At 42.7% G+C, this 72,089-nt stretch overlaps 1 protein-coding gene and 1 long non-coding RNA gene across 3 annotated transcripts; one reads left to right on the top strand and one right to left on the bottom strand.

Annotated features, from left to right (window-relative positions):
* Positions 1-32,121: 32,121 nt before the first annotated feature.
* SLC35F2 (solute carrier family 35 member F2) lies at positions 32,122-53,929 on the bottom strand. 2 transcript variants are annotated; one of them, XM_023920147.2, is made up of 8 exons: positions 53,606-53,929; positions 46,860-47,035; positions 46,215-46,342; positions 41,092-41,251; positions 39,333-39,489; positions 38,490-38,542; positions 37,725-37,879; positions 32,122-33,487 (listed from the first exon to the last, which is right to left on the bottom strand). In XM_023920147.2, exons 1-8 carry the CDS (start codon positions 53,716-53,718, stop codon positions 33,269-33,271), a joined length of 1,161 nt encoding a protein of 386 aa, XP_023775915.1. In that variant the 5' UTR covers positions 53,719-53,929; the 3' UTR covers positions 32,122-33,268. The 2 variants fall into 2 exon arrangements, with proteins under 2 accessions (XP_023775915.1, XP_086738072.1); XM_086881946.1 differs by lacking the exon at positions 53,606-53,929 and adding an exon at positions 52,978-53,139.
* Positions 45,423-51,566, top strand: LOC147654250 (uncharacterized). The gene is made up of 3 exons (XR_015284784.1): positions 45,423-45,514; positions 45,709-47,183; positions 49,280-51,566. It is a non-coding gene; the product is annotated as an uncharacterized LOC147654250 (long non-coding RNA).
* Positions 53,930-72,089: the final 18,160 nt, after the last annotated feature.

The raw sequence follows: 72,089 nt of genomic DNA, 5'->3' as shown, positions 1-72,089 counted from the left end.
GCACTCACTATCAGTTAGATACTGGATTTTACAGTAGTCTGAGTTTCTGGATGCTGTAGACAAGAACCCTCAGACAGTGCCTGGAAGAGGGGAAAGCCAACAGGCCTGGAAGACCTAATGCTTCTGCAAGACATAGATGTCCTCTATGAATATAAATACATGTATAAATATAACTACATATATGTATATGTATGTATACGTGTATATATATATATATACACATGTATACATATATACATATACATTTACATATATATATATATATATATGTAAATAAATACATATCTACAAATATAAATGCATGTGATGAATGAATAAACTGCCACTAGGACCTAAAATACCTCTTCTGGCCCACCACTACCTCAAATACCCTTTGCAGAGATGTTGACACTAACATTTCAATATTATCCATTGAGACAAGTCCAAAGCCAGTATTATTTATCAAGAAAAGCTCATGAAGGATCTCATCCTTCTCTTACTGAATTCCAGAGGAATCTTGCTATGGGTTTTAGCAGGGGCTGAGCTGAACCCAAAGCACTGGGTTGCATTGCTTTGTGTTCATTAGGAAAAACAGAGCTAATAAGGGCTGGATTGACTTGGTGTGGGGGAAGGCAGGAGCAGATCCTTCCTCAGCATGGATTCACCCTTTGTTTTTGAGGTGTTTATACACCACCAAAGAGAGTCAAGGGGTCTCTAATGACTTTCTAATCACAGCAGTCATTGACCCTGTGTGAGTGGGACGAAGCTTGTGCAGACCAGAGTTTTGTAACAACTAATGAAAATAAAGTGTTATTCTTTCTCAGAGCAATGTACTTTTACGGAATAAATGAGAAGTAAAACATGCCTGCTCTCAACAACTCAGTAACCTCTTCCCTCTCCAGGACTCAGAATTACTCCAGACTGTGAAATGTACCTGAAAAAACTTTTGAGACTCAGAATTTAATCCAGAAAAAAAGTTTCAACAGCCAAAGTAGTGGAACATTACAAAACAGCACCTTCAGCCTGGGTCCCGCCAGTGCTTTTTCTTTCCTCTTACTTAGTCAAAATCCACATCTGTTATAATTAGTCATTTGGAGATTGCTCTCCTGGTCTGTTTTTCTGGGCATACAATTCTGGGTCTTGGAAAGACAAGTGTTAAGAGTGAACAATAACTTTTCACAGGACTACTGATGAGTAATGTATTCGGAGCAAAGTCCTTTAACACTAGATAGCTGCATCACTAAGGCTAAGCTTCCTCTGTTGTTTGTGATAAATGTTCTTTGCCCTCTTCTTGTCTTAATAATCACAGTTTGTGCATCACTGATGAATAGTTAAATCCACTTTCTGTTTTCTACAAAATCAATTCACACATCTCTGCATGAGCAGATGGAGGCTTCATTACCTGAGGGTGTACAACTGCAGAGAGAAGCAAGTGAGCAGCACACAGACACCCACGCTTAGGCCCACAGACTTAAGTGTTAAGTGGCTAAGGGGCAAAAAGGAGATTCACTCCCTGCTCAGCAATCATATCTTTCCTTTCCTTCCTCTATTAATAAATTATCTTTCATTGCCTGCCCTGGAATATGAAACTGCTTGTTTTGCTCTCTCAGGGCTTGATTGGGCAGCAGCTAATATCAAACCTGTGCACTACCAAAGCAGCTGTCAGCATGGCTCTCTTTGGATCAGGTCATGGACATAATGCTGACCTGACAGTGTTCTCTCAGTGTTTATGGTAGCTGGAACAGGGAGCACCCCACCCTCCCTTCACCCTTGACTGTGCTCCTCAGTGTTACCCATTTTGCACAGTGCAAGCACTTCATAGGTGGTTACAAGATGCTCTGCTTGAAAGTGCTGTGTTGAAAACATTGGCTTAGTGCACCTCTGGCATCTGCCCCTCTGAAGTATCCTCCAGTTCTTCTTTATTAGAAGACATGTTATCTGCCGTCTTCTGGACCTTTCTGCATCACAGAAGACACTTTCCAGGTAGGTGGTCTGGCTAAGCTGTGGACAAGAATGAATTCCCACCCATTGCAGAACGCAATCCAGCATGTCCTCTGGTGCCCAAGAAGGCCGATGGCATCCTGGCCTGGATCAGCAGTGGTGTGGCCAGAAGGAGCAGGGCAGTGACCGTCCCCCTGGACTCGGCACTGCTGAGGCCACACCTCAAATGCTGTGCTCAGTTCTGGGCCCCTCAGTGCAAGAAAGACATTGAGGGGCTGGAGCGTGTCCAGAGAAGGGCAGCGGAGCTGGGGAAGGCTCTGGGGCACAAGTGCTGTGAGGAGCAGCTGAGGGAGCTGGGGGTGTTCAGCCTGGAGAAAAGGAGCCTCAGGGGGGACCTCATCACTCTCTGGAACTGCCTGAAAGGAGGGTGCAGACAGGTGGGGGTCAGCCTCATCTCCCAGGAAACAAGTGACAGGGACACAAAAAAATGGCCTCAGGTTGCACTGGGGAGGTTTGTATTTTATTAGGAAAATCTTCTTCACTGAAAGGTATACCAAACATTTGAATGGGCTGCCTAGGAAAGTGGTGCAATTGTTATCCCTGGAGGTGTTTGAAAAAGTGTAGATACGTCACTAGGGGTTGGAGTAACATGGTTAATGGTGAACACAGCAGTGCTGGGTTAACAGTTGGACTCAATGACCTTACAGGTCTTTTCCAACCTAAATGATTCTATGATTGTAACTTTTCCCTGCAAGAAAGGGTCAGGAGTACAAGTCAGTGCACTCTTTGCCTTGATTTGATAATATTAACAAGATCAGTACTTTGCCCATAGGACCTAAGCAACCATCTGACACCTAATAGACTGCTCAGGCTGGATGACATGACACTGACCTGTGTCAACCCTGGATAATGGAAGTATCTCTTAATCCAGCAAGAACAGCCAGAGAACCACACTCTGATTCTCTGCAGAGCTCCTGTGGGGCTTGTTATGCTTTTGGAGAGAAGCAGCAATCTGTGCCAGGTCAGACAAGAAACTTGTTATTCCAGGAAACATTAGAGGGATGTTTCTTTATTAGCTTGAGCTAAAGTTCAGTTTTTCCACCCCAACGCACTGATAAGGGTTGAAGTTGTTGATGATTACCTGGGCAACAAGGGCGCGAGAACCTTGCTAGACTGTGTTGTTTTCTATGTGCAATCCTCCTCGTAAAAAGAAGTTATGTGCCAAATATTTTCTGAGGTTTGCCAGCACGTGGCTTGGGTATGACCAGCTTGGGAGAATGGAAGGTGCTGGGGAAATGTTGGCCAAGGAGTAATGGAGGAGTGTGTGTGGTATCCAAGGGGGGCAGGATGCACGGGATACCCTGAGCCAAGGAGCCTGCTGACTTCCCACCCCCAGAGGCATGACTGCGTGCCTTTGCCTGCTTACTGCCCCACAAGCCATTTGACTTGGAAGAAAAAGAGGGTCTTGCCCTGTGAGCACTCTCAAGAAATACAGTCTATTAAACCTGGTTGGAGGGAAAAGTGGCCAAGCAGAGCCCCATTCAAATACAGGGAAACTGGTGACAGACAAGTCACAGGGATTTAGAAAATGCTGTTGTGACACAGGTACTTAGACTGAGGTTGGCAGAACTCAGAGACCACACCCAGTTAGAACACGGCTGAACACAGCTGGAGACAGATGTAGAGCAGAGCTTTCTGCATCCAGCAACAAATATTTTTGAGAGTGATTGATCCCACCATCAGTTTTCACTTGGTCACCAGTGGTACCCAGAATAGGACTTTCTGTGACTAATGCCCAAGACTGGTGCCTTTGGCTTTATTGCACTAACCAGGCATAACAGAGCTGGTTTAGAAATGTCAGAGAAACACACCTTATTTTGGGCAGAAAACTGAAAATAAAAACAAGACTGTATAATTAACTGGAATTACCAACTATCCTTAAAATCCCTTCTTCAGCAGAAATTCAGATAATTGCAGATTTAAAAATGCAGTAGGCAAGAGCACAAAAAGCCCATCCCAGTTTCATTAATAAGAGGTTGCTTCTAAAATCAGGTTATTTGGGCTTCTTTCCTTCCCTCACGACAGTACTCTGTTCTTCAATCCACAATCACTCAGCTCAGACCCAGGTTATCTTAATTGTTCAAGCTATGCATTTCATAAACACCTTTGGCACTTTAGCAGGTTGATGATTGTAAAATAACCTTAATCTCATCAAGAAATATTACTGATTCCACCTACAAATCCAACCTTGGATTTGGGTTGCAATCTCATTAGTGCATGTCACTCATCACAGGAGACATCCAGGAGGTGATGAGTTTTCTGACCGACCTTCTGAGAGCACAACAGAGACAAAAATTGCAGCCATCTGTCTGCAGCATCCCCAGCACCCATCCTGAGGGACTTCATGACGTACTTGGTACCCAACGAACCCTGTCCCCAGGGAGGAGGGAAATTTGTTCTTCTGAAATCAGACCCAGTGCCCACCAGCTCTGCATGTCTGTCACATTCATTGCTCTGTGTTTTGTATACCCTTTCTGTTGTTTTTTATTCAGAAGTTTCAGATTCCCATCACAGATTATCAGGTTGCACATGACACAGCAAGTGAGGAAAAAAGCGTGTTGTATTGTTTGATCTCAGTCCCACCAGGTTTGCCATAAACCCAAAAGTATCTCCTGTGGGAGGCAAGCGCTTTTACTGAACAATGCACAGCTTGCCACACTTCACACATGGCTAGGTGCAAATCCTTGTTTACTGGGTTGCTGAAAATTTAGCTAAGCTCCGGTTTGAAAAAAAGAGAGATGTGACAGAATTTGCCTACCCATAAATTTGTCAGGACTGTGCTCCTGCTGCTCCTTGTCTTTTCAGCCAAGTGTCCAAGCACACAGGAGGAATGAAGGGTTTTGGTCCCCTCTAAAACCCCAGAGATTTGGGGGAATTGGCAATTCCCTTTGCCATACAGATGGCCTCACCTCTGTGCTTCCCACTAGGAAATGGTGCCCAAAGGTACCATTTGCCCACCCAGGACCCACAGGCTGAGCCCCACAGAGGCACCTGCCCAAGCATGGCTTCTGCAGCGTGTCACTGGGACAGTCTGGATATGATCATCCCATCCTAAGAGGGAAGAGGGCTATGGGCAGAGCAGCTGGGCCGTACTTCCCCCTCTCAGGGCAAATAGTAGTCCTGGTTTGTTTAGTAGCACAGGCAGAACTGCGCAGGACTAACACTGTGCCATGCTGACCAGCCTCAGCATAGCCTGACCTGCCCTCACTCCTGTCCCTTGCCCAGCTCTCCAAGCCTTCTCACCTGGTATACCTTGTTGGACCTTCATTTGAGTTCTTTTGGGCTGAGATTAAAAGCAAAGTGTTAAACTGATCCTGGGAGAGGAGCAGCAGTTCCGGGACTCCTGACAAAGGGGATCCATGCTATAAACACTGTCCCAAGGCAACAGCTGTCCCACTTAAAGTCCATGAAATATTTCTGAAATAGACTTCTGGAATGTGATAAGAGGTCTGATAGGATGTCACCTCCTGGAATTAATGAAGAACTAGAAGTACTGTGTGGTCACAGTCCTGCAGCAAAGAGCAGCTCTGAAGGAAAGTCACAGCACTCATTCAATCCTTGGATTTGTAGGACGTAGTCACGTAGTCAAGAGGCCCCTGGTGCCAAGGGCCACTCAGGATTAGCCATGACCACATGTGCAGCCCTGGAAGGAGGTGCCAAACCCAAGCAACTCTCGTGACTCATAAGGAAAGACACAGACTTGTCTTCTCTGGGGAATTCTTTAGGCACTTGACTGGCCCTGGCTTTTGGACATCCATGCAGGCTACAAGAACATTCCCCCCCCAAGCTGGACTGCGTTTCTATCCAGCCTCTCATGCTGATGTTTGATATCCATTTCCCAGGGGAGGAAGAGACAGGACTCGCAGCTGGGGCAGCTCAAGGTGGAGGAGGGCTCAGCTCCAGCACCCCCCAGGCTGTGCTGCTGCAGTGCAGGGAGGGCAGGCAGCAGCCCTGGGCCGAGCACAGGCAGAGAGCAGCATGGCACCCATGCTGCACCCACGCTGTGAACACAACACCCCACACAGGAGGCTGGTCAGGAACTCCAATGTCACTGCGGTGACATTGGAAGCAGCCTGCAAACGGGACCCAGGTGAACTGCCCAGGACCCATGGAGCCCATGCTATCATCTCATGGTGGTGTAAAAATCAAAGCCAAGTCAGGCAACTTCAGAAAGACAAACTAAGGGAATCTTATGGCATTTTCCTGCTTACATTCTAGGTGCACTAATCAATGCCTATCAGAGGAGGTAAATTTTTAATAGCTACCCTCCTAATTTCAGGTGTTTCTAAAGGACAGCGTGCTATACAGGTGGGAATTGCTGGTAGGAGGCACACCTCACCACAGGAATATCCTGGTTTCTGACACAGAAAGATAATGCAAGCAGAGTGGCAACCCTTAATTTCTCACCAGCCTTTCAGCCTAGCTGGCACATTATAACCTAAAACCAGCTTGGTGACAGGAAGGCAGTAAGAGGAGGCAGGTCCACGTGCTTCAATGGCTTTTATCAGACTCATGCTGCATAATTTCCTCATTCTGCATAATTCCAGCTACCAGAAAATGTAAGGAGCATTAAATTAGCTGCATTGGGGTTTGTATGCACCTTTTTCCATTTTCAGGAACATTCCCTGAAAACTTCTCATAATGACTTATTTTAACACCTTTTTTTTTTTTTTTTTTTTTTTTCCTGCTAAAAAACATTTGAGCTAAGAAAGCCTGAAGAAAATCTCTGACACTTTGAGTGAGATTTTAAAATGCCTCTTCTCCCATATTCCTCTTGGTAGGACTGGAGAGGAATTATTCACAGTTTATTTCTCACTGTCTTTCCTGAGAGAGGTTCACTGAGGTGATGAATTTACATAAATTCATCTGATCTGTAAATACTGTACTATTTCTTAGTTTTCCTATAATATGTTCCTGGACAAATGTGAAAATTTCAGTAGAGAAGCAGTTAATGTTTACAGCAAACTGTAGCTGCAGTGAGCTCAGGGAGAAACAGCACAGCTGGCAAAACAACCTCCCTCTAGGGCCAGATTTAAACCCCAGGAAATCCAAAGAGACTGTCATATTTTTAGTTCAAGCAATACTTATTCTGTCCATCTCTTGGACCTTTCACACTCTTGTGAAAATTGGATGGACCTGCAAGACAGCTACTGCAAAAAAATTGAAAATATTTTTAGGTCCACTTATTTCATTTGGACAAAAAATTATTTGAAAAAATGTTGGATGCTTCATTCAATAGACAGAAAGAGGAAAGCCTGAAAATATTACTTAAATAAAAAAAATTAAAAAATTTTTTAAAAAGGTTGGGTTTTTGGGGTTTCTTTCCATTTAAAAGCATTATTTGTTTGCTTTATAGACAGCAAGTCCTTTTCTTCCAGTTTCAAAGCTGATCACTAAAGACCAAGTTACAGTATTTTCATTTGAAAAAGGGCATACTGGAAAGGTGTTTGCTGTAAGTAGTTAATGGACAATGAAACTATTGCATTGAATCTTTTTTATTCCTGGATAAACCCAGATTTTTTTTTGCTCACCTGTCTGTATGATGAAAACTTCAGTGCACACAGACAAAGTACAACTTCAGTCCAACAAGGTAAATTTTTCTGAGATGTCCCAGCAGTCAGTGGAGAGAAAGGCCAAGCTCAGCATCTCTGGAGAGACCCTTCTATGGGATGTCAGCCAGTGCAGGTCACTGTGGACAGCGGGGTGGTACTGGGGCAGATGTCTGCCTTGGTCCCAACCACCCCTTGTGGGGAGGGTCTAACCTGCAGTCCCCCAGGAAGGGGGATGAGCCTTCCCAAGACAACCTCGTGAGATGATGCCAAGCCTTTCACAGGAGGACAAGGAAGGATCCCTGCGTGTCCAGCACTTTCAAGGAAGAGTTGAGCTGCAGTCCAGCTCTACACAGGACTAGGACAGCTTTGGTGGCATCTGCAGAGGCCAGAAAACCCAAGAAGAAATTCCTGAGACTGCTGAAAGACTTGGGCAACTTTTCCTTAATACAGCTTGAGTTCTCCAACTTTCACAGGCCACCTGCTTCAGTCTCAAGTAGACATGAATAGACAAAAAGCAGCTGTGTAGATATGCATAAGCACAAGACTTTACATTTCTTTCTACCATAGTCCAAAGAACTAGACAGGTAATTTATTTTCCTGTTCTTGGAAATGGAGAAGAACCAGAAAATATTTTCATAACTAGACACCATTCAGGATGCCAAAATAACCCTCATCTCTTATAAGGATTTTATTCCAACATGAATGTTTACTAAGAACAGAAAGAACACAGCCGTGGCACAAGATGCTCTCAGCAAGGAGGAAATGGAGTCTAGATATGAAGCCTGGAGTTCATGCAAGATTCATCACTAACCCCTTCATTGCATCTGAAATAAATTGGCTTAAAAATTTCAATCTAAACCCAGCTGGGATCAATCTCACTTGTACAAGTTATACATTTGAAAATATTTGTTTAGTTTGTATACTTTATGTGCTGTAAATATCTTCTATAACAATCTATGAAAGTTGAGGGTTTTTTTAAGTCTTTTTAAAAAATTATTTTTTCCAAAAGAAACCTACCAACCACAAATTTCCTGCTCTTGCTCTAGGTAGCAAGATTTCCCTGTTAGTACTGTGACTTTTTATGTTTGTGAATATGGGTCTTTTACCAGACCTTTGGAGCTTATCATTCCTGTGAGGACATAATCTGAAGGCCTTGGTGCTTAGGAAGAGACAAAGGACAGATTCTGATGGTTTATGGAGGGTTGAAAGCTAATCTTCATAGACACTGAATTTCAAGCAGAGTTTGCTTCAGCCATTAGTCCTTGCTGCAGCAGCATCTGAAATCTTCTTTAGAGTTCTATACATCCACAGCAGCCCTGTTCCAACACAGTCTCGATGCCTGGCAGGTTTCCTGGGACGAGCTGTGTGGTCTCCAACAACCAAGACACAATGTACAGCCAGAGCCTGCTGTTGACAATGTGGCCAAGGCAACATCATGCCACTGCTGCCATGGGTCTGGGGCTCCAAAGCTCCCCCTTCAGCTATCCCTGGAATGTGCATCCATCCCTGCCATACAGCACCTGTCAGCTCTTGATTCAAAATCTCATTAAGGACTGGCTGGGCATTATCTAATCCCAGAAGGATTGTTTCGATGAATTATTTCTACAGTGAGGATCCTGCATTATAATGCTTCAGCTAAAGTTTGGTGATCTTATTCTTCCAGGTGTGGAAATCAAGAGAACACATGGAGAAGGATACGGAGGACTAGATAACTCTTTACTGAGGGTAGTGGTTAAATAATCCACTGTCACCTTCAGCCCTTGTCTGACTACTAAGAGGCAATCTCAAAATGGACACAGCTGATGAAATCAAAGTAAGCAACAAAATCACAAAGACCTTGTGTGACCTTGTGTCCTCGGTCTGAAAAAATACCTCTACAAGTACAAACACATACAAGCAAAGTGTTTTAAGACATTTAAACAAGTGCCTTAGTTATACAGTGGAAGGAATGTGGGTGTGCAGTTCACTTTCTGGGTGCTTGCAGCCCAGCTGACACCACAAGGAGGGGACCTTGACATCAGGACCTCCTGAGAGCCACACTCCAGTTTAGAACTGAAGGGAGCGAGGACAGGGAAGGAGAAACTCACCAGTGCCACTGGCTCTTAGATCCCTACCCCTTTTATGTCTAGTGACAGAAAAAAGTGACCATATAATAAATGTACAACTCAGGGGGTGGGGGGGGTCTATTCCTCCCACCCCCAGCCTGGCTGGGTGCCGAGCTCCCTGCAGGCGAGGAGCCATGCTGCAGCATCCCAACCAATGCTTAAGTGCATGTTTAGCTGTTTGTGAGTCAGCTGCTGATTTCAGAATAGCTCTTCTTCCTCAGAGTTGAGTGCTCTTGAGGAGCTTTGCTGAATCAGGCCACAGGCAAATTGTTATGTAGGCGTATTATATTCAGATCGTGATGCCCTTAATGAAAAAATGCATCTAGTCTTGTTCCAGTCATTTGAGATTTTGCCACTGACCAATAGAGGGCCTTTCTGTAGTCCAAGAAATACAATGAAAATGCCTGTACAGCTGAAGTGTAACCAGTTTCAGCTTTTTAGAAGCTTTCCATTCCATTAGCCAGAAGCCACATGTTCAGGCAGGATGTGAAATGGCAATGACAGGTGCGTAACCCTTGCTCTGTGTGTAGCAGGGACATGCCCTGTACCATGGCCCACAGAGACAAAGGGACAGACCATGGCCCAGTGTTCCTGCAGTCTGGTCCCACATATTCAGCCAAGCCAGGCTAAGGACACTTTGTACTTCAGTTACTGTCCCCATTTTCCCCAAACCCAAGTCCCTATCATCCCATGAGCCTTCAATGCTGCCTTTTACAGCTCTGGGTGAAAAATATCCCCCATGAGCTGTACTGGGAGAAGCAAACCTGGTTTTCCCTAGGCTGAGGGAACTGACTCCAGGTCTTTCATTTCCCATGTGAATGTTGCAATCATTTCTCATTACACTGCAGGAAAGCAGCTGTCACAATAGTCACCAGTGCCACCACTGAATTTAGTGAGGACCCTGTTCCTGGAGGCATGGGGACACAGGTGCAGAGACCAATATATGGGCTCCAAGAGAACCAGGTGGCACCTCTAGAAACCTCTGAGTGAGATGTGATGCTAATACATGCTCCCTGTTCAGACCCTGCAGCCAAACATTGGAGCATGATGAGTGTGGGCAACATGCAGGAACATACTGTTGCTTGGCTTGAATCCTTTGAAGGGAAGCATTGGAGCTGGGGCGATTCAGTTCTATCTCAGTTCCTTTTCAGACCCCAATGATCATTATCACAGCTAGCCCAACAGGATTCATTTTGGGATCACTGGCCACCTTGCCACAGGTCTTCAATGTCATCCTTTGCTCAGAGTATCATCTGGTGGTGGTGGGTCAGTAAAGGAAGGTGTTGCCCTTTGGACTACTGTTTTGCCTGTTGGTACCTGCTGGAAACCTCCAGGAGGATGTCAGAAGTCAGCCAAAGTGAGGACAAAGTACTGCATAAAGACATATAGAGAAAAGGCTCCCAGGAATCCTCAACAAGCCTCAAAAGTACTGCAGCCAGGCTGGCCTTGCCAGAAGCAGGAGGGTGAATTTACTGCCAAAAAATTATGATAATGGTTTCTAACTGATTTTGATTCTATTTTGCATTTGGTTTTTTGGGGTTCTTTTAATTGCTATGATGTCTTCTTCAGTACCATGTTCTTTAACACCTCAGTTATAGAAGTTCATGTCCTTGCAAAGAGAGTATTGGTTGGGTTGTACATATCAGTACAGCGAGAGAGAGAGCAAGAGCCTGTGTGCAGAACTCTCTTTCTTATGAACTCTCAGGAGCTCGGGGATTATGAATGATCGAGACCATAGCCAGCAGTGCAAACTCTCATCTCTGTGGTATCATACAGTTAAATTATGGCTGTCAGGGACTAAGACTTTTCTGTTTGTAGTGGCAGTGCCTAATATGGTGTGAGAAATAGCCATTTGCAAGTGTGCTGCTAATGAATAAATTTAGCGGACGATTTCATTTTAGAGTTAAGTTGGTATGATTTGCCAGTCTTCCAAATACTGTCATCCATGGTTTTGAGCAGCCTGGAGGATATAATGAAAGATATATTCAGTCACATAGGCAAGACCTACCCAAGCTGTAGCTGTATCTTGTGTCAGCTAATATGTAAGCACAATTTTATTCCCACATTAAGAGCTGCAGTATAGCCAAGGGCTGCTTTTGAACTTAACAGTGATATTGTTTCTGCCCTTTGAATTAGGAGCTGAAAACCTGAAACACAAATTGCTGGGTTAGGAGGTCATTTGCCTGATGACTTTGCACCTCAGGACTCCTATTTTCAAGCTTCTAACTTCTAATATGTGCAGTATATGCACATATGATTTTCAGTTTAAGTGGAGTATTCCTGTTTGCTAATGCTAATGTTTCCTCATGCTGGAGATGCAAGGGGGACTTCAAAGACACTGTGAAAATCATTATGAATCACAAGACTTGACACATTTATACCAACTGAAAACTGAAGTTCTTAAAGATTTAACTTGGATTTTGATTCATAATGGGATCCCAAACATTTCAGAACTTTGAATCTGTTTCAACAAGGGCAAGGAATTAAATCAGTCCACTGACTCAGTTGCAGTATCAGGGAAAGGGCTCAGACCCATGTTTAAGAGATCCCTCTTTCATTTCTGGTTCAACTAAGCCTCAGTCTTTTCTGCTAAGAGCTCCCTGATCAGTCTCCAGATGTTTCCCTGCCTATCAGGCTTATCTGAAAACCTCCTTTCCATGTATTCTTCCCTCCTTATTGTCTGCAATCAAGCATGGATGTTTTTTTCACAATCAGTATGAGCTCAGTGCTCAGAAAGATGTTCTGGTCTTGGTTCCTCCACCAAGGTGGCTGTAAACAACTGCAACCCATCTGCCTTTGTAATGAAAAGGATGAAGAGGAACATGATTTGGAAAAGATGCTGTGCCTATTTACAGGGCCAGCTCGAGATATAATTAAGCAGTGCTTAACTGGATGTGAAGGAGGTCCCTGAGCTGTAATGTAATACTTGTGTGGAATAGAGTAGAAACAAATTTGTAATGCCAAACCCAAAGACTGGATAAAATATGGAATAAAATTGAGCAGATGAAAATGGGTGAACACAAAGAAAATGCAGGATTAAAATCTACACTGGATTTTCTACCCACATTTTACAGCAAACCTTCTTTTTAGCTTACAAATTAACTCCCTCTATGTCTAAATGTTTCCATCCCAGAAAGAAGGAGAGGCAAGAACACAGACAAGGGAGAACATTTGACAAGTTTGAACTATTTTTTAATCTCATTAACTATTTAGCTTTACCTCAGGATGTGTAAATAAAAAACATCCCTCAACTTTACTGCTGTCTTGTATCTGCCAGATCTTCCGGGATCTCATGAGACCTCCCCAGCCAGGGAGAAGTCTCCAACTACTGATAGCATATGGAGCAAAACCACATTTGGGGATGAACCAAAAGTACAGGTATTTGGAGGCCAAATGAACCCACAGAATCACAGAATATTCTAAGCAGGAAGGGACCCAGAAGGGCCACCAAGTCCAGCTCTGAAGTGAATGGCCCGAAGGGGGATTGGCACTGGTGCATAACAATGTAACCAACCCCATCCGTTTTATCTTGCTGATTCAACATACTGCAAATTTCTGACCTCATATTGATTTCTGATTTTAGTGGAGATGGTGTTTATAAGAACCAATTGTAACTTGACCTACTTATGCTTTCCAGGTCTAAAAATAGCATGTTTGGGCTGCTGCTGCCTGCCAGGACTGGCAGCTGGGTCTCAGACCACTATCAAACATACTTGAAAGGGTGTTTTCCACTTAAGGAGATCGACAAGATGCCTTTTGCCTTTTTTGGGTTTCACTTATTGATGGGGGAAAAATACTAATTTCGAAGTATTTGTGACCTAAAATCAGTCTTGCAAGAAGTTGGCTTCCCTGTCCCTGCAGCAGCACTTGGCAGCGCTCAGCCCACCTTCTCATGGTGCTCAGGACTCCGCTGTCCCTGGTTCACTGCAGGCTGCACCAGTCCCTAATTTTACACCTGTCTTTCCATTTTCCTATTCTGTGTTTTCCACTTAATTTTAACTTCTTTTTTTTTTTTTTCTCCAAGATCAAACACACTCGTGGGTTTCTGGTGACAGCCAAATATCTTTGATTTTTTTTCTCCTTTTATTTCTAATTTTATTTCTTTCCTACTTGTAGGATTGTGGAGCACCCTTTAGGGTAAGAGCTGTCAGATTTCTCTCTCTGAGAAACACCTGTGTTTTACAAAAATGAAACTGAAAAATAATTAATTACAAGTATTAGAAGTGGTGGGGAAGGCAGACAGGGTGTGGAATAAGGCTTCAATTTTTATTCTAAAGAAAGCAAAGGAGGAACCTCCACTCCCTCTCCACTGAAGGCTGGTGAAGTCTATGCAAATCCCTGGGTGCATTTCCCAGGGAGTGTGAGGGAGGCCAAAAAGCAGCAGCAGACATGTCCCTGGCTCTGTGCCGTGGCTGTAGCACCCAGGCCATGGGGCTGGCCGGACTCTGGCAGAGTTGCCCAGCTCCAGTGTGCCCTCCCCAGGGTACCGTAGAGCCCATGGGCACCTCGACTCTTCCTGCACCCACAGGGCCAGCTCTGCACGGGGAGCTGAGCAGGAATGGCAGCAGCCAGGGCTGCTGGAGACTAATCCCAGGGCAAACTTATCCCTGTGGCTCACAAGGCACAGACAGCCCGTGGGGGAGTGCAAAGCTGCAGCGCTGGAGGCAGGGCCGCCAGCCCTGGCAGGGCCAGGCCGGGCAGGGGGGCTGCAGCCATGAGCAGGCAGCAGCTCCCCCAGGGGAACAGCATCACACCCAGTGCCAGAGCCACTGCCGGGGCACACCTTCGGTGCTTTCTGGGGTGCTGAGTGCTAATCACACTGCACATTCCTCCCCACTGAGGGCAGCTGACAGGTCTTGGGGACAAAGTATGTGCTGCAGTGCCGCAGCTGGAGACACAAATGGTTCCTTGCCCAGGGAGCACTGGGGAGTAGCGCAAGGGAAATCGTAGGGGAGGCCTCATGGGGATCTTTGATGCATGAGCACCCACGCTCCCAGCCTGAGAAAGATGCCTTGTGGTGCTTTAGACCAGAGCTCAGAGACCCCAGGGCCCAGGTGAGTGGTGAGGGCCAAGCTGAGTGAAGGGAAAGATGGCTGGCATGCCCTGGGCAGATAGATCTGTGTGGGAGAGAAGAGCTATCCTCCCTGCACCGCCTGGGCAGACCCTCTTCCCCTGCTGTCCTGTGTCAGCGCTCCCTCTGTCCCCAGATACAGCATCACCACTTCCCACAAGTTTGCCTGTGAGATATTAATTTCTCTAGCAGAGACATTCTCTGGGGTGAGCCTGGACCCCAGATAATTGAATCTTGTTTTGATGACTCCTGGGCAGCTTTCCACCATGGATCATGGCCATGAGGCATCTTCTCCCCTGCAGTCCCTGAGAGGCACACCAAGACCTTTCCTTTCTGGCCACCCAAACCACTACTCTACCATCAGTGTAAATTTAACCATTTACACTAAGTACTTAACAGAAGGTTAGAGTCAGCTTCTCAGTTCCCCAAACCTTCAGAGACTGAGGGTAGGATTTATTTGACTCCATTCACAGACCTCCTGAAGGCAAGAGCTGGAAGATGGATCTCCACCACATTTTTTTCCCCCTTGCTTTGGCTGCTGTTTGTGGAGACTATGGCTGGCCAAGGACATGCTGTGGTAGGGCAAGGCCAAAAACTGATCCTGACTGAGATGTCAAAACTTAGAAGATTTAAGACCTATGCGCTCTCAACCTTTGAGACAATGGCAAGAAAGACAGACTATTTAAAATATGAAGGGCTTCTCAGTGGAATATGTTTATTAATGTGATGCTTAGTTGCATTAAAATCAGTGTTATTTATTAATACTTGTCATTCATAATGGACATGTTTTGTAGAAACATGTTTTAATCCATCTTTCTTTGTCACCTGATTGCTGTTACTAACTGCCACAGCTTTTTGATTTGCTGCTTTAGAATATCATAGATCACTTGAATCACACGCCTGTCATCTTTCCAACTGAGCACTGTAGATTTTATGAACAGGAATACCCTTATCTCCTCGGAAATTACATTTAGATAAGTTCAAATTTTTAATTACTACCTCTAATTTATAATCTATTATCCATTTGGTAAATAAAAGCACTCGACAACACCTAAAAAGTAATTTCAGTAAGTGTCCTCCCAATGACACTATTACCATCACACTTTATTACAGTGGTGGTGTTTCAAGATCAGACCCCACCCAGGATGCACCAAGCAGTTAAATAACAACAATATCCCCGTCTTAAAGAACTTATGTCTATACTCAACAGTATAAAAAGAGATAGTCAAACATTGAGGCTTTCTTTGCATTTACTGCAAATAAATGCATGAGGAAGAACAAGTTATCTAAAAATGTTACTGGAGGAAAAATCTTTTCTAGTGACACAATCAAATATAATGTGCTTAATTCAAATAACCCAGCAGAGAAAACTTCAGCACTCAAATACCTGCAACATTGTGTGACTCATTTGCTGTGTACTGGTGATAACACTCTCCATGCTGGTTTTGTTCAGCTTCATTTATCCAGTCCTCATCTTCAGGACAGCCAGGAGGTAGCACCAGAGCAATCACCACCCTGCTGCTGTGATGCACAAGGAAACCAGGGCTGTGGACTCCAGCTTGGTCTGAATTGGCTGGGTAGTTGCTTCTTTTGATCCAAGGAATTGAACAACATTGCGAAGTGTTTCTACTAGGAAGAAAGGCTAAGAGGTTATTTTCCAAGTACATAAAGCACTTTTTTCCCCCAGGTATACAGTAAGAGACCACCAGGAGCATACATTGTCTCTGGCCTTGACTCCTTTCACTCAAGGTGTCATGCTTTGTTCCTTTTTCTCTTGTAGTTTCACAGAAAGCACTTCTCTGGTTGCCTACAGAGCTGAACCTTGATGGTTTCCCTCTTTCTCTCACAGATATGCAGCAGCTCCCACACCTTTCCTTCTTACTGAGGTTTTTCAATCAGAAAACATTAGGAAACAACCTGGGTCCAGGGTCCAAATTCATCACTTTGTCATACAATAATAGAATGGTTTGGATTGTATGGGACCTTTAAAGATCTAGTCCAGCCCCTGACCCTGGGCAGGGACATCTTTCACTGGATCAGGTTGCTCAAAGCCTAGTCCAATGTGACTTTGAATCCTCCCTATAATGGAGCGTCCATAACTTCTCTCAGGAAGTGCTTCCAGTGTCTCACCATCCTCATCACTTTGCACACATGCAATAGTTTTCCACTATGTCTAACCAAGGGGGCATTCATTCTTCCCTTGCTCCCCAAAATGAAGGCAGCTGCCATGTCCAGAAGCTTCTTCATGCTGATACAACCACTCAGCCCCAGCACATTAAGGATTTGTTCATTCTGCTTCTGCTTTATGGTGTTTTGGATGCATGAAGTCAAAGCACACAGAACAAACATAGGCAAGCACACAGAAGTGCAAACATCCAATCCTTGAGTAAAGCATCAGCCTCTCAGAGCAGGGACCAAAATAAATTTAAGCATTAACTTTACTACTTCTGCCACATCCGTTTTGACCTGGCTGGAAGCTACTTCGGCTCCAGAATGAAACAGATCCAGGTCAGAGTGAGGGTGTGGATAATGTGAATATTATTATTTTGATAGGCACCTCATAGCATGGTAACCAGATAATTATCTCACAGGCTGCATACCCCCTGTGTCCCCTATACAGTGACAAACTGAGCTAGAAAACATCTTTGATAGGAAGGAGATCTGCACTGAGATCTGAATCTAAGCTACCAACTTGCGCTTTGCTTTGAGCTTCCGACTTCAAAAAGGCAGATGAAGCCTTTAAAATGAAAATCCTTGCCCTGTTTTTTCTTTTTTTTTTTTTAAGTTAACAAGTAACACAGATCTCAGTGAATGAAAATAACATTGGAAATTAAGAAAACGCTTCAGAGAACTACATTATGCCAATTGTTTCAAAGGAAAAGCATGCTTGCTTTCTTGGACCCCATTTTGCCTGCTCTACAGCCTTGTTTTTAACCAGACTAATTGCTCCTGTTTCTGAAGTACCTTCTGCACACTTTCTGCAGAAAATACATGGATGCATGCAATTGTCAATGTCGATTAAAACTCATTTACAGCCTCAAAATCTGCACCGTTGTGCAACTGCTCAGCTGAGCCACAGACCCACAGCCCCCCCTCTGCCAGAGCTTGATGATATTGAGAGTGGCAACAGCTTCTTGCAGGAGTGCTGAAGTTGTGCTAATGCTCTTCCCTGGTTTTAATTTAACCAGGCTCTCTCTCACAGCAAGATGACAAATAAGAGCCCCAGGAATTGAGGAGATGTGCATAGACATCTAGAGAGTTCATAGTAGTGGTGCTGGTCTAAAATCTTGTCTCTTAGGTGATAAGGGCCTCTGGAGCAAATTTCCACATGCCAAAGGATTGCCATGCATGTGCACGAGGTGCACAGTGAACAGAAGGACAGCTGACCTTACTCTTACTTGTCCACATGGGAAAGGTGATTTTTATTTAGGAATACACTGATGACTGAGTGCTGTTCTGGGGCAGCTTATTTGCCTAGGACAGTGATGGGCAATCTGCCACAGGAGACAAAAGTGTCAAAGAGCTCTCATGCTCCACCTAAAGGAAAGACATCTATAGCATCCCCATTCTCCATATGGGATTTTCATATGAGAAACAAAAGCCTGCTCAAGAAACTTGCATCTCACTGTGCTTCAGTATGATACTTTAGTGACCTCTTATGCACTAGTAATTTCAATGGTACACATTTCTTGTAGAATGAAAATGAGATACCTGCAAAATAGCAAATGATTGTGCTTCCATCTGTCTACTTTCTTGAGCTGAATAAATGTGAGAAACTTCCCATTTCCTCACTACACAATAGACATGTTGCTAGAAGAGCTGGATCTTGATTTGAAATATGAATGTAACTTTCAGATCAAGTCCAGGTATCTGCTCTTGCAAGATTTTCCTTGGAGAAGGGATCCAAGCCAGTTAAATCAATGTACAACTGGATGTGGAGCTTGACTTTCTTTTTCCTCTTGCTCTTGTTTCAGAACACCAAAGCTTAAAGGTGTGCCATTACTGTGAATTCTTGCACAAATAGGGAAGACTCAGGTGCCTGAGCATTGTCACCACCATGATTACTTTGTGAAGAGCCTGTGGAAATTTTAAGTGTAGAAAGAGAGTTGGGTTACTACGGCCATGTTCAAATATTTAAGTATCATGAGCCATATTCCCCCACGTCTAAACATTATTTTCTTTAAATAGAAAAGGTGTTCTCTGGACTTAGGCCCTTATTATTCCTTTGGATCACATTTTCTGTGCAACCACAAGGGCAAGAAATTTACTTTTTATAAAAGGCAAGACCCTCATCTCAGATCTTCAGAACCCACAGGTCTAAAAGCTCCCAAGGTGAATAAAAGCATCACAGACATAGTGCTAAATAAACCTGTCTCCAAATGCTGCTTTGTTTTCAAAGCGCACAACTTGGTACCTGGACTTCTTCTCTTTTCTTCAGCACTTTTTTGTTTCACATACAGAGGGGGAAACAGTGTTTTAGAGGGTAGCATGATAACACTCATGCAAGTAGGTCCAGAGTCTCTTTTTTCCTCTTTGAAATGACTTAGATTATGAGGTATTTTCAAGTTTAAAAACTGCCAGGGAAGGAAATTTCTTCAGAAGTGTCCTTTGAGTCAGAGATAAAAGTGATGCCCAGCAGGTATAGGCTAGCAGTAGTCAAAGGAAAGATGAACTCCCAGCAGAAGCCATGAAATTCACTCCCTCTAGTTCTGTTACTGTATAAGACTACATCATTCTTTATTTCTAACCTTTCCCTATCCACTGGCTGTACCAAAAAATGTGAAAAAAAATCTGCCTGTGAATCTGCGTTCTTAACCCAATTATCCTACTGTTTATGCTGTTTTCCCTGAGGACAGGACTCAGACTACCAGCCACTTCATGCAGTGACCCAAACTCCATCAAGGGGTGACACATCTGGACGCCTCTGCAGAAGGTGGAGCACACCCCAGGACTGTGGGAGCAGGCACCAGCTTGGACCTCAGGAAGGCAATATTCAACTTCCATGTTTAGCAATGATCTTTTGATGCATCAGTGAGCATTTAACATTTTCTGCCTTGGTAAATCTGAGGGTTTGTGAAAGTTCATTGATAGTCTCTGGAATGATACATTTGGATGCAACTCTATGAATGCAGGAAGCGTCAAATGTTTTGCAAAGGGGAAAAATTTACCTGAAAAGGCAGGTTAAGAGCATTCAGACATAAGAGGAAAGATACTGGTGGTGAGAGGAGTGCTTCTGAGAAGCCTGCTTTTATCTCCTGCAAATCTGTTTTATCATTTCAGCCCATATTCCTCATTTGCCCTCACCTCATACTTAATTTAAACCTGAGAGCCAAGCCAAGAAACACAAGCTCTGTGTCCATGACTCTCTCATGCCATCTCCAGCTTCCCCGAGAAGGCCAAATATGCAGCGGAGAGTGACACAGAGACACCTGTTCTGGCAGAGCAAATTAAAGTGTTGGATTCATTGGTACTACAACATAAAATCAATGTTGCACATTAAAGGGTTCTTTAATGGACATCAGGGAGAAAATTACATTATTGTCTGGCTAGATAAATTGTCTTTTAGATAATAATATTTAGATATTAGTATTTCTAATCAATTTCTAACTCTGAGCCCTTTAAGACTGTTGAGGAACAAACCCCTCATAAGCTGTTACTAACCCCAGAAACATTTACAAAGAGGGCTGCTATAATACCTGGAAAACTTGAGTTTGGAAGATCAAATGACTATTCACAGCCAATTACCAGAGCTGTGACAGACTGAATCTCCTGGCTTGGCTCCTGGGGTCAGTTATCAGTACAGCTGCTCAGACCATGGCAGTTTCATTGTGTTATTTGAGAACTTGTAATAAAATACCTTATTTCCATGCTTTCTAAGTAACCTGCACTCCGTGCACCCCCTCTATGACAGTATTGCAGGCAGAAACCAAATAAGCCTGTGCTGACTCCTGCCTACCCAAACAGCAACCACAACCTCTGCATGTAAAATGCCTTAAATACGCTTCTTCCAAGTTAACTAAATGTTGCTGATGTTCTCTGATAAATAAAAGCCCTATAAACTGTTCCCAGTGGTACAGTAGTGAGGAGAGAGAAGTGTATCTGAAAGCAACTCCTTTACACTGAAGTTTTATATGAAGAATATGCTGAAGCTTCATCATAAATAATTAAATACCTTTCTAAACTATTAATGCAGCTTGTTGATGGCTTCTGTTTTGCTTATGGCGTTTCAAAGGTGTTGACTGTAGGCAAGTATAGACCTTCATCTGAAAAAAAGCTTTGAAAATATTATAACACCCTTACAGCTGAAAGTATTTCTCCAGATAGGGACTTAAAACTGAAGTGTGCTGTCTGCAAGGCAGCACTCCTAAGAAGGAAGATCTAAAGACCACAACAGAGCTCAGTAAAGTCACTGCAAACAAATCTATTTGGTGTTTGACCAGCTAATGTCAGCCATTTAAAAAAACACATAAGGCCACCACCAGAAATATGCTGGGCTAGACAGAAATTGTCTGAAGTAATTATTGACAGTATTTCCAAACCAACTAACATCAAAAGTGGTTATTCAAGGCACTCCAGTGCTGAGAAATCAGGTACGAGACTGCAGTACATCACTTTTCTCTACAGTTCCCCTCCACCTAGAAAGAGCTTATGGATTTCAAGGCAGATGGTATCTAACAGATGAGTACTAGCCCAGTTTCTGGAGCCTGCCATGATGCTGCAAATTTTCAGAACTGTATTTTTGATCTTGGAGAAATGTGACAGAGGTTTTCCAATTATTTTTCTGTTCAGAAAGGTTTGAGGTTTCTAATCAGCTGAAGAAAGGTTGCATAGCGAAGCCTGCTGTATTTCAATCTCAGCCCCCACCAAGGAGAGGGCACAAATGCCACAGCTCTAGTGCCAGATTTATAAAAATTCCCTGTCTAAGTTCACTCTGTTAAGAATGATCCCACTTGGCCACAAGCAATTTTTGTTGTGAGCCACATGCCCTCTGCCCTGAGCAACTCCAAGCTAATATTTCTGTGCACTCTGGTGATGATAGCCCATTAAGGGCAAGTGTCCCGGTGGATTGCATTAGTGATTTCATGTTAAAAAAACAAACAAACAAACAAAAAGTTTACATGGTAGGAAAGAGGGAAAACTAAGCTCAGAATCAAAAAAATATTTTGCAAGCTTGTAAGTAGAGTCTTCCATACAGATATGGAAAAGCTCCCCACCTCACCCCAGCCCCACATCCTTGCCTTTGTGCTACCACACAAATGTAAACAACCAATTTCAAAATGCCAACTTTAAATCATCTCCTGTTAGTGCAGGAAACCTGCAGAGGAGCACTGCTGACCTGTCCTACAGAACACAGGGAGCTCCTGCTAGTGCTGCTCATGACTGCAAGGCATTGGAATGCTGGAGCCCATCTGCTCTGATGTATATGTTAAATGGGCTGTTCATGTAAGTACCAATGTAAATGGTCAAACTCATCATTTCCTTGTAGGAAGGTGCTCTGTCTGCTTCAGTTAGAAGGAGCTGCTTCTGTGGACTCCTGCAGCCTGCCTGCAGACCTGTCATTGCAACATGATCTCTAATCAATTAGGCCACTTCAAAACAAAATGACGATATTGAGTGTCACCAGCAGATGGTGAAGATCTGTACCAAGTAGATAAAGTCCCTGTACATTTTTGAGGACTCAGAATGAAAAGAATAAGCAGAAAAACATTAAATGTTGCTCAACTTTGGAGAAAAATCATGTTCTGCTTCGGCTGGACAGGAATAGCAGAGCCAGGAGCAGTGACATCAGAGAGGGTGTTCTCCTGCAGCCTGATCTGCATCACTGAGATTCCCAAAAGCCTCCACTCACAAACAGAGCCTAAGGAAAATAAAGTCTTGAATACTTTGCAGTTCAATTGAGTTATCATGGATAATGCACAACTTCTTCTCACCTCATATAGCACCAATATTTTTTGGTATCATGTTGGGGCACAGACATTTTTCTGAGTGTCTGGTCCATCTTCCAGAAAGGGCACTTTAAAAACTACCAAAAGGCTTTCAAATTGCTTTTGTATAACACTGTTAGTCTGGATTCTTATCTTAACAATTTAGCACCAAAATGTCACTGCCTGATCAAAGTGCTGGAATTCACACTATTTTTCTTTGCTTGAGGAAGCAAAATTATTAACTAGGTTATTAGAATAAAAACTTAACAGTATATGTATTCACAACATTTTGCTCCCACTAATTAATTTCTGATCGAATACCCTGCCAGAGGATCAGCTTACTACAGAGAGAGAGATATCACAGCACACAGAAGCTTAATTGGATGGGAAGTAGTCCCAGAAGGCCACAAGTCCACTGCATCTGATGGTGTGCTGGATCAAAGGCTGCCAGGGGCTGGGCAGAACTGGAACCCTGTGAACATGGCTGCAAACACAGTTGCAAGGCTTTGCTGGCAGCAGGGCCCTCATTACAAGCACCAGGGCATCGGAGCACAGGAGAGGGAGTCTGTCCTTCATAATGAAAAGGGTCTTTAGGCAGCTTTGCATCCCTGGAGGAGGCAGGCTTACATCTCAGCAACAGGATGGTCAGGTGCTCCACAGCACATGTTGGGGCTGGGATGCTGCACACCTCAGGTGTGTGGGGGACAGGCCCAAGGCTGGCTGACAGAGCTCTTGCTTGGGTCACTCAGAATTGCCCCATCACACCTCAACGCCCATGTGTCTGTGCAGCCTTCAGCAGCGGCGGGGGAAGGCAGGGAGACCTGGGGTGGCACCGTGCCCATGACCCTCCCTCCTGAGCCCACAGGGCTATTCAGGACCTCATGCCCTTTGCCAGACCATGGTGCCAGCAGCCACTGCTGGGGACATATCCATTGTGGGGCAAAACTGACCTTGCTGTGGCTGATGGCAGAAAGGGAAGACCAATGCATTCTTTTTAGCCAGCTTTAGTCAATTAAACCAGGAATGCGACCAAAATTCATCCAACAAAAGCATCCATATGACAGTTCCTTGCACTGAAAAGTTAAATTGGCAGTTGTCATCTGCTCTCTCTTCCCTGCTTTAAGGGAAGAGTGTGAAGGATTTGGTCACAGGTCAGCATCTGTCCTGCACTGAGTTTAAGGCCTGGCATGTTTTCAATACATGGTCAGTACCTCATGGACACAAACCTGTCAGCGCTGTCTGGAGGATGTGGGGCACAATCCTCAGAAGAGCTCTTCTGTGAGGCTAAAGGTCAATCCAGTAATGAGTAACTCAACATGCAGCTTCTCCAAATTATAATCAAAATTGAATGTTAGATCATTTTAATGAAATTAATCCATCACTTCTTCTAACTGAATTGTGGTTAAATGACCTGGGGCAAGTCGGGGCAGTCCCTGTGGAAAACTTCTTAGCACTACAAGCAAATTAAAAAGAAAAATACTGGTCTTCTTTAAAACAGTCTTAATTCAGTTCATTATGAACCTGACTCCAAGTTCTGCCAGCAGCCTGATAATGCTACTAAAGACAGTCATACTCTACTGCAGAAAGAAAGGGGAGCAGTTCTTCAGTTCTCTTCATTCAATACTGAGATGAAAGGTCCTTTTCTTTACAAAAAACGTTACTAGCTCTCAGTAGACCACAATCCTCATGTTGGAGTCTTAAGGTTAACAACCTGGGTTGGGACATTCATCTTTTGAAATGTCTTTCATGCTTGGATAAATCATTCCTTTCCCTCAATGCTGTACCTTTTTTCCCCAACAGCCATTCAAAACTGAATGAAAAATCAGTGAAGGAATTGTAGACAAAAGGGAGCAGACACCTCAAACTTACAAGGAGTTTTGAAAAGACCTACAGAAAACACAGATGGGTGTGTGGTACAACATTACATGTTTTATTAGCAGCAGTCATGGCAGCTCACTGGAGCCTCTGAAGCATCTCACTCACTCTTCTGGGTGACTCGTTTCTCCCTCATCCCAAACACTGCATCCCATCCCAGTGAAAAATACTGACTTTTCAGAGCAGCATTAAGGGATAAAGAGCATGCACTCTGAAAATCCCCATGTTGTCCTTTAACAAAAATAGACCTTGCTGAAAGAAAGAAGGGCCCAAGCATGTGCACAGGCTTGACATTTGGGAGACTGCCATCACACCAGCACCAATGAAGTCTGCACTAACTCTCATCACTGGTTGTTCCTGGGTGAAATATGTGCAGATTCCTGATACCCAAGTGATTTGTTGCATAAATCACACAGCAGAGGGTAGCAAAGGACATTATAAGAGGAATCTAGAGCATGAGTGAGGTGAGCCTTGCACATTTAACCTTGCTTAGTCTCCTGAAAAGGGGTCACAACAGGATCATGGTGCACCTGAGGATGTGGAGGAATTACTGGATCCTTCCCTACTGACTTTGCTTGTGATAACCAAAGGTGCAGCTAACTTCTGCCAGAGTCTTCACTGGGTGAAATACGGAAAATAAAGCAAGGTATGGCACACTGTGACCTGTGTTGGCTGAACTTTCCCAGGCAAAGTCAGGGAAGACAAGCATAGAGCAGCACAGACCAGCAGATCCATGGAAGGCAGATCCATGAAGTCCCAGCCTTTAAGGAGGGAAGTGTAGGTATAGGGACACAAGCTGGGTCACACCACCTGCATGCAGAGCCAGTCAATGGATCTCAAATATCTTAGTTTCCTTGCTGACTCTTGGATCTTGCTGTTCTGATCATCCAAGTCAGCATCCTCTGAGACCAAACCCAGCCAAGGGCTGCTCCAGCTGAACAGCGTGGATAGGGCTGCACTGGTCTGGGCTCCCATAGCCCTCTGCAGTCCCCAGCACTCTCCTGGGGGACTCAGACAGAATTTCCTACTGCTTGCCAGGGCCTGTGAGATGCATCCTCAGTTCCATGAGATGAGACCATTCTGCTGGTTGACTATGACTCACCCTTCATGCCTGTTTCAGACTCTGCAACTTAGAAACCCCCAAAATGATAACCAGCATCTCAGAGATTTCCCTTGAGCCCAGGATGAGGGTTGAGTACCATGGCAGGAGCACAGCTTACACTCCACACCACTCTAGGAGACCAGAGCCTGAGCATCAGGCAAGGTCCATGATGATCCAGAGTCTCAGAAAAACCTGCTGTTACTGCAAATCTTTGTGTGAGGCAGCCAGCCTGACAGAGGATTTATTTTGTTCCCACTGGTTTCTCCTTTCTGCTGAGAAATGTTTTCATGGCAAAAAATACTAAGAAATATATTAATATAAAGCAAAACAGGAGGGGGGAAAACAAATGCAAGGATGAAGTTTAAGTGGTGTTTTCATTGTGTTTCTCAGGACCTTTTTCCTATCAGCTGCCATGAAGATGGGGATGCTTTCCTCTTTGCAGAAGTAAGACCTCAGCTGTGGTGGCTGAACCTGCAGTTTTGGCCAGAAAACAGCCTCTTCTATTTACTGGTGCAAACACATCCATCAAGTTGTGCCAGTGACTTGGCTCTGCAGAATGTGTCTTATACAGCATTTTGCACCCAGAGTTGAAGCATCCCAGATTTACACAGTGACCCTGCACTTGGCGTCTGGTTAAGATCCTCACCAGAGCGGAGGGCTGAGGTAACTCCAGATCCTGCCATGTGTTTCTCACATCCCTGCTGCAAATCCCTTCCAGGAAGTCATCACCTATGTATCCCAAAGTGGGCTCCAGAAAGTGAGGCTGGACCCAGGTTTCACTGCAGTTAAAATGATTTGGTACCCAACACCTCCACTGTGTCCCTGTGAGCACAGGCTGATGCTGCCACAGGGCCCATGGCAGCTCTATTGCTGCAGTAAATGTTCTTTGCAGAGACCAGGGGACACTCACCTGGAAGAGCTGGCGAAGGTGAGAGGTGCCCAGCCCCCTGCCCTATCTCCTGGTGTTCCTGTGCAAAGAGTGCAACAGCTCTCAACAGCAACTCACTTCCTGCCTCCCTTAGACTGAGGAAAAGAAGCGGGATAAGAACGAAATCTCTGTGACAGAGCACAGTGTGTCACTGCCCGTGAGGTGAGGTGGCAGCCCCTGCCTGCGTGCATGAAACCTGCATGAGGGGAGGGAGGGAGGGGGGGAGGGGGGGAGGGGGGGAGGGAGGGAGGGAGGGAGGGAGGGAGGGAGGGAGGGAGGGAGGGAGGGAGGGAGGGAGGGAGGAAGGGAGGAAGGGAGGAAGGGAGGAAGGGAGGAAGGGAGGAAGGGAGGAAGGGAGGAAGGGAGGAAGGGAGGAAGGGAGGAAGGGAGGAAGGAAGGAAGGAAGGAAGGAAGGAAGGAAGGAAGGAAGGAAGGAAGGAAGGAAGGAAGGAAGGAAGGAAGGAAGGAAGGAAGGAAGGAAGGAAGGAAGGAAGGAAGGAAGGAAGGAAGGAAGGAAGGAAGGAAGGAAGGAAGGAAGGAAGGAAGGAAGGAAGGAAGGAAGGAAGGAAGGAAGGAAGGAAGGAAGGAAGGAAGGAAGGAAGGAAGGAAGGAAGGAAGGAAGGAAGGAAGGAAGGAAGGAAGGAAGGAAGGAAGGAAGGAAGGAAGGAAGGAAGGAAGGAAGGAAGGAAGGAAGGAAGGAAGGAAGGAAGGAAGGAAGGAAGGAAGGAAGGAAGGAAGGAAGGATCTTTGTGCACACTGGTTCCTGTTTCATTACATTCATAACCTTAATATCACATTAATACAGCAAGTGCATTGATTCTGTAATTGCGTTCCAGCTGCCTGAATCCTCTTAATTTAGTCATGCTACTTAGCTTTGTTGTGAGCTACAAACCATTCTTGCTCTCAAGAAGCAAATCAATTTACAGATGTTGCAAGAGATAGGATTACCCAGCAGGTTTTCTTTTTTTTAACACATGCAATGTATAAATTTTATTAAATGAAAGTAATTTCTCCAGGGAAGTCCAACAGGCACTTACACTGATAGCAGAGGGAGACAGATTGCAAAGGTTTTTGAGCTTCAAGGACCCTCATAGCCACCTTGCAACTGATTTGAAGAAATTCTGCCACAAACAATACAACAAAGCAAGAACACAAGTTGTATCCTGTACCTGTGCAGGTTTTTAAATACTCATTGATTTTTCAAGGACACAGATATTATGCGTATACATATATTATTATCAGAACATGAAGAGTTGGCTTGTTTGAGGTTGGTGGCATCTTTTTTACTCTTAGTAAGATTTCTCAGTCAATTTTAATTTTGCCATGGCTTTTGGTCAAATTTTCAAGGAAAGGTGACCCATTAGTTTGAGGCTATTTGAATTTAAAATTCCCTACTTTGTTACAAGGATCTGTGTATGGATGGGTTACCTGGTTTATTAAAAAATAGTAACTTGTTAAAGCAAGACCAATTTTTTCTGTACTACTGGCAAGCAGCCATACTCTTGTGCAGCCATTTTCTGCTGCGTTTTACCCCGTTTCAAATCACCCCCTTGGTCATGCATTTACTGAATTACATGGTTGTGCTGGGGAAGCTGCACTTTTGCCTATATGATTGCTGCTCCTAATTAAAATAATTAGAGACAGTGTCAACAGATGGTGCTGAAGAGCAGCAACATCACCCTGGACTGCTGTAAGATCAAAAATATTCCAGAGAACTGCAACCACTGCCACCAGCTGCTGATTATATAAACTTCCAGTGACGGGTACTTCTGGAGATACTGCACTGTTTCCAGGCATCAGTACATAATAAACTTTGGCATTTCTATGAAAACATCATAACATCTCAAAAAAAAAAAAAAAAATCAATGTTTCATTTTGTACAATAATAATACATCTCTGTATTCTTTTTTAAGCCATCTTCTTTAATGCCTTCTTTGGAAGTTGTCTGTAATGCAGTCTCAATTTAGTTGCCTGCCCCTTCAGAGTACTCTGAAGACTGTGATACTGTGATTTATGTGGATGAAACTCACATTTCACCTGTAGTGCCAGTGATCTTTCTGCCTTGCTGCACAAGCTCTGCTCCTGGTACTAACACAGAGAGACAGGCTGGAGATGAGCTGGTGAAATAAAGTTTATTTTGAATAGGGTGATGTCATGGGCCTGAGTTCAGTGAGCCCAGGCCATACATTTAAGATGAAAGTATCATAACTGTTCCCAGCTGGCACTTTAACAAGAATACATCAGTCTTGAAGGGCATGGAAACCTGCTTTTGGAGGCTGTTTACTCTCAGAAAGCTCTGAGAACTGTAACTTCCTTCACACCTTACCTATCCAAAGCCAGTTCATGAAAATAAAATCAATCCCCCTACTTCCAGAAGGGATTAATTAAATATTGCTTTGAGAATTTAGTATCAAGATTTTTAAAAAATGCTGAAACATTACTAAAACATATACCTGTTGCAGTAATAAAGCAGATGGGACTCAAGATTCTTCATGTAGGAGAGCTAATTCTCTATTCACATAACTCATTTTTATAGTTTTCACAGACTTGGCTAGTTTTACTCCAGTTGGCTAGCAGTTTTCTTGCTACTCAATTCATTGGTTAGTAACTGGCATTTTACTCTTGTATCAAATATCTCTATTTTTTTGATTATTTAGGTATTTTCTTCACTGATTCTCATAGGACAAACAGGTGCAAACTTATTTTTCTTACTAGAATAGGTTGCTGTGTTAACTGCCTTCATTCTTATGATTTTTCTTTATGGGAACTTACAAGCTACTGATAACTTTTCTAGAGTAGCAGGGCCTAAAATGTATTTTATAATATCTTTTTTTTGTATTTCTACCTGTCTGCAATATATACATTTTTCTGGTTTTGACTGGGATAGTTAATTCTCTTCCTAGTAGCTGGTACAGTGCTGTGTTTTTCACTTATGAGCAATCAGATACAATATGTTGACCCGTGTTGTACGAGAAATCAGATTTTCCCTTCTGACTCTTTTCTGTAAAATCTAACTTTCAGTCTTGAATGCTCTTATACAAGAGAAAAATTAAATTGTATAAGAAGAGTGAAGGATGTACACTTTAGGTACCAGCCACAGGCTTCCCATAGCTGCTATGAAAATCTCTCTGCCTTTCATCTCTCATATAAATTGTAGAAGTTTCAGTTTGTATAGCCCTTTACTACAGACACCAATGTCCATAAGAATGTGACATTGCACTTGGTTGGATCTCTAGGTTTGGCTTAACTCCACACAAAACAAGTAAACTCAATAAATAAACATTGGCATCTCCAGGGGAGAGCTGAATTGCTCCTTCTGAGGATAGCAAAGAGAGAGCTGGAGAGGGTGAGGTTCCAATACCTTGGATGCTGTTTGTCTGATGAATGCATGCTTAGTGTAGCCTCAAGTTAAACATCAAGTTAAACAATTTCAATGTTATACATGATGAGAACCCAATGAGCTGTGATGTTGCAGATCATCACACTCATTGGATTCTCATCAGGTATAACAATGAAATTGCCAGGAGGCTGTACTTTGGTGGAAGACCAAACCAGGTGCACAATCCTTCACTCTGCATTTTTAGGAATCTGTCTGCTTGCTCAAAATTGTTCATGATTGATCACAGAGCATGTGCAGCTTCTCTCTGTCAAACCTCCCAAACTGATTGAAATAGATAGTTCCAAGACAAGCATATCTATATAACACAATGAAACATCCCACAATAAATAGTGTGAATGAATGGTGCTGACAAGAACTGATGTGCTTGTTGCAGACATCACACCATACAGAACTGAGTATGCACGACCTAGAAAAGGTCAAAAACCTTAAAATAGCTGATGTCCACAAGCCCATCCTCTCCCTCATATGTTAGGACTCAATTAGTGACACACTAATTTCTTGCTTCCCAACACACCGTGACATTTTGAAGCCAGATAACTTCGGCTGTTTTGTAACCAAACCTTGGAGGAAGACTGGATGTCACACATTTCTATTTGGATTCTTGTGTTTAATACAAGTGACAGATGGATTTTCTTTTCTCCAGCTTATTCCAACATTCCAGAAAGATTTATGTTAAAGACTCACCCAAGCACCTTGTCTCAGAGGTACCAGAGGATCTGGCATATGTGATTTGTTAACCAAACATTTGTTTCCCCACGAGCAATACACGTGTCACTTGTGCTCTGAAGCAATGCATCCTTTTTCAACAGTCTGCACCCACTTCCTTCTGATTCATGGCACAGACAGCAAGGACAACTGATGTATCTGGCCCCCTCCCACACAAAGCAGGTTCAAGGGACCAGCATCTCGTGCTGAGGACTCCTCAAGATGAGACTTCAAGTGCCTCGTATGCCCAGAGCTTAGACCACACCACATGCTGGGTTTGTGATGCTGAGCTCTTCTGCAAGTCAACTTTGCCTCCTCTCCACCCAGCCAGCCATTCCACAGGGATGCAGTAGAAAATTAAGGTGAAGAAAGGCAGGTCACTAGGTGTGCATGACCACCAGCAAGTGGCTGGCAACCATCCCAGGCTGTCAGAGGAGGCCCCTGCATCCAGCAGGATCACAAGGAGATAAATGGGATCCATCATGAGGATGGCAAGAGCACAGAGTCACTGACAGGATTGACAAAAAATATCAACCTTGTCCTCACTGAGAGCTTGAAAGACCTTGGTGGCATTAGCACGTGTGAACCTGAGCTACCCACAATAGGCCAAGAAATCTTTAGCATGGGGTAAAATCACAGCGTAAGACATTACAGCCTGTATCTGTGAAACTGAGTTTTAAAGTTTTCAACTCAGAATGTAAGGGTCAAATAACTTAGGTGTCCCAGTGTCCATTCTGGGGGACCTGAGCCCACACTGCTCCCCTCACAGCTCAGCAGAAGTCCTGTCTGGCCCAGTTTGCATGAATCAGATTCCAACCTCCTAATACAGTCAGATTTTAAAAGCCTTGGACATAAAAATCCAGACTGTGCCTAGAATCTCACCCATGTTTTACACAATTTTGGCTTCATTGGTCTATATATTGAGAGGATATATAGTGTGAGTGCCTGAGTACACACAACACACCACAAGATGCTCCTGTGTTTTGAAGAACAGCCAAAGCCTGAGCCAATACATGCTCCCATGTACTTTCAGATAAAATCTACGTTTTGTTACACTGATCATATACAATACCATTTTAGAAAGCAAAATAAATATCATCCCCCATTCAAAAGAAGCATTCTACATGGGAGAGGACCCAAATGTTTTCCATATAACATCAGCACCTGTTCACCCTTCTGTGCATGAGCTATACAGTGAAAGAGCAGTGATTATTTCCATAGTATCTGTTGAAACTTTGTTTTCCTATTGCTAAATAATAATCAGGTAAGATATTTCCTGGAAAATTTTGCTTGAATAAACTACACCAGAAGAACAAACTGAGTCTGTGTCATTTGATCACCAGTACCTTCAGAAAATATATTTCCTTCTAGAGCAAAGCTTAACCAATAAGGGGATTATTTGGTTGGCAAAATTAATCATACAATTTTGAGCAGTAAAGAAATCCTAGCTTAAAAAATAAGCAAACCAAAACCAACTCTCCAGCTGCTAAATACTTTATTCTTTTTTTACTTCACACACCTGAGCTCTGAAGGCTTGTACAAAATATATAATAAAATAAAACCCCAGTATGGTTTTACAGATCTTAAAACTGCAGCCTTATATTTTTCAAACATTTGTTGTAAATATAAAGAGCGGTAGGAAAATTGCCAGTGTATCTACTAAAAGCACCTAACCTTTTGGATATTATGTTGTTACTGTTGCCATGAGAGTTGGCTTAGATGATTCAATTTTTTGAAGAAATGCCAATTTTATTACAACTCTTTTCAGCAGAAATGTGTCTTGTTTCAGGGAGAAATTCACTGAGAAGTGAACTTCCATTCAAACCTTTTTGCTTTCTCATCCAGAAAAAAACCCCCAACTTTCAGTTCTACCAAAGAGAGGAAAAGCCTACCTTTGACTCCCCCACAGCTAATGGGAATGCACTGAACAAAAGGCCAGAGAGAGAAACAGGAGGAACTACAAAAACACATATTCAAACTTCCCATACTAACAAAATTCAAAATAAAACACATGTAGCAGCCCCAGCAGTGACGGGGAGTGCAGCAATATGAAGAGACGAACATTAGAGGTTGGAATGTAGGCAGCAAATCCTTCCATAGAGGAATGAAGTCCACTGGCACATAGAAGGTGTATGAATGAACTATGGCTTGCAGAACCAGGTCCTGCGAGAAGCTGAGCAGCTTTTACAAGATGCTATCTGAGGGCATCCGGCACTGAGGGGTGGAAACCATGAAGCCCTCAGACAGCATCGTGTAGATTTAGGTCCCTAATGCAATATAAAACATATTTGCTCCTTATTAAGTGACCTGGGAGCTCACTTTGGCTTAGTTTTTTTCCCCAAGCATTTGTTGTTAAGTTAATTAAGCACTTAAAAATAACAGTCTCTCACTTTCCAGAGACTCCACATAAATACTAATCTGTCTTTGTCTAAAGGCCAGATTTTCTGGAAGGGCAAATCAATGCAACTTCACTGACTGAGGATCTGGCCTTAAAAGTCTATCAAGTGCATTAAACCCAGCACAGTGTGACATGTGCCTTGGCAGTAGGATAGTTCTCTGGATTAATATTTGAGGGAAATTTGGCAATTAAAAAAAAAAGCTCTGTTCTGAAGTGCTGCCATTTCTTTAATCAGTGCTGACCACCACCGTTTCTCCTCTTGTGAACTGCACAGTTACAGCTGGGGTTTCGCTGTCGCTCTCCTCCAGCTTTAGGGCAGCGTTGTCCAGGCCGGTGCTGCTGGGCTGCGGCAGGGCCGTGGGTTCTGCCGTCCGAGTAGGAGTGGAGCAGTACATGATGAAGCCCACGATGATGACAACAAAGGACACGATGTAAAGAGCTGAAAACTGGCAGAGGAGAGAAAGAGATGCGTTAAGTCTTGCCTGGTATCAAGAACATGCCAATGCTGCCTTGTTTCAAGGACGTGATGATGCCCTAAGTTTAGCTTTCATATTTTTCAGATTCTGTGCTGCCTAGGTGTGCAGTTTTGAGCTTCATATGAAGTGTTATTGAGATCTCTTCACAGAGTAGGTACACAGAACAATTCCTCTTCTAGTTTGATACCAAGGACAACTGTTACAGGTTTCAGCCCCAAAAGCATAAACAACAGTGGACTGAAGAGAGAAAACAAAGAGGATGTGACTTCATAACCTGAAGCTCTAACTGGACAATTAACCCCAATATGCAGATGGACCAAAACCTATAAAAATGTGAGACCTTGTGACCAGTTTCCCATTTTGTGACCATTTTAGCTCCATCTTGCATGTAGCCTGGCCAGGCCCTTGTACTGCCCAAGGCGTATCCTTTAAAGACTTTCACTAAATACCTACTTTATTCTTAACTCTGTCTAGCCTCTGTTCTAGGTCAGCCTTCTCTAGACATCAGTGAAAGCTACCCTTTCAGGTCTGAAAACTGAAATTCAACAGCTCTATTTACTTAAAGACTTGGGCCACTGGCTGATTTTCTCTGCATCTCATTCCCAAGACTGTTGGACAGGGAGTTTCCTTGGGTCTACATACAAGAATCTTAATAGAGAGAACAAATGGTGTAAACACAGTTATACTGAATGAAAATTCTTTACACACATGAATACTGAAACATTCTACCCATAAGAGAATTTTGATCCAGCACATGCAAGTATTTCAGGTTCTGGCAAGAGATGAATCACTGTGCTATTGCAAGTCACCAGAGCAGCTGGTTCTCTGCACAGATTTCCTAACCATCTGCAGGGCTACATAAGTGCTATTACTGGATCAAAACCAGTTTGCTCTCTACACCAAACAGGTCCTTGAGGGAACAGAGGCTGGGGCTCCTTTTACAAGATAGGCATTTGCAAGCTGTGAAGAGTGGTGAGAGCTAGAATACAAATTGCAGAGGTACATCAGGAACTCTATTGTTCACTTGCCTGTTAAAATTACAGTAATTGCCAAGATTCATCCACCTTGACAGAAAGACAAATACTTACTTCATAATACCAGATTCAGTAATACCAAGTGTTGAAATTATCCACATCCAGGAACGCTTTTCAGCATGTTTATTAAAATCCTCCAAACTCCCTTTGTCAAACCACACTGATTAAACACTAGGAAGAAGGACACAGCATATCCTACACACCTCTATCCTCTATATCCTCAATATCCTCTAACTTCTTTAGCTTTCTTAGACATGCTTGAAAAATATGTTTATCAGGATGAAATGAATGGCAGGACCTAGACAGTGAACTTTCTCCAAAAAAGACTGAGGCACCTACAATTAAGGCATCGCAATTCCTAGCTGGCAGTCACTTGGCTTGGAAGCACTTGGATGGCAACACACAAAAGGAAAACCAGGCTGAAACACAGTAGCCTTGTGTTAAGTGCCCTCCCTCCTCACCTTGGTGGCTGCTTGCCTGGAGGAGCCTGGATCCGAATGTTCGCTCCCCACAGGAGGAAGCATCAAGCTCTGAATAACCCCACCAGAAGCAGCAGGATCCCCTGTGGTCATACCTCTCGCTGACCTGTTCCCAGCTAATGGGCAGAGCCTGGTGTCCAACCACCTGCACAAATTCTCCAGCCTCAGGCCCTGAGTGAGTGTGTGCAAGGACCCGTGGCTGTGCAGTCACAGCAACGGCAGACCCCTCTCACAGCGCAGTGCAGTGCCCACAAGGCTGGAGGTGTCTCTGATCCGGATGAGGCAATTCCGCCAGGAGCGGATACAGTTACCAGGCAGGGTGCCAAAGCTGTTGCAGTGTAGCTGTGACTCAAGGCCTGCCTGTACTTCTGGATTTATTGACACAGGTGAGCATTACCCATGCTGCTCCATCAGGCCTACACTCTCTTTTTTTCTTTTTGAGGAGAACTCAGTGGTTTTTTTCCTGGGTTTTTTTTTTATTTCTTTTTTTTTTTTTTTTTAATTTCAAATATTGCAACAACTTTATTGTTTCAGAGACTGATTTCAATCGTATTTTGTGCAGCTGATACCCTCATTCCCACTGCTGAGCCTAGAGAGTACTTTAAATGTTACTGGAGGTCTGTACCACCATCTAGTGTCTGTTTCTGCAGTATACTCCCTTCTACAGCGATTTATACAACTAATGCATGTGAAGATCTTTTTCAATATCTCTTGAGGGATTACAGGTATCTATATAATGAGTTCATTAGGAAGCACAGCAAGGATTCATTACAGAGTAAAAGGAAAAAAATATTAAAGAGTTCAAAACAGGCATGAAAAATTCACATTTCATTTAAAACGGACATGGCTGGGGCTGAAAAGTTAAGTGAATTAGCAAAAGACTGTGCACAAGTCAAAACTTTATCAATTCCTGGGCCTGGTCTCTGCTGTAGCCACTGATTGTGGTCCTTCCATTTGATTGTTTCAGAGCAGGCTCAAACCATGGCAATTCAGACCTCTCTGTGGCTCTCTCCACTCTACAGCCCAGCCATGCCTCCAGAAGCTTGTTGTGAAGTATCACATGATAACAGGGAATCCAGAGCAATTCCCTGTACTTTTGCTTGTAGATTCCTGTGCCCAGAGTGCTTTTTAATCCAGCAAACATCTTACTTGGTTTTTTTGCCCCGTAGGTAAAGAAACTATATGGTTAACTTGGCAGTAAGATTTTCTGCTGCTAAGAGTCCTGTCAAAATTAGACTCTCTCCATTCCTGGTTATCCCAGGTAACAGGTGAGATAATAACTTATCTCAGATACTCTGATTATGAAAGATGTGGCATTGTTATTGCTCCCCTTTTCGTTACTTCATTGTTTCTAACCCCAGATGCATGTTCCCACTTCAATAAATATCTGAAGTTCTCTCAGCACAATCCCAAAGTCTCTGCCTATTCATTTTTCCTTTTGGTACCAGAATACCTTGCTGTTAGCAATTATGAGATGGCCTGCTCCCAAAAAAACCTCTTCCAAAAATAAGCTAAAAACCTGAAAAATAAAAATTCAGTATATTCCTTCCAAAGCTCTTCTTCCTCTTCACTATTACGAATATAAATTTATAATCACTTCTCGAGTTAAGCTATCTAGGTGTCAAAATCCACATTTGGAAGTGACTTAGAAAGGATTTAATTAGTTAATTTAAGTTAGACCGTAAGTATGGTTTGCTTCCTGCATTCATTTTTAATGGATGCTTTGTAGTTTGGAACCCAAAACAGGGAGGAAAGCTGAGCTAAGAGACTCCTGAAAAGGAAAATCTAGCTGCTGTCAGATTACCATTACCTATCAGCTACCATTACCAGACTCTACACTGCCTTCATTTTCAGAAAACAAATCTGACCTAAAAGCTTCTGGATGAAGAGAAAGCAACCACATGGAATAATACAAATTAAGTTCCTAAGTGAAGTTCACAAGCTTCTCACTCAGTCCTTCCACTCACTGAGCGGCTGACTCAATTACTCCAATTACTTTAATGAGCTAGGTTCTCACAAGTGATTCTGGATGAAAAGTGGAGGCTGGAATCAAATCCTTTTAGCACTGTCATTTAGCTTGATCAGACACTGCCAAAAATATTTAGAGCACAATAAAAGTAATTGCCGGGGGGAGAATGTACAGAATAGTACATTTATCTGTATTTTTTCCAGATCCTTCAGTCTCTCCTTAGCAGCACCTCTAAGACAGCTTGGTTCTCATCCCAATGTTGGTAATGAACAGATTAAACTTCTGAAAGAAAATATTATTTTCTGAAAACCAAACTGGTCCTCTTTCTGACACCTAATGCCTTTCAGGACAGGGCGATTGAAAACCCCTCGCTGGACACCTGGAGTAATGAACCAGATCTAACATACAGTTCCACAAAGGGCTTTCAGTGAAAACTCTATTATTGGAACACCTCAGGAAATCATTTACTATCTCTTAACATTAACTTATTCCTTCAAGTGTAAAATGGTTTGAAAATGGCTCTCTGGCTAATGGTGTGAGGCTCTGTCATTAACTAACAGAACTCCTCCTGACTGACACCTGCCAAAAATGAATGACAGAAGCTGCAGAAATGGGCAGGTGCCAATGACTGTTCCAGGGCTTTCAAGAACATTATGCTTTGTTCATAATTTTGGTGTAGAAACATCACTGAAAGAATGTGAAAGCGAAGGAATGAATGTACTCACCTTGTACAAAAACAGGAAAAGCCCGAAGAAGAGACTGTAGAGATCTGAAGTCAGGATCCCCAGGTTGACGGAGGTTGCACTGGTAACTTTAATCACAACCGGCATGAAGCTGTACAGCCCAAACATGCACAGGGCAAAGGCTGTGAACAGTAGTGCTGTGAAACAAGGGGACAAGTCACTCCTCAGGCACAGAACTATGATTTTATAGAGCACTGATATTCTTCAGATGCTTTAAAACTATGCATTTTTATCTCCTAAAAGATATGGGATTGTATATGTAAGAGAAGCATGGAAGATTACCTTGCATTGCAAGATTTACTGTATTTATACAAGAAAGTCCTACATAACGTAAGAGCAGACGGAAGAAATTTAGAGCCACGCTTATTGATAGCATTTAGTTCTGTTCATGTCAAAATGTGTCAATTTTTCCTGTACTTCATTTTGGAAGGACAACAGAAAAATGATCTTGTGATGTGTTTCAATGACAAGCACAAAGTAATTAAACAGGTTTCATTTTCATTTATTTCAATTTATTTTGAAAAATTATTTCAAGTTATATGTAAAATGCAAAACCTATTTTAATATTCAATCCTGCAGACCCTCTCTATTTGCTGAGCTGCAAATGTTGAAGCAAATAAACTTGTGAAATATAATATTCATGCTGCTTTTTATTCAGAGAAAGAAAGGAAAAGCCCCACCATTGTCTAAATGATTATTTATTTTCCAGTGTTCTGTAATATGCACATTATTTTGTCATAAACATACCAACTTTCCAGTTCCACTGAATTCTCATTAGCTCCCTATGTTCCACAATGGCTCTAGAGTTAGAGAAAAGATATAATACAGTAAAAAATAAAAAAATATCAAAATAGAGAATTCAATTACCAAATATATAAGAAACATTTTGATTTATAAGCCATTCATTTTTTTTGTTTCAAATTTTACTGAGTGATACTAGCTCAAATATCTAACAAGCATGAAAAAAGACAATGAAAATTAAAGTGCCTGAAAGTCAAGAGCACTGTTATTTAATTCTTACGCCTTCTTCACAGGTGTTTTAATCTGTTAGTAATTCAGTTTTATTTTATATACCATTTGAGGAAATTATTGACTATAATGATGAGAAAATGAGGATATATAATTCATCAGACAGACTTAAGTGCATCTAGTCTGTTACTCCAATGTGGTTATTTGTAAGAGTATACATGGCTTCATTTTAGACTTGAGTTTATTATGGACAATCTCCTGCTAACAATTATTTCCTAATCTTTTCCACAGAGAAAATCCATTAAGAAATATATTCCTATGAACAGTCCTCAGCTGATACTGAGTGTCCTCACAAACATCAGCAAAATCAAAAATACAGCCAAGTATCCTACGTGTTCAACTGCAGGAGTTCAGCTTTAGAACTGCTGCAATAGGGGTAGTGCAAATGAAATGGATATAAAACAGAAGCTGATCAGCAACAAAAATCAATTCAAGTGGAAAGACTCCCATATAGGCCAAACAGAGATGCAACAAGGAATTTAATAACATCATTTCAGGGTATACAAGCAATCATCTATAGTATATTCTTAATTAGTTTTAAAATAAATATTAGATCCTTACAGCTGTAGACCGCTGATAATAGTCCCAAACAAGCCCACCATTCCTAGAAACTCCACTCTGCTCAGATTTTTCACAATGTATTCCTCACACACATTAGAAATGGCATACAAAGAAGCACCAAGAAGCACTAAGACATCTCCAATCACCACGTCACTACCTGTACAGAAATATTAATCCACAATAAGGGTAATGCCGCAAACACTTTTTAACTTTCCTTAAAAAAGCAAGCAAGTTTATCTTGAACATCTCTATCTTCCTAGCTCATTCCAGGGGAAGTGGGGGAAGGAAACCCTTCCTTGTGTGTGCAGAGGAGTGTCTGAGCAGGCTCTGCTGCCTGCTCAGCTCACCCTGCACGGTGTGGAGTGAGCTAAACCCAGCATTTACATCTCATCCCAGCCAAGACACTCCTGTATCATCTGGTCCAATCCAACCTCTGCTGACCTCAGGCACTGCAGGGAATTGAGCAAAATCCCTAAAGTTAGAGGGGATGAGAGTTACAGATGCTCACTGCATTTCAAGAATATTGTCCCCAGTTTTGCAGTAAGGCCTGATTCAAGGCTTGCTAAAATCAGTCTATTGATTTTGGAGGGACCCAGACTCAGTTTCAGGTTTATGACATGTCCTAAGTGGGCCCTGTAGCTGGGTGGTTCTATGTGTCCTGCTGCAGCGTATTTATACTGCACATGGGACTCCCTATGCTACAATCACTCATCATTAAATGTCTCTGTGCATCAGCTAAATAACAAGAGGATCACTGCTGTTTAAATCCTTCGATTGGTTTAAAATTTCCTTCCCTAAGCAATCACTAAGAAATTATGTTTAAAATATGAGGGTAAGCAGCAGTAAGGATCCCCAGGTCAGCATATAAAGCACAACTGCCTAATGTCTCAGGGAAATATTCTCCCTCCAAGCTACTTGTACCACATAGCAGTAAAGCTAAACTTCAGTTTGTCCTGTCTTGCCTACAGTAAGGCCCCAAAATAACACCACACAGTCTAATCTCTGTGCTGCCTGATGAAGGCAATGCCCTGAAATTTACCTTCTCTCATACCCTCAGGCTCTGAAAATTCAAAATTCCCATTCAAAATAAGGTCATTATGATATGGGTTGATTTAGGCTTCTGTCATGGAGAAGACAAGACCTGCCCTTATCTGTTGACTCCAGGCCCCAGAGAGGTCCCAGGAATCCTGGCATCCAGCCCCACCTCCTCTTGCACTCCCACAGCAAGCCCCTGTTTTCCAGACTGTGACCCTGGGGACACATGGACCATTTCTGTTGGGTCTGCCAAAGAGAACTCTGAGAAGTCAGCTGTTGTGAGCAAATTTTTATGTGGTACTTGTAGCCAGAGAAAACTGAAAATCAGAGAAGTCTGGCTGCCAGCAGGTAGATATCACATAAACATGACACAGTTTGCAGGGAGAGGCAGCTTCTTCTGCTAAATCTCATGGTCAAAGCGGACAAGCTTTCAGGAATGGGATTTTCCACAACAGCGTCTAATGAACAGCAGCAAAATTTAAGCTTAACACAAGTGGGTTGTTTTGGTTTTTTTAAGGTGGAAGAAATATCCAAACATACAAGCAAAGAAATTCCACAGCTCCCCAAAAAATCAACAACTCCTCTTCCTGGACAAGAAATAAAAATAGCAACATGTTCTCTTTTAAAACAGAACTGTATCTGCTACTATTTCTGCTTTAGAAGTTCCTGTCCACAGCAGGAACCATCTCTCTGCCCTTACCCCGCAGAATAAAGGACTTCTTACCTTCACCGTCCTCCCTCCCTGACAAAATGTCTGCACCCACCATTGTTCCCACACCCAGCAAACAGATGGCAACAGCAAGAAAATGTATCAGCCTGTATCTTGCTCGGAGAATGAACCACGACAAAGCCATCAGCACAGGAATCCCAAAACAGTCCAGGAGCTGTGTGTACAGAAAAATTGTTTGAGTTAGAAACCCACCCCAAATCTGGACTGCAACATCCTGAAAGCAAATGCACAGGATCTTACTTCCAATCATCAGATGTTATGGAAACCTGCAAAGCAGCCCCAGATGATTTGTTTAAGAGAGGGGTGAGACCCCACATTTAACCATTAAAAGCATTTTGCAAGTGAAGGAGGAGCTGGAGCAGGGGTCCACTTTCTCTTGGTAGGAAATCACTGATTTAGAAACTCTTCTAATGATGGATCTAATCAATCTTTGCAGCTTCACAAATGAATGCTAGAATGTTGCTCTGAAACAGCATTGCTCCCTAGGGCTTCATGTACACATGTAAATCTCTGAATTTCTAAAGAAAAAAAAAATTCTTTATTTTTTCTCTTCATGTTTATATATATATTTGCTTCGCTGTTAAACCCACCCATAGAATCACAGAACTGCTTGGATTGGAAGAGACCTTAAAGTTCATCTAGTTCCAACACTTCTGCTATGGGCAGGGACACCTTCCACTCAACCACTCCAACCTGGCCTTGGACACTTCCAAGGATCTTTCACCTATTCTTTAGTACAGGAAGTATCAAGAGTTAGCTGTATACTTAATACAGAAGAATATACACTGCATCATAAAACAGGTATATTCATCTAAAATAACCAAATACCATCAAGACCATTGTGCTAATCATAATTGGTTTAATATTTAATTCAATTAAATAGATTTTGTTTCTGAATTTGTCAAAGGAAAGAAAATGTGTCTTTTCTGACTGTCTCAGTAGAGTGCCACAGAACTACATAAGGGAACAGCCTAGAGCAGCACATATAGTCAACTTCCCAAAGATTCCTCAGAAATTAACTCTCAAATGTCAGCCCTTAAAACTTGGCCTCTTGAAGCCCAAACAAAATATGTCCAGATCAGTAGGACTGGGACATAATCCCTGCAATCAGAGCTCTTAGTTCTTAATGTTCATTTCCAGACTCTGCCTGCCTCAGTGCACCACTGCAGTCAACTTCTGTGCTCTGCCATTGTCCACGAGGGCTTCAACCAAACTTGCTAACATTTTGATGGTAAGTCTGGTTTTACTTGTTCATAACTATACATAGTAAAGTCTTACAAGCATAGTGCTAAGAGTAGCTGTTAAAGATTAAATCCTAACAGTGCCTCTAATCCTTCCATCTATTTGTCTTTGCTCCTTGGATTGCCTACAGCTTGTCCAGTTTGTAAAGTCTATGGAGTGTAAAAATACTTCAGGCTGTATTATCAGGCATTACAACTACCTAAGTCCCAATATGTGATACCAAGTCTTTCAATACACCATGCAATTTCTTTACACCATACAAAATATCACACTGTGACTTTCTGTCTTGTCACAGGTATTGTTCTCTATGTTATCATTAGTCTAGACTCGAGAAAATCTCTAACGTTTCCTTTAAATTTTACTGTTTTGATTAGTATCAAACAACAAGAAATACTACAAGCATTATAAAGCAAAAATTTTAACCCTCTGGTGGTAGACACCTCTTCTACTAATAAGTAAGCTTTTACTTCCATTAACTGAGACGTCAGCATGTAGTCTTCCAACCTCCAAGCAGTTTTTCAACCCAATCAGAAAGAAAGCCTTTAAAAAAATCTTAATTAGGATGTAAGGGAGTAGTACATAATGAGCCAGAAGCTTTTCCAGTAATGCCAGATGGGGAATTGCCGCATCCAGACCAAGAACACACTGTAGAACCACAGCACCATGGTTAGAGGACTTGCAGCCAGGACACACAGGCACCAAATGATGAAGAACACACTCTGGTAATCTCTTCCAGGAGACAATTATCCTCCATTACAGACAGATGAAATCAGATTTCCAACTACTGGATCGTACTTTCCCTTCATCTAGTACATTACAGAGGTCTTCTGCACAGGATCAAGATCAAAGAGGTGCAAAGCAGATGTAATATCACGATGAATTGTATCAATGGAACCAATTAAAATAATAAAGTTCATTTATTGAGGTTTTACAACATTTACAGCAGTACTGTGGTACTGACTACCATTTCCAGTAGAGCCTCTTCAGACTCTCATCTTACTCAATTCTAGCCTGTATTTTTAACAAGGGGGATTTGATTTACCAATGTTTTGACTCAAGCCATATTTTGGCCACACTGTTTATGAGAGGTTTTAAAAGTAGGGTAAATTATTAAAAGATGTTTTAATACATGGTTAATAAATTATCATAGACAGTTGGAGATCATTGGTTTGCTTATAATTGCCAGCTTCAGACAGCTTTGTAAGCAAGAAAGCTCAACTGCTCATTGTGCTGATTCCCCACTAGGCTCCCTCAGGGCAGCCTCCAGCTGAGCCCCAGGAGCACATCCTGTATTTTCTCCTATTGAGGCTAGCACTCTTCCATCAGCTGACAATCTGTCAATAGTTGCCCAAAAAACATTTCTGTCTGAATTATCTACAGAGTGAATGCTAAATGTGCCAAATAACATGTTAAAAACAAACCACAACTATACTGCTTGGTTTTTTTGCTATAGATCACAGAATTATTATCACATATCCTGAGTTGGAAGGGACCTACCAGGATCTTTAGGCCCAATTCCTGGCCATGCACAGGATACCCCAAGGGTCACACCATGTGCCTGTTGTCCAAAAGCTTCTTGAACTCTGTCAAGCTGGTGCTGTGACCACTGCCCTGGGGAGCCTGTTCCAGTGCCCAAACACCCTCTGAGTGAAGAACCTCTCCCAACTTAGCTTCATGCCATAATAGATGGTCAAACTGCAGCACAGTCAAGCCCTGTCACAGGAAAAAAGGATATTGGCAGCAAGGAGTATACTGGCACTGCCTCAGCCACAGCCAAACAGTTCAGTTGTGGACCAAAGTCTTCTTCTGTATTTACCAAAAAATGAGAGCTGCCATCCCACTGTAATCGCCTTAAAAATCTCCAAACCCCTCCAGTAAAATGCTGGTATTTGATAACTAAGGGGAAGCCAGCTCTGCCTCTGTGTCTCTGTGTGTGTGTGAGAGAGAAAATACATGGAAGTTCCTTGCTGAGCTGAAAAGAAATTATCTTTGAAGCTACATTTCATAGTGGTGAGCTGAAGCTCCAGCCAGACATTGTTCAATCATTGAACAATGATTACACTGCGCTTGGGAAGGTGCCATAAACCCCTGTGGTTTTTTTATGGTCCCTGGGCATCCACTAACAGCCAGTAGTGCAGACAGGCCATCAGGCTGGGTGCACTGAACCACAGGTACTGAAGTAGCTGCAAAATTGCTTGCCAAAAACAAAAAGAAAATGCCTTGCACTAGAGGAAATTACGAGCTTTTGGTTTTGTTTTTTTTCCTGTATCTCATATCTGACAATGGTGAGAAACTGGTGTCTTCAGAGAATGTGCAAGAAACCTCAGGACAACAGGCAATTGCAACAAAATCTTAATTACTGAACTGACACAAAGCAGCATCAGTCACAAGGCTACCACAACAGAAAAAGACTCAGAAAATGCTTGAGTTTTTGGCAACTGGACAGGATAATCTATTGTATCTATTCTTTCTTAATTCCTATGAAAGGAATCATGGGAATAGCTTTACTAGTTCTGAGTACTTGGATCAAAGTCCTGGCTTGTTCAGCTGTAAAGTACAAGGTCAAACAGCGTCTCACCAGTTTGATCTTGAGACTGAAACAAGTCACACTTAAAACTTGGATTTCTTAGGCATTACTTGTAAGGAGATTAAAGACCTAATGAGTCATAACACATAAGTATGAACTGGAAATGTGACAAAACAACCCAAGAGACACAACCGATCTTCAGCAGCGCAAAGAAAGTTTACTGCAATTCCCTAAAGGGAGCCCAGACCGCAAGAGCAAGAGTTTATTGCTTTACAGGTAATTCTCTTAAATATTAACCCCTATCACTTTGACTCTGTAAAACACTGACACCTAAACACTCCTTTCCAACAAACAGCCAAGTCTTTATGTTACTTTTTTTTTAGTTTAGGTAAGTGGGACCATGACCCCAGCCACAGGTTCCCATCACTATTAACAGCAGGCATGAACTGGCACAACCTGGACACACTCCCTACTTGCTCATGCAACATCCTCTCCCTTGTTCCCACAGGAGCTGTGAAGTCACACAATGAGTTAACTTGGGCCTGACACAGCTCACCAACAGTACAGCCAAAGGCAGGGTTTACTCCCACTTTGCTCAGTGTTCTGAGTCAGTCTTGGTCCTGCAAGCTCAGGAGGCTGCAGCTGGAGGTAGGAGAAAAGCACTGACTCTTCCAGCAGCTTTTGTCTGTGTAGGGGTGACAAAGAAACCCCAGCTTTAGCCCTTCTGTTTACAGAGCTTTTTCAGAACGTAAGATTTATCCTAATGCAGCATCAAGCACTGGTGTTGCAGAGGATATCTACCATTACTTTATTTGTGCTGACCTTCCTTCCACCTCTTCCAGAGAAGGCCCTGAACTGCCACATCCAAAAGCTGCAAGGCTGGTCCCTCACAGCATGGACAGAAACACCAGCTGGCATTCAGTGTGTCCTCACAGGCAGGGTTACATCTCACAATGCCTACCGCAGCTTCTAGGACCAGGCAAGAGATCCACCTCACTGTCATCAGCAAGAACCTGCACTCAGTGACTGTTATCTGGTCATAAATCTTAATTTTGTGTCAGGAGAAAAAACTGTGTGGCTGTCAGCAAACTCTCAGAAGTGCTTTTATCAAAATAATTAGGGTTCAACTCAAGAGCTGGCACAGGGTAATACCAGTCAATCTTCTCTGCTTCCTGGAAAGGTTTTCATGATACAGGATGCTCTTCCCTGTACTGCAGAGAGAAAATAGATACTGGAAAGTTCTTTTCAGGCTTAAATAGCTTCCATGTCTGTCCTATGAATCTCATTTTAGAAACCAGTCCAAAACTGTAATAAAAGCAACAGTTTGAAAAGAGAGCTCAGTCCTTACCTGCACACTTGTAAGGGTTGTATATTGGTAGGCTTTTACCATCACATAATTGGCTTCAACATCAGCCAGTCCCAGAAAAATATACTTCCACCATTTCTGTTTCAAAATCTGCCAAAGACTGCCACTGCCTATTTAGAAGAAAGCAACAATCAATATTTGTTTCTTTCCAACCAAATGTTGCATGGGAATTTTGCTTTTTAGAGGCATAAATAACATCAAGATTGACTTTGCCTGCCGCTGTTTAAGATACAATAACAGGAAACACAGCCTGGGAGGAGATAATGTAATGGTGAAAACCATAGAAATACTTCCACATGAAGAAAAACACAGCAAGACCAGAGTTGTCTAAAGAGGAAATTAATAAGAATAGGAGGAATACTAAATAGCCTCTGGCAACAAAGCATATTACAACTAAGCTTATTTTTCCTAATATAACACAAAACTTCAAACCAAAGAGCACAAAATGTGAAACAGATAGGAATTATATCAAGTTAAATGCATATTTAACCTTGAAATTAATTTCCATGTGTTGCTATAAAGCAGGAACTTCAAAAACTAGGATGAGTATTGAAGTCTATTTTCTGAAAGGAAAATGTAGAAAGAGAAAACGATGCACCAGAATCTCCCATCCTGTATTTCACATACCAGTCCTAAATGCCAGCATTGTTGTATAAACTAGAAGCAGCAAAGAATAGTTGATGAAACTCTGCAACATTGGAGTATTCACTTGGTATTTTTCTGCCAGGTACTGACTTGTAACAGCAGTCCCACAGATAAACATGGAGAGCACCTGGCCCAGAATTATAGTTTTCCAAATATACCTGTGAACATAAAAGACAAAACAGTAAGCTTAGAATTAAACATTCAAGTTTCTAAAACAATATTTGCTAGTTTTACAGGGAAAATGCCATTTTTCTAGACTGTCACCATGAGTTTTCTACTCCCTCCCAATGCTGTCCTGATCTACAGGTAAGCAGGGTTTTGTGTATGGAGAAGGTCTAGTTTAACCTCAGGACAGCCATGTGGGAAGAGAGGCCAGTTCAAACCACCATGAAGACTGCAGTTACTTGCAAGGATCTTCAAACAAGTCACCTTGGCAGGCTCTACCCAATAACAGGTCCTACTCTTATTATTAGGCATGTTTTGAGTTAAATCCTTTGTCCTCCACTGAATTCCATCCTGACTTTGGTCAACAAAGATCTACAATACGGAGATAAAGCACAACTACCTTCAGGCTCATCTGAGACCTTAGTTTTAGTGAGCTGAGACTTTAAGATGAGCAGTGCTGGAGTATTAATGATAAAATCAAAGAACAGCTCCATTTGAAAGGATCTTGAAAGATCATCTGGTCCAACCTTTCACAGGAAAGGGAGCCTCGATATTTAGTGCCCTGTCCAGTTGCATCTTGCAAACCTCCAGTGATGGGAACTCCACGACATCTCTGCAGAGGCTGTTCCAGTGTTTGCTTGTTCTCACCTCAAAAAAAACCTTCCTTGTAATAAGAATTATTATTATTATAATTAATACTTATTGTGGATTTCTTTCAGTTCTATTACATCATGTTCTGCTTCAACTAAGGATGGAGTTAAGAATGCATTTTGGTTAAGATCACGTTTGCATTTACAGCTCAAGTCCCACCCACAGCCAGCAGAGAATAAAAAAGAAAAAAAAAGCTCATGCTCTTTTAGAAGCAATTCTTCACCAAATGTAAGATGAACTATCCCAGATGCTCCTAGACAAATAGGAGCATGTAACTCTATGTATTTTTATTTTTTTTTTGGCTTTCTCTTTCTCCTGCCAGTGGAGCTATGCAGATTTGTACCACCCCAGCCTCTGCCCATGCACAATATACAGCAACAAGAGCTCAGCCCTGTGCTGTCTGGACAGGTCTGTTAAGCTCACATTTAATCTCTTTACTCTGAAGACTACTGATGACAATTTAACTGTCTGCACAATTGATTAATTTGTTTCAACTCAAATTAATCGAGCCAGGGGAGAAAGGACCCCATTAGGATTCTGCACTGACCCTGTGCCCACATCTCTCCACACTGACTTCTGGTAGGACACCCCTGTGTCAGGCACACCACCTGAGAGTAACACTGGCTGTTTTCCCAAGGTGACTTCAGTAAATACCAGCTCACCCTGTTGTGCAATCCAGCTGCCAGGCAATGAGAAGGGTGTGCTAAATCCAACTACAATCATACAATCAATCCCTCCTTTTGGAAGGGAGGCATCTTCCTTGCACAGACTCTAATGCACCTGCATGAATCCTGTTTTCATTCAGCCTGACACCAAGCTCTTCTGACTTAGAAAATGCTCCTGGGCACATTTTTCTCTCCAAGTCCATTCTGATGAGACAGCAAATCTCTACAAAGTCCAGCCATGCTGTACTTCCAAGAGATTTGAACCCAATGCTTTACTACAGCTTACCTTGCCAATCCCAGGAAGGGTGCACATTCACACTAAGTATTATACACCATGTGACAATCTTGTAAGGTACTATCCAGTCTCATCTGAGTAATTCTTACTGGTGTGTGAAAGAAAAACATTCTCATTTCTAAACAGATTTCTAAATACATATGGGGGGGTAGTGGGTGGCCTTCATCAAAAATAGCAGGAGAAAAATTTGAAGCTACGTAACTTCTGCTATATTTTAACTGATTTCTTTTTCATTTCTTTATATTCTGGTCAATGCTCTGATTGTGCTATTTAGTGAACAAATCAGACACATTCTGGCTAATTATTCTGGCTGATGCAGAAACATATTTTTATGGTCATGTAAAGAATTTAATCAGTTGTAATTAGAACAAATGTGATGTAGGTTAGCTAAAATTTCAAGCAGGCACGGATGCTTGCCCTTTGCCAGCCCTGTGAACTCTGGCTCCTTTGCAGCAGGTAAAATGACAGAAGACCCACTGAAATTCAAAGGAAGATACATGTGCTGAACAACATACACAAATGTGGTTTCAGGCATTTAAAAAAAACACACGTATACTTATTATTCACATAAAGCTTCTTGCCCCAAACCAGCAGATTTTTATTTTTTTTTCCTTCTTCACCATCAGCACAAGAGGAACACAGCAAGCCTTTAGCAGTTCATTGGACTAAACTCACCCTGCACTTGGACTAGCTGGGAGGAGAATGTGGAGGTAGGGATCAGACACAAATAGAGGCATGACTGGACAAAACTGCTGCAATTCTACTAGAACAAAGCCTGTGTGCTGCACAAAATGAACTGCACTCATCAACATGCTACCAGAAGAGGTAAAAGCTGCCTTGGCTGGCAGAAGCCCTGATCTGGACACAAACTCCCCTTCACCTACCTCCTGGGTGTTACCATGGAGAAGGGCAGAAGCACAGGCAATACCACCCCACAAACTTGTTTAAGGAGGCTTGTTTAACATGGACTTCTGTGTGGTAGGGCTTTAAAGACTTTTGTCTAGGATATGAGTTGCAAGGCGCAACTTTGCTCCTCCTGAGCTACAGCACCTTCTCTACAGCAAAGGCCTGGACTCTGCATGCAGTGTTCTGGCAAACTGGATCACAACCATGTTCCAGTGAGAGGGTAAAATGGGGAAAACCTGCTGCCATTCAAATTTGTTAGCAATTGAGTGAGCTGCTTCAACCATCATTTGCTGAAAACCAGACAGACCCATCTGCCCCCTTGCAGTGGAGTAACTCCACTAAGCTGGTGCCCAGCTTTTGTAATAACCAAATTTCCCCAGTTTAAAGTACCTAAGGAATTATCATCTCCTTGAATTTCTGCATTTGGGAAGAGAAGCAGGTCCAGAACCTCCAGAACTGTTTTCTCTATGGTTAGTGCGCTAACAATCATTGCTACTTAGTTAATGTATGTCTTGGCAGTGCTACAGCATTTACTTCTACTGTAACAAAGGCCTCTGACAAAGCAAGCAGGCTTCACCACACCTCATGCCCTTCTCTATTTTTGTCTACTTTAATTCAAGGAGTTTTTTTCTTGCCTGAACAGATTCAAAATGTTAACATCAAAAAACACACAGAAAGACTTAGTCCACCAACAGTGGAAGGCTGCCCTCAAAAAATGTCTTCTGTGAATCCCAAACCGCTCCATACCTGGCAGCTTTCTCAGCTGTGTGTGACAGCCTCTTGCCCTGACTGCTCCACAACACCAGGTGGAAACCTCAGCAGGAAGCAACAATGGTTTCCCTTCACACCATTTGCCAAAACGTCAAAACTGATTTCTTCAAATTGAGAAGACATCACCATGCGCCTGGCATGATGCACTGGGCTCACAGCTTATCTTAAAAAAATACATTTCATCCTCTGTAAAATGAGAGCAAACTTTAAATCCTACTGTTTGCATTTTGCACGACAATTTCTTCTGAGAAAAATGCTTTAAAGACACAAGTTTCCATTCCTTTTGGTATTGATATGAAAATCGATGACAGTGACTTTCTCATTAAAAATTGATTGAGTTTTGAAATATATTAATTATTAACTTTTCCATGCCAGAACTTAATCCTCTCTGGGCTTTTTGGGTTTGTTTTTTTTTTTTAATGCATTGGAGAGGACTAATTCACTTTGGAGTCTCAGATGATGCAAGGTAAGTGGTCTGAAAAGGCCTTTAGTTTTACAGTGGGGGGGCAGGGGGTTATTGTTGGCTTTTAATGCTTGGTAGCAAGCTACTAAGTAATTATTCCTCCCCTCCCTTCAGCCACCCTATCTTAGCTAGCTGTATCTACGGTTTTGAGCAAAACTAAAGTAATTTTGGAACTCTTTAGAGTACGAAAGTTTGCCGCAAAGTGTTCTAAAGTGAACACTGAATAATGTGCAGCTCTCAACATCATGAGAAACTCAGGCTGGCTTTCCTTGGCTCCATGTGAAATGCAGAATAAAAAATACACCAAGATACTAAAATACAAACAGAGTCTATATCGGAGGAAATTAAAGAAAATTTAACACACAGCTAACATCTTTACTGGCAATTAGTTTACTAAATCCTGTCATTTTAATGTGAACTTTTAACTTACATTAAATACAACTTTTCAAATATTAATTTAATTTATTCCAACAATCTAATAATGACATAGCAAAGCCTGGCAACACTGTTCACGTACAGAGTTTACTTGCACTTAGCTTTAACTGCTGAACTCTACCTAAACAGGAGGGGAAGTGACCTTTTAATTTCAATAATCTCACTTTTTCATGCTAGTGGTTAGGAAAAAATTCAGGTTGAGACCAAACCCATATTATAACATACTTAGCAATTAACTAAGAACAATGGAATATATTTTTAAGAACTAGTACCATCAGAAGTTAATTTTTCCATGTTCTGCTTTGAAACTGACGTCAATTTAATTTGCAAAAAGAAAAGCACCAGAAATATATTTTCTAATGTTTCTACTCAAAAAAACTCAAAAAAAAAATCCCACAACAAAACCCAGACCCAGCCTAGTTTATTACAGACAACTATTAAACCTTCCTATGACTCAGAAAAAACTGAAGTGGCTGAGCCTGCTGTCACCTGGAGGAAAAAAAATAAGAAAAAATATCAATTCAGTATCTGAGAAAACACTTTGTAAAATTCAGTGAAAGCTCTTGATTTTCTTTCAAGTACCTTCCATAGACTCTCATAGTGGAACCCTTTGGCAAAACTAATGGCATAGGTGAGGATACTGAACAACTCAACAGGTTTCTGTTTTGCCTTTTGGGTCTCACCTGACTGGCAGGAGGAGTGAAAAGAGAAAAACTTATAACCAAAAGAGAAGATGAGGCTTTGTCCACTGGAATAAGGCTCTGCTTGGCCAGCACACACCATCACGTAGTCCAGCAGCCAGACTACAGCCTGTGAGTACAAGATTGGCAGGAAAGCCAGCACATCCTTGGCTGACAAATCCCATGCAGTAACTACTAGTGACCAAACTTACGGCCCAAAAAAGTCTCTGAAACAGGCACTGGTTTTCCTCCCTAGAGGGAAAGTGAAGCTGTAAGTGGATGGCCTAGAAGTCAGGATGTAGTCCTGCTCTCCTGGAAGGCAGTGCTTCTCAAGCACCAGCTTGGCTGCACAGATTGACAGATTTTTTTTCCCCAAGTTTTCCATGCTTAACTAGTGCTCATGTTTCAAGGGATATGTCTGAACGGGTTTCTATCCTAAGCTGATTCATGGAAAGAGGAAATGGGGATATTGGTCTTTATGGACTCCACACCTCATTTCAGTTATTTTGCTCTATTACCTTCGCTATCCCCGATGACTTGCCCTTCATAACGATGCTGATCGAAGACTACAAAACAGATAAAGTGCGGGGGGAAAAGAATGGAAAACAGAAGAACAAAAAAGCCGAATGCACGTGTTTACGTGTGAGAGCACAGTCCTACTTCAACAGGAGTCAAAACGTCGCTCGCTAATTCCGGGCTCAGCCGAGGCGAGCCTGAGCGCTCCCGCCCAGCAGCCCCCTCAGGCTGCAGCAGCTCGGCGGCGCTCCCGGAGCAGCCCCGGCATCAGAGCGCCCGCTCCCGGGGCAGCGGCCGGAGCTCCCCCGGGCTGCCCTGTGCCGGGCCGGCCGAAGGCTCCGCTCGGCCCCGCGCCCCCCGGCCCGTAACCCCGGGCCCGCACCGCGGCGGCCGCTCCGGCCCAGGCACCCCGCGGCCTCTCCGGCTGCGGAGCGGCCTCCGCACGCCGCCCAAGGGAGCGGCCAGGACGCTTCCCCTCTCCTCCCTTCCCTCCCCCGCTCGGCGGGCGGGGAGGCCGGCGCCGCGCGGCTCCACGTGGAGGCCGGGCACTCACCAGGTGCAGAGCTTGGCCCCGAGCAGCGCCAGCAGCCGGCGCGGAGCGGCGGCGGGCCCGGGCGACGGCTCGGCCTCAGCGGCGGCGGCGGGCGGCGGTGCCCCGGCAGCAGCGGCCGCCGCCTCCTCCTCCATGGCGCGGCGCTGCCCCGGCCCCGCGGCCGCCAGCGATGGAGGGCGGGCGCTGCGCAGGCGGCACCCGGCGGACGGAAGGGACGAGCAGCAGCACCGGGACAGCGGCACACTGCCTCCCTGGCAACGGCCGAGCCCCGCTTTGTGCCCGCCGAGGGGCCGCCCCCGGGAGGGGCACGGCTGCTGCTGGGGCGGGGGGTCGGAGCTCTGCCGGTGTCGGTGCCTCTGGGCGCGCTCCGGCCCCGCGGGCTCCTCCAGCCGCTGGGTGCAGCTGGGATAAGCCAAGGGCTTTAGCAGCGCCGATGCTAAGCTGCTCTCCCGCGGGGCTGCCGGCAGCAGCCCAGCCCGCTGCCCCGCTGCGGGTCCCTGCAGCGCTGCTTTGCCGCCGGCCCCTGCGCAGGCTCCGAGCTGCAGGGCAGGTGGGAGCCTGGCAGCCGCAGCCGGGTGGGTGCGCAGGCAGCTCGGGCGCATCCGCCAGTTAGAGGAGGGAAAGTTACCGGGTACTCCTCAAGTTTGACTTCTCGCGGCTTTCTGCGCAGCCTCGCGGCTTCCAACGATTACAGTCCCGCTTCTTTGCTGCTTCTTTCCCGTGCCTCCGGATTTCCCCCATCCTGCTTGTCTTCGCCCACGTCTCAGGGCAACTCACCTGGAGAACCTGGTGACATTTTGCGTACTTTGGTGGGCTTTTTAGCAGTACTTCTAATGGTGCTCTGTATGTGTCACAGATGATGGAACTGAACCCCCGAGGCGTCTCCAGGAAGAGCAATCTTCGGCCCTCGTCGGGACAAATATTTATCAGTGTCCTGGCTGTGCCGGCAGGAAGGATTTTCTGCCACAAGAAACTCTACCCTCAGCTGTTCCCCGCAGAGCACCACGATTTCATCTTCCTCCCCCCAACACCGTAATATTTTTTTTTTCAGACGTGTTTTTTTTTTTTTCTCTTTCGTAGTTCTCTCACTTAAATTGCGTTTATTTCCCCATGCTACTACTCAAATTCATCCTCGTGCGATTAGATTTAGGAGACTTAAAGAGGCATTACTGTGCCGTTTCCAGGTTATCTTTATAATTCCATGTACCTGTCGTTAATGAAGGTGAATTTTAGTCTCCCCCTTCCCCAAGGGCCTAGGCCCAAATACTCACTAAGGTATTGGCTACATGGGAGAGGACCCCAAATACCCTCTTTGACTCTGTGATGCCGTAATGTTAGACGTTATTATGAAAGAAAAGCTGTATAATTATATGTTTTTAAAGCATTAATAAATATACTTCTATATTTATAATATACATACCCATTTCTCTATTACACTGAGATTTTATGTATTTTTCCTTTGCTTGTATAACAGAATAGTTTGCTGGAACTTTAATCTTGAATTCCTAATAAATTAAAAACATAAATTTTGAATTCTCTAATAAATCCAATAAAAATCCTGCTGTGACTCCTGCAAGAAATCAGTCAAGATTAGTCTCAGTGTTATGATAGGTATGAATCAGGTTGTGCTGGTCCTGATTCTTCAAAGCCTAAACTAACAAAAAGTTTAAAAGAAGGAGACTTATCAGACTCTGTGTATTTAGTCATATCTGAGTTGAGCAACTGTGGTACCATTATCTTCACATTTAATTTTATTCATCCTATGTCTGCAATCTGCTGCCAGTTTTCCAGAGATGGGAGACCATGTCTTCGGTGCTCTTTGTCTCCATTTAAGCTCAGCTTTTGGGATTCCTTGCTACAGGCCAGCTGCAGCAGCCTCACTCCAGAAGGACACTACCAGGCCAGAGCTTTACCCTGGAGCTGCTCAGCTGCAGAAAGATTGCAATGCCAGAGGGGTATCTATGAATTCTAAAAATATGAAACAAAATAAAAAGTTTAAACAGGCTGGGATCTCTTTTTAATTTAAATTTTAACAACAACAACAACCACCCAAAAAAACCCCAGCAACAACAACTGTTAAAGTGCCCTCTGTTAGACTTTGGGGGCTAAGTTCACTGCAAAGTGTAATAAACTTCACCATGGTAGGAAATTTTTATGGCTTGTGGACAACATGGCCATGAATGCAGAGATATCTGAGATAAACATGACTTCATGTTCAGCTACTCCTGCTTCAGGCTGCAGCTTTACTAAATTCAGGGTCCGTCTCAGGTGTGATTGTGGCTGTAGGTTTCTGGATCTTTGTTGTCCCCTTTGCTGCCTCATGCCAGTGCAGAGATGCCAGCAGTGTGTGCCAGCCAAGCTGACCGGTGCTGCAGACACCCTTCATCCAGCCCAGAACTGATATTTCCCCTTCCCTGTGCCACCCCACCAGCAGAACGTGTGCCTTTATGTGCATCCTCTTTCAGAGACAGAAACTCTGTTCCTGGTGCTCTAAGAAGTAGCTGCCTTCACTGTGTCTTTTCCAGGATGAGTGAAATCTCTGGAAATTAATTTATCTGCAGGCATGATGTATCTGGAAGCTTAATGGGCCCCTAGACTAACTGGTAGGTGTATATCTCCTTTTTGACTGAGAATTTTTAGCAATAAATGTATTGAATGCTTTAAAAATTAATTTTTCGTATTCAAAAGCTGTGTCTAAATTATCAAACCATTTTGAAGTGTGACCAAAAGGAACTAAGAATACAAATATTTCTTATATTTGGATATCATCTGAAATGGGTGAAAGGTTAACTCAAAAGTACCAGCATAACTTTTATTGCTGCTTTAAAAAAAAACAAAAAACACCCCCCACCCCCCCCCCAAAAAAAAAACCAAAAACTTTTGAGCTGAGGATAAATAAAATAATTAGCACAGCCATAACAAATAAAACACAGACATAGCTCTGGTATCTTCATCTGCTTTCAATTCCTTTTTGCTAAAGAGTTTCATTTCGGTGTGTCCTATCAGTCTGTTCCTTCTGCTGAGAAAATCCTAAGTATGAATAGGTGATAAAAGTAGATAACAATGATAACAAGTAAAGGGCAAAGCCATTGTTCAGCCAGACACTTCGTTGTATATTACTGTAACAAAATTATATTTTCTGCATCTGCATCTGAGCATCTGTGTCAACTGAAGGAAAGACAAGAAATATTATATGAATTGAAGTCAAAATCTGAAACTGCAGAAATTATTTCTTCTAAAATGCTGAGCAAGCATAATGTCAGGGTTTTTTTGATTGGAAGTACACGTGCCACTAGAGGTCCTTCATGGTCAGATTATGTTTTCCTCCACGGCATTTTGGGAGGGTTTTTTCTATTCTTTTATCCGTTGTATACTTGAGAACTATAATTTCTAAAGATGCTTCTTTTGTTTAATGTATTAAATTCTTAGAATAATAGAGTGATTTTATTGTGATTAAACCTTTTCTGGGAAGATACCAGTATGATTTTTCAGATAGCATTTCTTCAGTAAAAGCTCTTGTTTTATTATGAAATAATAAATGTTATTTATTTTTACTTCTATAACTGCATTTGTTCAATTTTCCGATTTTTCATTGTCTTATTCCATGTCTTCAACATAATCACTTTTTTCTTAGAAAAATGAAGGAAACAAATGTCAAACTAATGAGTGAAATTAGGATAAACAACAGGAGCAATGAAACAAGATGTAAGTTTGTTTTTTTCTTCTGTGTCATTAGTTTCTTACTTTTCCTAGTCAGAAATTGGTCTAAAGTGTCTAGACACTGTTTGGAAGAACTGTGCAGCCTTGGGACTGACATTAAATTTATCACTGCAGAACACAACGTAATTTATTGGGAAATTAGCAGCAGATTCATAGCTCATTAGTTGGAAATGATTAGGAACTAAGGCAAAGAAATACTTGCTGTTCCTGGGGTGGTCATGAGCTGGAAAGCCCCGATAGCTGCACAGAGGGCAAATGGAATCACAGAACACATCAGCTGAAATCAAGACAGAGATGTGTTATACTGTACAAAGTTCTGGGGAAACTTCTGGAAAAGTGGGCTATGTGCTGATTACTTGTATTCGAGACAAATGTGCAGAAAGGTGCAAAAAGATCTGTGGGACACCATGGGTTCATTGCAAAGGCCCTGATAGCCAAAAGATTCCTTACTATCCTGTACTTTAAAAAAAAAAAAAAAGAAAAAAAAATCTGCAAATGAAGGAAATCATGTTTTTAAATTAAAATATTGTAATATTGTCTGAAATTCTCTAAATAAAATTTAATCTGAGAAATATAACAGTAAGATATTCCATGGAAAAATACACCTTATGTCTGCACTGCCAGATCCTGGGGTGCAGGGGTAGTTCTGCTTCCTCTACTAAGAAGGAAATGTGAAGAAAGGTGTGTTTTCACATGGTAATGTCAAAGAGGGTATCTACTAAGCAAAAGCAACTGAATGTGGAGGGGTGAGAATTTCAATATGTGGTGAGTTTAATTTGTGACAAAATACCAGTAATGGAGTTTAGGCACTTGATTGTTATTGAAAATCACCAGAGCCAGCAGAACTGGTAAGGCAGATGCATTTTGGGGGCAGTCAGTACAAGGTCACACAAGTCTGTGCATCTGTAATTCTGATCTCACACACCATCCTCACTTCCCACTCACCTGAAATGTGACCCCCCTGCTTGGAACTGTGCCCAGACAAAAAAAAAAACAAAGTGGGGTTTTGTTGCAAATTTAGTGTTTCCAAGGCCTAAATAAACCAATGTGGGTGTTACTTTCAGTAATAACTAGCAAAATCTCAAAGCACTCTGGCTTTGCACCCAGTCCAAACAGAGCTCCCTCAAATCTTTAACCTTCCAGCTCTGACACAACAAATATAATACTGAAAGAGCAATTGGGACAACTGGAGATTACAGCTTCAAACCATGATCTCAGTCTCAGAAAGGAAGACATAATAAAGCCCAAGGACCATCAAAATTTAAGCCTATTTAGCAAATGTTGAAGACTCTTTTTTTTTAATCAAAACTCTCTGTCCCTGAAATAAAAGAAAATATTCTTCAACCCCCTGACAGATTTATTTATCTTAAAAGAACTGTGTTCTCACAGTAGTTTCATGGAATAGCATCTAATACCTCTGACAGGATCCAGTAGATCCTCTATAACAGGCAAGTTCTGCTCTTTGGACTATACAGAAAAATTTAGGATTTTAGTCATAAAAAGAAAGTCATGAACGAAATAGTCATTTTAGTACATTGACCCCATTTTTTCTTTATCAGAACACCCTATGACACTGCATTCAGCCTTGCTATTACATGAAAAATAAAATCTGTAAATTTAATTGCAAAACTTGCCAGCCTGAGATCTTTCTTGATTAAGGCTGTGTAGTATTCATTTTAGTTTACTTGCTTGTCTGTGATGGGATAGTGTTAGAGTAATTGAGACTTAGAGTAGTGAAAGCCAGAATCCACAATTCTATGCAGGAGTGTGAATGACAGACTTTGCCTTGTGTGGTGCATCTTTAAATCTTACCACTCACATACAGACTAGGGCTGAGAAGAGTCTAACTGGGCCCTGACTAAAGCAGGTTTAGGGGTAGGATAGTATTTTACAGGCAGGTGAGACCCATGTTTCCACTCCCTTTTTAACAGAAGAGTTGGGACACTCTTTCCATGATTGTTTTTACACCTTGCTGGCACTGGCACTTTTCCTTCACACCCTGGTGAAAAACTTGTAGGTAACATCATCTAAGGCAGCATTGCAATGGTCCACCACAAAAAAAACATGGATTCTAGGCAGAAGAAATTCTTCAATTAAATCAACTAGTGTAATTTGAAAAGAGTTCAGACTCTTTTTTCAGACACACAGCAGTTTCAGACACACAGCAGCTCATCCAACTGGATTTGCACTGTTGTAGATTTGGGCTGCATCAATGCAATATTATTAAGACAGGCACCCTAGGATATATCCAAAGATATTCATAGAATTGCAGAATAGCTTGAGTTAAAGGGGATCCCTGGAGGCTATCTAGCCCAAACCACCACTTAAAGCAGGGTCATCTTGAGCAGGTTGTTCAGGATCCTGGCCTGTTAAGCTTGAATATCTCCAAGGCTGAAGATTTCACAATTCTTTGTGTCCTTGTTCCAGTATCTAAGTATCTAGTATCTAAGTATCAGTATCTAAGTATCCTCACAGTACAATAGAAATCAATCAATCAATCAATCAACCAATCATTTTCCCTACTCAGAAATTCCCTTGTTTCAGATTGTGATTGTCAGCCTTTCTCATTATGCTGTGTGCCATCAGGAAGATGAAGACTGCAAAAAGATCTCCCTTTTCATCTCCAGCTTCCCTCAGCTTCACCTTGGCTGTCATGTGCTGCAGACCCCTGACCATCTCCATTGCTGGACACCCTCCTAAGTGTCATTGTCATTCTTGTACTGGAGAGACCAAACCTGAACACAGCAATGAAGGTGATCATGCAGATTTCAGCAGTTTTAATAATTATTGTCTCAGAAACAGAGATTCTGCCAGGTCCCTTCTGAAGACTTGCATTCTCTTACTGCTCTATTGACTCTTCATTATTTTTGTGCTCATATCTACATTGAAAGAAGTGTTACTTATTCTTAGGAAAGACTTTGTTCTTGAAATAAAAACATGCCTTCTGATATTTTAAATACTACTTGGAGGAAAAGCATTCTGCAGAAGCATATTAGCTGTTAACACAAGGAGAAGGAAAAACAGAGTATCAATTTCAGTGTGGATCTAAGACCAAATTTTTTTTCTTCCTTTTAGTATTTGGCAATCCAACAAAGCATAAGTAATACCAGACATTGGAATAGTGTAAAATAAAACTATTCTACGTACAAAAAGATACTGTAGAGAAAAGATATTATATAAATAATTTAGAGGTAAACAGCTTCTTTTTTTTCTAAAATTCCTCCATATCCAAAAGCCATTTCATTGAAATTTCTAGCTTGAAGAAATTTTACTTAAATAATATGCTCATGTCTCATATCAATTCCTTCTTAGAAAAATAATTATCTTTTTTCAAAAACATTTTTTTTCAATATTAAGTATTTAAAGGGGGGGGGGGGGGGAAATATCTCTGTTCTTTTACCCATGTTGGAGTTTAGTAGTTTGTATTTTTATTCTGAACAGTTCCTAAACACTTTCCTTAAGCGAGGAGAGAAAGACAAAGGTTTTGCACAAGTAGAATAAAAGCTGAAGAGGTTAGGTGTCAACGAGACCTGTGGAGCTGCATTCCACTCTCTGTTTTAATCTTGGCAAGGCATTCCACTAATGAGTAAATGATGCAAGCTGCACCTTGATTGTAGCATTCCTTTAGTTGAACTTTCACCTTGTGGGAAGATGTTGGAAGACATTTTGAACTTACGGTTTAATATACATTCCAAAGGAAAATGTTTAGTTGTTCTCAAAAAGTAACACAAAATAAGCAATGTTAATCACACGTTTGTTTTCAATATCACTGTAAGAAAAAATATTGATCTTTGAGACACTTGCAGAGCTTAGTTGCCAGGTTAGAAAAATATCAGGTACCCACTTAGCTTCATGTGTTGAAGTGCTTTCCTAATAATTTTTCACCCAGAAGTGTAACCAGATAATTTTCGTCATTCCTAATCCTATTATGAATCCATCATAGGACTTAGATATTTTAGGACTAAAATTGACCACAGAATTCTCTTTATCTGATAGTCTTAACATATAAGCAACCTTAGTAAATTCAGTGTTATGTTGAAATATAAGGTAATGAGAGGGGAATTATTCTTTTGTGGAGGTGGGGAAGGTTTAAAAATATATCCACTTTTCTGAAAGCTTAGCTGCTTTATGATAAAGTGCGCTCTGTGTTTCAGATTTTATGTCCTTTATAGCAGTGTAAGGTAGTAATAAGTTTGCAAATCATTGGGTTGACCAGAATTTTATTTGGTCTTTTCCTTACAACTTTTTCTTGCCTTGTCTTCAGTCCTAGAATCTTCCAAAAAAAAAACAAAGTTAGGTCTTTCCACAGGAAACACACAGGCAGAGAGTGTCTGTCCAAGACTGAACAACCATGGTGTAACAGGGCGTTATGATTGCTGCTTTTTCATGCTGTTTGGGTATGATAAATGAGATATCCCATGCCAGAAAACTGGCATTACATCTGTGAAAGAAGAAGAATGGTTAGACTGATTTACAGGAATCACTTGCATGACTTTTTTACTAAGTCACTGTTTTATGAAAACCATCATTTTCCTTGTGTGCCCTGTTTCTTTTGTTTACATTTCTTTTGTGTGTGATCTCTGTTTGCCACACACATTTTTCATTTCCCCCCTCCCCAGCAATCCTTGATCCATCAATATCTTTTAGTCCATCACTGCTCAGTGCACTTATACCACAAAACCCCTTGTCAGTATTGCCCAGCCCTCCAAACCAGTGATATCAGCCATAAGGTCAGCAGCCACAACAAATGTCTCAGGCTACAGTGACCACTTCCAAGACACCTTCTGGTTCTATAACCAGTGTATACAAATCAGTGGTTGTTCAATTCTCTCAGCGTGCTAAGGAGGGAACTCCTGTTATCTCCATTGCATTAAGAGCGAGTTAAAGACTTTTTCAAATAGCTCTCATTATTTTTGCATTATGAAAAGGCCATTGTGTTTCCTGGAGCTGTAAATAGTACAGTATCTTAGACAATGCATGCTTAAGAAAAAGAACTTCCTAAATTTGTAGTCAGATATGCACTTACTTGTGTTTTGACCCATCTGGAACTGTCACACCTTTTCCCGTTTCCTTGCAAGTCAGTCAGAACTTAACCAAAAGAAAGAACAAGGCATTCTGCTGTTTGGAAATCACAAGCCAGATTTTGATTTGAGTTAGAGTGGAATAAATTCAGGGTGGCTGCCAAGACTGTACATATATATCTGAACTCCAGCTTTGATCTAAGCACACTCTATTTTCCTTGTGTAGAAAAATAACCCAAATCAAAGGACCAGGTAGCTGAGCCTGTCAGCTGGCTTTGGCTAGCTGTAACTACTAGAAGAAGAAAAAAAAAAACCCACAAAAATTGTATCTACAATTGTTTGACATAAATGCATCTATTTGGTTGAAATACAAAACCCCAAATGTTTAAAAATATTAATGAGGCTTAATAAATGTTGACCAAGGTAAGCAGATTTTATCTTCAGGTCTGGCTTGAAGAGAGCTGGTGATTTATCTTTAATGCCAAAAGACCTGTGCGTGTTTAGCATCTCCCAGAACAAAAAGTGACTGGCTGAACATGTTTAGCCTGTTCTCCCTCTTAAAAGCAGCTGTAATTGTCAGAGTAATTGTCTTCTAGATTGTTTGATAATCTTGTATGGACATCTGCTTGTACTAAATAACATTCATTACAGTGTTTCTGTTGGGGCAGTGTACATGAGACTGTCATTTCCAAAGACATCACAGATGACAGAGTAGGAAACACATCTTAATCACAGCAATTTATCCCCAGAAAAAGAGTCTTTTCTAAAAATGATCCATCTATAAACCTGTCTGTGTGTGATCCTGAAAATCAGTGAGAATCTCCTCAGCGCCAAGGGTTTTATCCTTTGGCTTCAGTAAAAAAACTTCGTCAAATGATTTGCATTTTTTCCCATTTTAAAATGCCCTTGGTGCATGCAGACACATCTCTGGCATAGCACATCATGGGCATAACATGCCATTATGACTTCTTACCAAGTTTAATTTCTGCTAATGCAGCCACATAAACCTAGTGTGTTCCATCAAACACAATGGGCTAAAGACAATGTGTTTTAAGAGTGTTTTAATCTACAAGGTGTAGATTTGGAAGATAAAATATAGAGTTTTTCTGTAATTTTGTGTTAAAATAATAGAATTGTAGGATGGTTGAGGTTGGAAAAGGTCCGTAAGATCACAGAGGACAACTGTTAACCTGACACCACTGTGTTCACCACCAAACCATGTCCCCAGGTGCTACAGCCACATGTTTTTTTAACACTTCCAGACATGGCAATTGCACCACTTCCCTGGGCAGCCTGTTCCAATGTCTGACCACCCTTTCAAGGAAGAAATTCTCCATAATATCCACTATATCCATAATATCCCTTGGTGCAACCTGAGATCATCTCCTCTTGTCCTGTCACTTGTTCCCTGGGAGAAGAGGCCGACCCCAGCTGGCTGCAGCCTCCTTTCAGGCAGTTCCAGAGAGTGATGAGGTCCCCCCTGAGGCTCCTTTTCTCCAGCCTAAACACCCCCAGCTCCCTCAGCTGCTCCCCACAGCACTTGTGCCCCAGAGCCTTCCCCAGCTCCGCTGCCCTTCTCTGGACACGCTCCAGCCCCTCAATGTCTTTCTTGCACTGAGGGGCCCAGAACTGAGCACAGCATTTGAGGTGTGGCCTCAGCAGTGCCGAGTCCAGGGGGACGGTCACTGCCCTGCTCCTGCTGGCCACACCACTGCTGATCCAGGCCAGGATGCCATTGGCCGCCAGTACCCCAGCTTCATGAGGTATTCCCAGATTTCCAGGCTGCGCCCCTTTGGCACAGCCCGAGAAGGTCTTCTTTCCACCTGGAAGAAATCTCTGCTCGTTCCAAGCAAGAAAGGCAATATGTATGGCAATGTCAGCAGTTGTTAAGGCATTCAAAGCTTTTTTTGTCCTCAGCCCTTAATAATGATAGGCCTTGGGCTGCCCTGTCCCCTGAATTTAAGGATCATGAGGGTGGGAAGATTGACCTTCCATTTGTGGACACCGGAATTTCAAGGGACCAGCTCTACCAGGTGAGTGCTCACAAGTCCGTGGGGCCTGATGGGATTCACACCAGAGGTCTGAAGGAACCTGCAAATATTATGGCAGGACCCCTCTTGATCATCTACAAAGGGTCTTGGGAGTGTGGGGAGGTCCCTACTGGCAAGTTGTTAGTCGTACATACAAAAAAGTATGGGAGGGAAGACTCAGAGAACTACAAGCCTGTTAGTCTGACCTCAGTTCCTGGAAAAATATGGAAAAGATTATACTGGGTACTATTAAAATCCATTTAAAGAAGAATTTGTAGTCAACATGGGTTCACAAAGGGGAATTCTTAAGTAATTTGATATCCTTCTGTGATAGGGTCACCTCCCTAGTGGATGATGGGAAGGAACGGATGTAGTTTTCCTGGATTTTAGTAGTGCACACTTCTGGACAAGCTGTCCAGCTGTGGGGTGAGTGGGTTCATGGTGTGCTGGGTGAAGAACGGGCTGAAGAGAAGAGCTCAAAGTGTTGTAGTGAAAGGAGCTGAGTCTGGCTGGCCACTGGTCACCACTGCAGCATTTCTCCTTCAGGGCTCAATTCTAGAGTGAGTTCTGTTCAATATATATTTTTAATGATTTGTTAATGGATGCATTAACAAGTTTGCTGATAATACCAAACTGGGAGGTGCTGCTGACTCTCAGGGGACAGGAGGCCCTGCAGAGGGATCTAGATAGATTGGAGCATTGGGTTTAAAGGTGATTATTACATTGTATTCCATGTTGCTGTAGCCTTATCTTGAGTGCCATGTGCAGTTCTAGGCCCACAATTTAAAAAGGATGTGAAGGTCTTTGAATGAACTTGTCTGTTTTGGAGAAAAGACAGCTCAATGGCAACCTCATTGCTCTCCACAGCTTCCTGAGGAGGGGAAGGAGAGAGGGAAGTGCTGAGCTCTTCTCCCTGATATCCAGTGGCAGGGTGTGTGGGAGTGGTTCAAAGCTGTGCCAGAGCGGGTTGAGACAGGACATTAGGAAGCATTTCTTCACCAAAAGGGTGATAAAATACTGGAGCAGGCTTCCTGGAGAGGTAGTATGTACTCCAAACCTGTCAGTGTTTAAGAGGCATTTGGACAATGCCGCTAATGACATGCTTTAACTTTTGGTTAGCCCTAAAGTCAGGCAGTTGGACTGGGTGATCACTGTGGGTCCCTTCCAACAAGAATAGTCCTATTCTATGTTAATCTGTTCTAAAGCTCTGATGACTATTACTGGGGGGGATGGGGAAAGGCAAGTGCTCTCCTATTAAAAAGCTCTCTCTGCAATTCTGGGTAAATATTAACTATTTCTTTGGTAATGTTTGATTTTTAAAGAGCTGTTTCCTCTGGATATATATGTATCACACTTACTCAGCATATGTTTTGAGGAAGAAAAAGTGGTTTCACTGATTGCTTATCCAAGAAAATCTTTAACATTCATTGTTATACTCTAAATGTTAAGATGTGAGTTCTGCCAAATCAATAATAGACTCAGAGGGCACACATGGAAACATTACAGATACACAGATGTTACACCATTGTTTTATGACATAGGTATATTTTAGGAGCTGTGAGGATGTTGGACATACCCCAGAGATTTTGCTTTAATTTCTCAGGTTAGCTAAATTTCCAAATTCTGTCGCTGTACTTCCACAGTGTAAATAAAATTTGTGAACTGAAGCTTCAGCACTTTTCTGCTGCAAGACATTCACAGTGACCTTTTGTTGGTGGATTAAATGGCTGTTGCACATGCAATACAGACAAATACTCATCTGAATAGAGGCTCGGGTGCATCCACTTCTAGCATTAATGCAGTGTACTTTGTGCAGAACCACTTATCTGCAAGTGCTGGAGCTTCTTTCTGTGTTGTGAGAGAAACCTTTTGGCTTGAGGATTGCTGAAGCCGACAGAGGTGAGGCTGCCACAGCTCCCTGTTGACAGATGCAGTACTGGGGTGGGTTATTGCTTGTATCTCAATGGTCCCACAGAGTGTGTGTGCATATATAAATATATATACACAGCTGGTCACACAAACAGAGGCACAAACATCCTAATCCTGCCTCCTCTTTGACAGTTACAGGGTTTTTTTTTAAATTGTGAAATAATTTCTTTAGTATGGCCATGGAATGAGTACAATTCAGGCATTCTGTCCGGTGACTGACCCTGGACCCTCGGCCTTCCACTTTAGTTTACATGACCCCACACAAACCAACACCTACGTATGTGAACCATGGATCTTCCCAGAAACTGTCCCTGGCTCCTCCTGTCTCCTCTGACTCACAGAGACATAAACCTGCAGTCTCAGGTGGACCACTGACCTCATAGCCTCTCCAGTGGTTGGTTTGGACCTCTTATTCCCTCCAGGAGCCAACTCTCAGACCACTCTGGTCTCCCTGGTATCCAGCCCAGACCTATGGCTTCTCCATTTTACGCCTTCCAAGCCTCTTGTCCTTGTCACCAACCAATCCAACTTGATATTTGCAGGTGTGCACACACTGATAATGCATCCCTTCACAGGACACAGTCTTCTCCAACTGCACTTGCTCAAATCACACCTCTCAGGTGGGCTTTTCAAAGACCACTAGAACAGGAGTTGCCTTTTGCTTATAGCATCTAGTAGTGGTTTCTTTCCTTGTCACTTCATATTTCTTACACTTTACAATTGCTGCAGTTTGGATTCCTCCCCAGACTGTAGTCCACTTCAGTGCAGTACCTGCTCCTGCAGGGATGGACTGCACTCACCTCAGGATGTTTCTCCACCTATGTCTTCTTGTGTGTCATCACTTGTACCCTCACAAATCTCCCAGCAGTCGCTCCTCTTTATTAGATGTGTTTCACAGAGATGCAGCATGCTTCTGTCATTGGTTTAGGTTTTGGCATGTGGTGGGTTGGTGGTATCTGTTGCCAAGCCAGCTGGAACCAGCTGTGACTGAAGAACAAACCTTCTCCTACACAGCTCACCCCTGTAGCCCCGCTGCTACCAAAACTCTGCCAGCTGTGCACAGTGTAGCTTTTTCTTTCAGTTTGAGGCACCTCACAATCTTTCGAGTTAGGAACTGTGTTTAGCCAGAAGCATTCTCAGCCTCATCTCAGGTTTCCCCAGCCTTTCACTGCCCTCCAGTGGATAGTGCTCCTTGTCAGCTTTGTCTGCCGTGGCGCAGAAGGCAGCCTTAAGGTGTTTCCTTTCCTTCCACACCACATCCTTTAACAAATAAAAATATAACAACATGCATGTGAGTCACAGTGTTCCAGGTTTGAACAGTAAGATTCCCTAAAGGTCTTTGATTGTTTTCTGCAAAAGCAGAAGGCTTTTCTTTTGAATCCAGACATATTTTGGGGCATAAGAACTAAGGGAGTGAGAGCAAAGATGCTCGAAAGATATTTGAGAGATCCCAGAGAGGTGTTAGGGTGAGGGTATAACATGTTGATAATAGTTTTTTCTTTTCATTCCTGGTGTCAGAAGGTCTACTGAGTTCTGTTTCAATTTACAGTGAGTTGTACCTGAGATAAGGACCAGGACTTCACTGATGGAAGGCTTGTCTGTATTTCTTTCAAAAGAACTCTTAAGTCTGGAGTAAAGGTGTATTGCTGACAGTAACATTAAATGATCCAGAAGCCATAGCAGAAGTGAAACCTTGTTGGGAGGATGGTCAGGAGCTAGCTCTTAACTGGACTGCAAACAAACCCTCATGAAAAACACCTTTCTTCCCTCTGCACACCTGTCCCCTCTCCTTCTGTGCTCCTGTTCCCTCACACCACACATTGCACTCAGTCCCTTCAGTGAGGCAATGGCCAGTGCAGACACTGGGATCAGTGTGTACCGGTTCCTCCATCAGCAGCAGTTCCTTTAGAGTCATGCTTGGTGGGACCTGCTCAGGCATGGTTTTTGCTATACTCCTGGTCAGTTTTTCCTTCCCTGCTGGTGCTTTCTTCCCTTTCTAAAACAGATGTTTCAGAGGTGCTACAAACACATCTGGTGGCTCAGAGCCACCAAGAAGCTTGGCTGATGTGCTCAGCTGTGGCCTGTGGTGGTCATGAGGAGACTGGCTGTGTCCAGTGTGGTTGTGACCTTCCCACAGAAGCTCATCTTTATAGCCCCTTCCCCAACCTGCTGATTATGTTTAGTAGACAGATACATGACATTGTACAAAATATATGACTTCCCTGTGCCATGGGAGAGATGGTGCAATGAAGTGGATCAGTTGGGCAGCCTGGCATTGTGGTTTCATTCATAAGATCCTCTTTCTGCAGGAGACATGGTGCAATCCTCAAGGGAGCATGGGTGGGTCAGTGCGGTTGTTCCTGCCATGCTCTGGCATCCTAGCACAGGAACATGGGTGGGTCTTGGGTTTCCCACACTCTTTTCAGCTCCCTGAACTCAGAGGCTACAGAAATAGTCCAACATCCTGGAACAGAGTCATAGGGCTTCCCTCCCCAGGGTCATTTTTCAGTCCCCTCCAGTTACCCCAGCACCCTTCCATGTCCTCAGTTATAGGATTGGTTAGACAGTACCTCATTGTGATTACACCACTTGTTTTCTGATTTGTTGTTGTTTTCTAGTTCTTGCTTCAGTTACTTCTGGATGCTTTTCCATTTCCTGATGATCGTTGGCATACATTGGTTAACTGTGTCCTTGAGCACACTAAAGCCATCCCCCACCAGGAATGGAGCCCAGGTGAAGGCCCCAGCCATTGCTGTCCTTCAGCACAAGCATACTGACCAGTAACCTATTTACATAGGTCCAGCTCCTTTTGTCTTCTTTCTTCTGTTTTTTCATACTCATTCCTCCCAGGTCCAATTTGATCTTTCCCTCCCCTGTTGTTGATCCCTCCCCTAAACATCCCATAGTAAGTCTTGTACAATCCCAAAATGTTCTTTCCTACTTCCCGTGGCGAGTCCTATGGTCCTGTAGGCAGTAATTCTCTCTGAGTCTTTAAATGCATTGATGGAAAGTCTCAGCTGACTTAGCTAGAGGTGCCACCCCAAACCCACAGGGCTTACATCCCATAGTAAGTCTTGTACAATCCCAAAATGTTCTTTCCTACTTCCCGTGGCGAGTCCTATGGTCCTGTAGGCAGTAATTCTCTCTGAGTCTTTAAATGCATTGATGGAAAGTCTCAGCTGACTTAGCTAGAGGTGCCACCCCAAACCCACAGGGCTTGTAGCTCTCCTGTTCCACCCCTTGGAACAATCCTGCCAGGAGCTCATTCAGCTCTGGTGTGGTTGCTGGGGTTCCCCTGCCTGTCATTGTGTCTCCACTCCTTTGTGTTCATGGGAATGAGCCTTCAGTCACATAACCTAATCTTTACCTAGTCCATAAATGCTGTACTCATTTAGGTTCACTTCTTGAAGTTCTTTGGGGTAAAACATCCCTGAACAGCTCTGTGACAGTAGTCTTTTAAATCTAACCCCTTCTGATGATTGCCCTAACTGTGAAAATTTTGTCCACTAATTTCTGCTAATTCTCATCTATAAACTTCTTCCTTGTTCTAAATATCCTCATGTGACGAGTGCTTTTTGAGCAGAGACACAGTCTCTTAAGTTTATAAGAAATTTTATTTACTTTTAAAAGGCTTTAAATTCTTACGGATAGAGGGAAGGCTTCCTGTCCTAAAGGCACTCAGTCTATTCCAGAGTAAACAAGGTGGGGCTTCAACAGGATCATAGGGGATGTTGTTCTGGGAGAAAGACCATGGGACCTACTTCCAATTGCAAAACCTAAACAAGCCTTTACACCAGAAGTAGGAGTGCAAGGCAGCTGACACTGTTTTTTGAATAAAAGCTGTCTCTGATCTACACCATGCATCCCATGGTCACGAGGAGATGAGGTGTGATATACATTTTACCTGAGCGGATGGGTAAGTGGATAATGATGATTCCTGATCTGCAAACACATCCCACACAGATCCGAGCTTCAGCCCCACCAGTCCTGTACTGGTAACCCCAGAGGAACAGGTTGCTCACTCTGACTGGTTGACGTGCTGGGTCTATGGATGACAGTTTAGCTTCCATGCATTGCAGTTCTTGTGCTTCAGCTCCTACATGGTATCAGATGACCACATGTGGTGCTGCTCCCAAAGGACTATCACTTTAACAATTTATTACCTTTCATATTAAATCACTGATATAAAGTGGCAATGGCTCTGTTAATCACACAGCCTGAGACCAAGCATCTTTGACTTCTTCCATCCCAGAGGCAAATTAATCGTTCCCACCAGAGTTTCTATAACCCTCCAGCCTTCCATCCAAGTAATGTACAAGAGAAGAAACATTACCTGTGCTACCAGCTCATACTGGATTCATCAGTTCAAACTTGGCAGATGTTATCACAACTTATTTGTCTGGGCAATTCTTCCAGATAGGCTAAACTCAGCAGAATTCACTGTACAGGGAAGTTCTTTGTTCAATATTTGCTAGCGGTGCAAGGAGATTTGTTTGTCTGTCCTCAGTTATCTCAGCAATTACATTTATGAAGGCAATTATAAATAATACAGCTTTTAAGAAATTATCAGAGATTGCATCTGACCAAAAGTGGGACTCTGTGAGAAACAGATGATCATGACAGTGGGCCATGACTTGCAGGATTCCTTTAGAAATGCAGTGCTAACAGAAGAAAGTACTTCTTCAATCAATGTGCCAAAGGGGTCCATGGCACAAATCTCAGACAGAAGCATTCTTTGTTAGTGGAAATTTATATTGTTTCACACATGAGCATTTCCCAGACAGAAAGGAAATGTAGGAGAAATACTTTATCAGAGAAAAAGATGCATGGAATCCTAGAAGGAATCATTTCAAGTGACAAATGGAAGAGTGAGGCATGAGAACAAATAATCCACTTGTTTAGTGTCATAGAATAAATTTCCATTTGGAGTTTTGCTCTTAATCTCACCTAAAGGCAATCTAATCCTGCCTAAAGACAGGTTCTTGGACAGTTTAGGTGTTATCTCTGAAATGTCAATGAGCATGAATTCACTTTCATATTTTAGTGGAGCAGGTTACATGTTCCTGTATTTTCCTGACACTTTACTGAGTTAGATGTGCTTCTGTAACTGTGGCTGTTTAAGATGCCATCTTAGATGTCTAAAATGGCAAGATTTTCAGAGCTTATCTTATCAAAGATACCTTCTGTTGCTCATGAAATACATGGATGTTTGAGAGGAAAATACACTTCTTGTAGGACATCTTATGTAGGCACAGCAAAGATCAAGATGTGAGTCATGTGCTCTGAGTATGACATAATATTCCTAACATTTTGTGGGAGGAGGTAGTTGGCCAAGAGGGGTGAGACAATGATGGCCCTGTACTTCAGGGCACACTGTTAACCAGTGTGGAACACAGAGGGCTTAGGAGTTGATGAGATGTGGGAAGAAGTATAAAAATATCTAATGACTATGAAGCTTTTGTTGAGTAAATACCCAGTCCTTGATTTTTAATACTCTGTTAAGTAAAGCATTTTCTTTTTCCCCAGGCTTGTCTTTGAAATTATGTTGTAGGTACTTCTGGAAGATCAGGTCTGAACAGTTAGGAGTTTTTCTTGTCCCAGATGGGTGTTCCTGTTCTTCACTGAAACTGCCTCTGTGAGATAATTCAGCTGTGGAGTAGTTTCACTTGCATCATCTCAAGAGCCATTTAAATGCCTCACAAAGTGGACCTGTATGTAGGTATTTATTTATTTAGATATTTATTTATTTTTTCATAAGTCCATTCATGGATTCAGATCACTCAGTTGGGAAAGTTGTTTTATTCCTGAGGTTTGTACAATGTTTTTTTATGCACATATTAATTTCAACAACATAAGGAACACCCTCATCAAACAGGGACATCTTCTAAGAGGTTGTCATGTAAGAAATGTCCTTCCCATCATCATGTGAAACCCAGCTGGCTTGATGACATCTTAGAGGAAGGACAGTCACTGCTCATTGGAAGGGAGTATCCCACCTCCAGTACTACTCTGTCAAAAGAAAAGAGTTTGCAGGAAAAAAAAAAATCTATAGGTTTTCATCTATTGAAACTTGGTCTGTGAAAAAATGAACAGCTGTATCAGCCTCCAGACTAAGAGCCTAGGCAATTAAAACAGGCATGGATGGCATCTTGGTTCCAGACTGGTCCCTCAGTTCTCTTAGGTCCTTGGGTGTCAGCAGAAGGCAGCAGCCACAGGCTGTCTGGGGTTAAAATAAATTGCTCTCACCTGTTTCTCTAAATTTCTATGTAAGCACATGAGCACATTATTCAGGAGTGCTGTGATCTATGTAGTCACCTACCCAGTTACCACTGGAAAAAAAAAATCCATGCCAGGCCAAAAATGTAACAAGAAATGAGGAATTTTTAGATTGAAACATCCAGAATTTGAAGTT

The sequence above is a fragment of the Cyanistes caeruleus genome, chromosome 3, assembly GCF_971803275.1.
Source record: "Cyanistes caeruleus chromosome 3, bCyaCae1.hap1.1, whole genome shotgun sequence".
Classification (NCBI taxonomy): Eukaryota; Metazoa; Chordata; class Aves; order Passeriformes; family Paridae; genus Cyanistes; species Cyanistes caeruleus.
Note: the sequence above shows the minus strand (reverse complement) of the source record. Positions and strands in the feature narration are given on the sequence as shown.

What these genes read in the sequence shown, in the direction of transcription:
- SLC35F2 (XM_086881946.1), bottom strand. Translation starts at nt 53,111, where the DNA reads ATGGAGGAGGAGGCGGCGGCCGCTGCTGCCGGGGCACCGCCGCCCGCC. An exon ending in AATGCTGGCATTTAGGACTG is followed by an intron (nt 46,343 to 46,859) that starts GTATGTGAAATA and finishes TCTTCTAAATAG; the next exon opens with GCAGTGGCAGTCTTTGGCAG. An exon ending in TTTTCCTGTTTTTGTACAAG is followed by an intron (nt 33,488 to 37,724) that starts GTGAGTACATTC and finishes CTCCTCTGCCAG; the next exon opens with TTTTCAGCTCTTTACATCGT.